This window comes from Salmo salar, chromosome ssa09, assembly GCF_905237065.1.
Source record: "Salmo salar chromosome ssa09, Ssal_v3.1, whole genome shotgun sequence".
NCBI classification, from domain to species: domain Eukaryota; kingdom Metazoa; phylum Chordata; class Actinopteri; order Salmoniformes; family Salmonidae; genus Salmo; species Salmo salar.
The window spans coordinates 23,022,724-23,082,637 of record NC_059450.1 but is presented as its reverse complement, the minus strand read 5'-3'; the positions used below and the strand labels follow the sequence as shown (position 1 = coordinate 23,082,637).

Below are 59,914 nucleotides of genomic sequence, written 5' to 3'. Positions count from 1 at the left end.
GTCCCCGGAGCAAGCAGTCCTAGATTGCGAAGGTCAGCTTTGAGACACACACAGCAGCATGGACATGCATGGATTTTCTCTGATATAAAGGTTAGCCTGTTTACTGCTCAACAGCAAACAGTTCAGCCTTGAGCTAACAGCCACAAATAAGAGACACACAGAAGCACTCACTGGATGTCTAATAACAATTAAAAACTGGGTGGTTTGAGCCCTGAACGCTGATTGGCTAACAGCCGTGGTATATCAGACCGTATACCAGGTGTATGACAAAACATGTATTTTTACTGCTCTAATTACGTTGGTAACCAGTTTATAATAGCAATAAGACACCTCGGGGGTTTGTGGTATATGGCCAATAAACCACAGCTAAGGGCTGTATCCAGGTACTTCGTGTTGCGTCGTACATAAGAACATCCCTTAGTCTTGGTATATTGGCCATATACCACACACCCCCGTGCCTTATTGCTTCAGTATATACTCATATATAACCAATAGTGCAAGTGTCCTCTGATTAGTCATAATCAGTCAATAGCACACAAGAAGCCTAAACTCTTGTAATGACAGAAATGATCTAAGACCACAATAGCTATATTACTGTCAAGAATGGATCGAATTTGCTGCTAAACAAATAACAAGGTGATTATTTTCCCATTTACCCTGTTGGAATACATTGTCTTTTATCTGGGCGAGCCACACAGAGCTTGTTGAGATAGAGAGGATCCCTGGCCTTCCTCTTCAGGCCTGTCAGATCTTTTTTATTACAGAGCAACTCAGAGTGTCCTGGCTGGACAATGCATGAATTTTTAAATTGCCCGGAGTGTCCCATGGTATTATCATCAAGTGGCACATCTAAAGCAGGAGAAGGCAGACTAGTGTATGGTCTCCCATTCCTCTCTCCCTCTCTACATGGCTCAGCTTGGACCCTGCTGGATTTCTCCCCCTCTGAAGTGGTTGTGTTTCAAATGGTCTCACCTTTTAAAGGAGGAAAATTCTCAAGAATATGGACTAGTTGATTCCTTGATGACCTACCAGAGCCCATAGCTTTTCCCAGTTCTATTATCTATTGACAACATTTATGAGGAGAGTACATGTTCCCAGATTGTGTGATTTGGGTTTGTCAGCTGCTCTATTCACCCATGTGTCACAATGGCCAGAGTGGTAGCAGAGCAGAAGTGGCTGACCAGTCCTACGTACATAATGTAGTCTGTGTGTACAGAGATTGGGCCGTGCCAAGACCCTGACATCAAAAGAACTCCAGTGGACCACAAGTTATCCTGTTTGCATGACCAAGCTCCAGGCAGATGGCTGTGTTTGATAATAGCTGTTCATTAAAAATGAACAGTGTGAGACAGACTGAGAACACGTCCTGCACTCAGGGGGAGCCCAGAAGAAGACCAGCACAGAGCTCTCCGAGACACGGAGAGGAGAGGCACCATGGGTACAGGCTAAAAAAAACCACCTTTATCATTATCACACACTGACTTTATCAATGTTGTACTGTACGCCATTCAATTAAACCATGTTCTAATTTTGCCTCTCCTTTTGATGCTAATGTGATAAGACTATAGGCCTGTCATTCTGTTCACTTTTATTTACAACTGAAAAAGTCAGCAAATAAATCAACTGAATGCACATTATCGATGTATACATAGGACTCTATGCATCCTTTTGGTATATAATGCATCAATTGTGCAATAACTTTCATTGCCAAATATACATGAATGGCTTGCTCCATAAACATGATAACATTGATTTAACTTTAATTGGTAGCACATTGTTTAATTTCTACTATGTATAAACATATTTTCTGTTACACTGTACATGTAATTAACAGTCCAGAAGGCAGATATTTTTAAATATCAATATTTACATTCATGCATCCAAGGTTATTTCCCTCAATGTACAGTATTGGTGACGTATCTTCAGTTTCTGGGTACATTATAGGTAAGATATGCTAATTCCTATGCATTTCACAATGCAAGGTCTGTGTTTGCAAAATTCAACAGTAATGGAACATTTTCAGAGATACTGCCAGCCACACATGTATTGTGCTCTCTCTCTCACGCACCCAACACACACTAATATACAAATTAACTGCACCTATGTCAAACCGCAGAGTAATAATTGAGTGATGCTGTAAATCAACTGTGCACTGTTTATTGCAGAAGGATGTTGGGGATGCCTGCTGAGTGTGAGTGCACTGAGTCACATGTCCCTTTTGAGACCATCCTCTCTGCAACTTGATATCCAGATCAGCCTCTGTTTGGAATCCCGTCCTCCACCAATCAGCATGTCAGCCCTGGGATCATGTGCACTGTTTCTATAGTGATGGGTTCTCTCCTTGCTGGGAGGTGGAACAATTAAGATTGTAAAAATCACATCAGAACACAGCAAAGGGCTTCCCACTGTCCCCCACTACCTCCCCCTAACTGTCTAACCAGTGAGAAGTGACAATACAAAATGTAATATCATGTTAGTCTTGTGATAAAGAATTGACGGGATAGAATAAGCTGCTAAAAGAATGGTCAGAAAACACACATTCACAAACTCGCATCACAGAAATCCCCATCATATTCGCTGGAGTTGCAGGGGAACACAGAAAGGCATATCAAACCGCAAGAGATGAACAATTGATACCCAAACCTCTTTGCAGATGTGTTTTCTGCATCAGTGTCTATAGCAAGTTAAAAGTGGGCTTGAAGCATCAGACCATTAAAATGAATGATATGATTACTAAATAATTCATATAAAAATAAAACATTTCAAATCATTAAACTGACTGAATTAAACAATAATGGCATACATAAGCAGACAAATGAATGAATACATACAGTAAATAAATAAATGAACAAATTAGATAAGTAGATAAAGTTTGTTCTCAGTTGTGTTGTTGGTATGGAACATAGGAACTGACTTGATCTTGTTGTTTTACTTCCCACTTGGTATGACCTGTAAATGTATGTTTTAATTGCATAGTCAGATGAGCACTATACATCTCAAACCACAGCAAGAACCTGCAACTGTGCCAGTATAATACAAATTCTGCTTTAATAAATTAAAAAGAAAAATGGTCAGATGAGAATAGATGAGACAGCCTGACCGTAGAAAAAAATGTTGCATTTTCCAAAAACACTGCGTGCACATTTTGTTCTTGATCTGGTCCTCCGCAACCTCCTATCCCATCGCTGTGCTTCAGTGTCTGTTCCTACATTGAAGTTGTCTGTAAGAAGTGTGGAGCTGTGTAGATTGACAGATTAGCAGTCAACCATTCCCGTCAATGACACTTCATGTCGACAATCTGCTGTTCAGTCTGGTGTAGAACTTCTCAATTCACTTTATTCCTCAATTCACTTTTTTACTCATTCTCTGAATCCACTTCCATGTTTAGTTTTTCTCTTTCTCTTGTTCTCGCTACTCTCCTTTATCTAGATGTTGTCTTTCATCCAGGCAACATGCTAGGAGAGAAGGAAAGGCGTTTATGCATTTTTAATAGGTCAACCCCCTGTTGCGTTCTGGGTAATAGGAGTTTTGGGTAGGATAGGGTGGGTAGTGGGGGTGATGGGGATGTCACTTCCTCTTTCTGTCAGTGGACAGTCTACACCACAGTGTTGTTGGGGCCCATGGCCTTCTTGTTGCGTACACTCATGGCATACTCCCCACGACTTGTCCCGTTCTCCTCTTTCCGTAGTGGTTTCCTGCAAACAGACACAATTTATGTCAGGACAGTAAAGGGGCTTTAGTCAACTTCAGGAAAAACATAAATCATTCTACTAAAGCCTGTGTCTGTTCACTTACAGAGAGATTGGATTCCATAGGCTATTGTGTTTGGATGCACTGGTCAGCCATGCTCTCTAATAAGCTGAACATTAAAAGGTCACATTAATCTCAGAGCCATGAAAGGAAAGACAAGATACAAATCAAACAGAAGAGTTGGATGTGGCATTTAGACACACTCTCCATTGATGGTGGATTCTATGTTGTTTTACCTCAGAACAGCTTGTTATGTATACATTGGACACAGAAGAAATACTGCTAGGGTTTGAATTCAAACCCACCCTAATACATTAATACTCTATGTGAGATTCTCAAACTCTGGTTATGCTGTAATGCTACCTTTTCTGTGATTTAGACACACTCTCCATTGATGGTGGTGAGCCACATTCTGGATAAAAACAAGCTGAAGCCCATGATCCTCCACTGTAATTAGTCTGTGAAAAGCAGTATCCTTCAATGCAAGACCTTTTCATGCATCCCTCAGTGCTTTTGTGGTTATTATATTTGTCCAGTGTACCGACCCCTTCAGCTGCTCTCCTCTGTCCAGGCTTATGTAACCCAGAGACAGATCTGAATACAGTCAGTACAGTCATTGTCCCACTCAATACTGTACACAACCTTCAGTGGCACAGGGGACCCTTAAGCTACATCACAGCTCAGTGTCTCCTTCCCTCTCTTCTTAAAGCCACAGCGGGCTAGTCTTACCTGACAGACAGTCATTCTCAATTCACAAAAGGTTTGTCCACAACAAACCTTTTTTATTTTTGCATTTATGTATTTGTATATAGTTTTTTTGTGGTATGGTTTTTATATATAAGCCATTGGGCTTCCAACCGCACCTGCACACCATATAAAAAAAAGAGAAAATGTATTTATTGTTGTTTATCACTTATTTCCTTTGGTGCAAACAAACTAAACAAATCATCAACCACAAATGCTATGTCTTCTTGTAAAAAGAGCATATTTAATCTCCATGGTTAATGTCCTGTGTTAATGTTTCTGAACCCATTCCCTCTTTCCAGTACTAACTTAGAAACACTTAACTTGGAGTCACTCATTAGTATAACTGAATAGTCACTAATGAGTACTCAGTAGCTTCCTTACTAGCTTCCTGTCTGGGGGTGACCGTTGGCTTCCTAAATCTCAGACAAGGTTACCCATCACACGAGACAGCGATAGTGACTCAGTGCACTTCCTGTGCTTTCTGTAAATGTGTCCTGTAGTGCCGGACGGTGGTGGTGGTGATGGCTATCCACAGACAGACGCCAGCCCTGCTGATAAACAGATGCTGTGTTCTCCCTCTGGGACAACCTGCCTGGGAGAGGAAACTCCTGGGTCCAAGTGTACCAATGCATCCTGCTGGGACATGATTTGCTACTGCTGGGGTGTATGTGTGTGCGTGCATGCATGCATGCGTTCGTGATTGGAGGTAGCTAGAGGAAATGGGATACACCAGACTTCCCCACTGCAGTCTCCACAGACCACTAAAGAGGTGTTTTAACATTCTCCAAAGGCACTGACCTAGTCTCTAGTCAATGATCAATGTTTTTCTAGCAGGCCACCATAGAGGACAGGGTGTTTGGACCTCAAAGTGACCTCTCCCCAGGCCTTCAATAACAGATGTCATGCTGTTGACATGTGGCAGGTGGCTACACAACACTTCACAGGTCAGATTCATATTTCATATCAAAGCTGTGCAATCGCAGCACACGTCCGTTTGAAGTTTTGGGGAAGGGATAATGTTGAGGTTGGGACATGTGTTGAGCTGTTTACAGTTATTCTCATCCCATCAGGATATTAGAGGTACAATCTACTGTTCATAGACCCCTCACATAGTGGTTTTCACTTTTCACTGTTTTGAAAGTGGTTGTGGTAATTAAATATCATAAAACCATAATAGATAACATACTATGTAATATATTTATTACAGATACAGTATATTTAGCTTCCTCATTAAATCTTTCCCTAACTGAATGGTTATGGTGGATTTACCCTGAACACAAACTGTCCTGATTTGTCCTCCTTGTTGGACAGAAATCCCTGAGGAGCAAGTAGCTGAGAAAACCCGGAACAGATTCATTAGTATGTTATCTTGTTTTGTTGTGGTGTTTAGACTCCCTGCATTGCTGACATCATGGACTGCAGCATCATGTCTGCGGTTTGGATAGCACAGCACTGTCACACAGCGTGGCTGAATCTTCTTCTCTATGCTCACTAACAGCAGCTCCCCTGACGCTATAAACCTAATTGAATTGAATGGGTTTCGTCCAACCTCATTCGCTCTGGCAGATGACTGGCGGAATAAGATTATGAGACAAGAAAACAAAAGGCCAAATGTGTGCAGCCCGAGCTAAGGGACGGCCGGGGCTTACAGAGATAGCTCCTCTAGTGTCTGTGCTGCTGGGGCCTTGGCCAAACTCCAGCTGATTTTCATTGGGAAAGCCCTGACCACTGAGGGGCCGGAAGGGCTATATATAACAGGCTCTGTTTTTCTCACTGACAAACCCACTATCGCATTGTTATTGACAAAGACATCCAATTACTGCGGTTTCCCAGCTTTGGTAGTATCTGTTCCTGTATCTTTCATCTCTCTGGCTGTTTCTCTCTCACACTCAGTCAGAGAGGATGCATGATTATAGCGGCAGTGACAATTTTCAAATCAATATTTTCTATTTTTAATTTCCTCAGTTTCCTCAGACTGATTTTTCATTGGCTCAGGACTAATGAGTGTTCAATGTGGGCAATCAGACTGGACCTTAGAGAGTTTCTCCCTCCTCACTCAGTCAGAGGGGATGGAGGCTTGGTGTTTCAGATTCTGCAGTCACAGAGCCCACTTCCATCAGAGCTTCAGGACACGACCTGCTTGCATGTATAAAAGATGTGGCCTGCGACTGAATGACTGCGCAAATTAATTCATAAATAATGACTTGGGTTTGAGGCTACAGCGGCCCATATTGCAACAACACTTTCCTGCCATCGCTGCATTAAAAAAGGTGCCCCTTGGCGACAGAGGAGGCTGGAGAATTGCCATAATGAATTCCTGAGCCATCCGCCCATTAGTTCCACTGCCTGACCTTGCCTGTTTGTCGTTTGAGAAAAGTAGAAATATAATCCTGAGGAAAGACATATGTAGCATCCACTCTTTACAGTTTTATGATTAACAATCTGATGTATTGAAATAATGTGCAGAAAGGTATCTACAGCTGTGTCTGGATACATTTCTTAGCACACATTCATATCTTCTTTAGTAACACTGTGTCTGTTAGCATGTGTTTATGTGTGTTTAGCATGCGTGACTGTGTCCAGCACCTTGCACAGTATATGTGTGTGTTTAAGTGTCTGAACGAGTGTGTCTGGGTGCCTGTGGGACACACTGTGCTGCCTGAATGTCAGACAGGGAATTGGGTCTTGGTTGTGCTGCAGGCTAAAACCCCACATGGCCTTTCCTTTGATGAACCAATCGAAACAGTACACATCTTCTCTACGGCGAGAGGGACAGGGGTCATGGGCTTTCTCCGGTAACCCATCTTGCCTTTACTTTCACAAACATTCAGCAGGTAGTCTAAAAAGCTCTGTACAATTACACAATTGAAAAATCAGCCCACTCCGAGAAATAGAACACGCCGGAACGGCTCATAGGAGCAGGAGCCTATCTCCTGTTTCTCTAGCGTGAGGCAACTTGATGTACAAGTACATCCCCTAGACAGGACACTAGTCTATCGCAGGGCCTTACCTCCAATCTATCTCCTTAATGCTTAACGTCAAGTTAACAAACAGATCACCGACCATTTCGAATCCTACCGACCTTCTCCGCTATGCAATCTGGTTTCCGAACTGGTCATAGGTGCACCTCAGCCACAATCAAGGTTCCTAAACGATATCATAACCGCCATCGATAAGAGACAATACTGTGCAGCTGTCACGTCCTGACCCTTGTAAGAGGTCATTTGCCATAGTAGAGTGGTCAGGGCGTGACAGGTGGTTGTTTTGGGTGGTTTTGGGTTTTCTGTTTATATGTGGGGTTTTTCTAGATTTCTATGTTTTGTTTTCTATGTTTTGGCCGGGTATGGTTTCCAATCAGAGGCAGGTGTCTTTCGTTGTCTCTGATTGAAAGCCATACTTAGGCAGCCTGTTTTTCCTTTGGGTTTTGTGGGTAGTTGTTTTCAGTTTTGTCGATGTACCTAATGGAACTGTTGGCTGTCGTGTTTGTTATTTTGTTTAAGTGTCATCATAAATAAAGGAAATATGAGCACTTTACACGCTGCGCCTTAGTCTCCTTTCGACGACCCATGTGACAGAACTACCCACCACCAACAGACCAAGCAGCGTGCATTCTCCAGGAGGAAGAGCAGGACCAAGCAGTATGGTTCAGAGGAGTGGAACTGGGAGGAGTTCCTGGATGGCAAAGGATCCTGGACGTGGGAGGAGATCCAGGCCGGAAGGGAACGCCTCCCATGGGAACAGGTGGAAGCAGCGAGGGAGGTACAGCGTCGAGATCAATGGCTAGGCAAGCAACAGGAGGCAGCGGCCAAAAAATGTTTTGGGGGGGCACACAGGTAGATTGGCGAAGGCGAGGTTAAGACCTGAGCCAACTCCCCGTGCTTACCGTGGGGAGCGAGTGACTGTAGAAGCACCGTGTTATGCGGTGGTCCGCACGGTGTCGCCCATGCGCACTCACAGCCCGTTGCGCTCGGTGCAAGCTCCTCACTGTTGCCGTGCTAGAGTAGGCCGGCAGCCAGGGAGAAGTGCACCGGTTCAACGTATCTGGTCTCCAGTGCGTCTCTTCGGCCCAGGTTATCCTGCACCTACTCTACGCACGGTACCCCTCATTCACCAGCACGGCCCAGTCGTCCTGTACCAGTGCTTCGCCCTTGCCGGGCTATAATCAACATCGAGCCAGGACAGGTTGTGCCAGCCCTAAGCGCCAGACCTCCAGTGCGCCTCCAAGGCCCAATGTACCCTGTGCCTGCTTCACGCACTCTCCCTCCAGTGCGCCACCATAGCCCAGTACGTCCTGTGCCTGCTCCGCGCACTCTCCCTCCAGTGCGCCACCATAGCCCAGAACGTCCTGTGCCTGCTCCGCGCACTCTTCCTCCAGTACGCCTCCATAGCCCAGTACGGCCGGTGCCTGCTTTGAGCATGCGGTCCTCGGTGCGTCTCCCCAGTCTGGTGAGACCGGTTCCAGCTCCCCGTAGGAAGCCTCCAGTGATGATCAATGGTCCGAAGCCTCCAGCGATAATCCATGGCACGAAGCCTCCAGTGATGATCCATGGCCCGGAGCCTGTAGTGTTAATCCATGGCACGAAGCCTCCAGTGATGATCCATGGCCCGGAGCCTGTTGGGATGATCCATGGCACGAAGCCTCCAGTGATGATCCAAGGCCCGGAGCCTCCAGTGATGATCCATGGCACTTTACACGCTGCGCCTTGGTCCCCTTTAGACGACCCATGTGACAGCAGCTGTATTCATCGACCTGGCCAAGGCTTTCGACTCTGTCAATCACCACATTCTTATCGGCAGACTCAACAACCTTGGTTTCTCAAATGACTGCCTCGCCTGGTTCACCAACTACTTCTCAGTCGGAGTCAAATCGGAGGGCCTGTTGTCCGGTCTCTATGGGGGTGCCACAGGGGTTCAATTCTCGGGCCGACTCTTTTCTCTGTATATATCAATGATGTCGCTCTTGCTGCTGGTGATTCTCTGATCCACCTCTATGCAGACGACACCATTCTGTATACTTCTGGCCCTTCTTTGGACACTGTGTTAACTTCTTTGTGCTAGGGGGCAGTATTTTCACATCCGGATAAAAAACGTACCCGATTTAATCTGGTTACTACTCCTGCCCAGTAACTAGAATATGCATATAATTATTGGCTTTGGATAGAAAACACCCTAAAGTTTCTAAAACTGTTTGAATGGTGTCTGTGAGTATAACAGAACTCATTTGGCAGGCAAAAACCTGAGAAGGTTTCATGCAGGAAGTGGCCTGTCTGACAAGGTGTTGTTGTTCTTGCTTCTGTTTATTGAAGAGTCAGGATCTTAGCTGTAACGTGACATTTCCTACGGCTCCAATAGGCTCTCAGAGCCCGGGAAAAACCTGAACGATGACGAGGCAGCCTCAGGCTGAAACACATAATCGCCTTTGCCAAGTGGCCCATCAGAGGACAATGGAATTAGGCGCGTGCCCGATTCGACCCAGTGATATATTTTCCTTCGGCTGTTTACCTAATTGCAGATTCCCGGTCTGAATATTATCGCTTTTTTACGAGAAAAATGGCATAAAAATTGATTTTAAACAGCGGTTGACATGCTTCGAAGTACGGTAATGAAATATTTAGAAATCTTTTGTCACGAAATGCGCCGTGCGCGCGACCATTATTTACCATTGGGATAGTGTCCTGAACGCACGAACAAAACGCCGCTGTTGGAACATAACTATGGATTATTTTGGACCAAACCTACATTTGTTATTGAAGTAGAAGTCCTGGGAGTGCATTCTGACGAAGAACAGGAAAGGTAATCAAACTTTTCTAATAGTAAATGTGATTTTGGTGAAGGCTAAACTTGGTGGGTGTCTAAATAGCTAGCCCTGTGATGCCGGGCTATCTACTCAGAATATTGCAAAATGTGCTTCATCCGAAAAGCTATTTTAAAATCGGACATATCGAGTGCATAGAGGAGTAATGTATCTATAATTCTTAAAATAATTGTTATGCTTTTTGTGAACGTTTATCGTGAGTAATTTAGTAAATTGTTAGTAAATTCCCCGGAAGTTTGCGGGGGGTATGCTAGTTCTGAACGTCACATGCTAATGTAAAAAGCTGTTTTTTGATATAAATATGAACTTGATTGAACAAAACATGCATGTATTGTATAACATAATGTCCTAGGTGTGTCATCTGATGAAGATCATCAAAGGTTAGTGCTGCATTTAGCTGTCTTCTGGGTTTTTGTGACATTATATGCTAGCTTGAAAAATGGGTGTCTGATTATTTCTGGCTGGGTACTCTGCTGACATAATCTAATGTTTTGCTTTCGTTGTAAAGCCTTTTTGAAATCGGACAGTGTGGTTAGATTAACGAGAGTCTTGTCTTTAAATAGCTGTAAAATAGTCATATGTTTGAGAAATTGAAGTAATAGCATTTCAAAGGTTTTGAAAATCGCGCCACAGGATTCAACTGGCTGTTACGTAGGTGGGACGAATTCGTCCCGCCTAGCCCAGAGAGGTTAACTAACCTCCAGACTAGCTTCAATGCCATACAACTCTCCTTCCGTGGCCTCCAACTGCTCTTAAATGCAAGTAAAACTAAATGCATGCTCTTCAACTGATCGCTGCCCACACCTGCCCGCCCATCCAGCATCCCTACTCTGGACGGTTCTGACTTAGAATATGTGGACAACTACAAATACCTAGTTGTCTGGTTAGACTGTAAACTCTCCTTCCAAACTCACATTAAGCACTGGTCACCATAGCAGCACCCACCCGAAGCACGCGATCCAGCAGGTATATTTCACTGGTCACCCGCAAAGCCAATTCCTCCTTTCCTTTCCTCTCCGCCTTTCCTTCCAGTTCTCTGCTGCCAATGACTGGAACGAACTGCAAAAATCACTGAAGCTAGAGACTCATATCTCCCTCACTAACTTTAAGCACCAGCTGTCAGAGCAGCTCACAGATCACTGCACATAGCCCATCTGTAAATAGCCCATCCAACTACCTCATCCCCATACTGTTATTTCTTTTATTTATTTTGCTCCTTTGCACCCCAGTATCTCTACTTGCACACTCATCTTCTGCACATCTATCACTCTAGTGTTTATTTGCTATATTGTAATTATTTCGCCACTATGGCCTATTTATTGCCTTAGTAACTCTGTGTTGTTGTTTGTGTTGCACTGCTTTGCTTTATCTTGGCGAGGTCGCAGTTGTAAATGAGAACTTGTTCTCAACTAGCCTACCTGGTTAAATAAAGGTGAAATATATATATTTTTTTATAAATAAAAATGCTGATCATTTGGTTATTCCCTGTAATATTATATACATTCATTTCAATCTAACTTCTTTCATGGTGATAGCTGCAATGTGTAACATTATGTATGACATACAGTACAGTATTGATGAGTGACAGTGTAATGACTCTTACAGTGTAAATTACAGTGTAATGACCTATTCCATTTCCCTGACCTTTGAACTCCCTCTGACCCAAAATACTGTTTTGTGTATTCTGAATGGATGTAGGCTATAAGAATGTCACCAAAGTCTCTTCCATGCCAATCACATTGACAGCTAACCAACATACCTCTTTATGGCCTTGTAGCAGATGATCATGGCTGAAAGGAGGAAAACAGCTGAGGCACAGCCCACTGTCCCAAGCACTATGATCTCCATCCACCACGGCCTCAACAGGGGCAGAGGGGACTCAACTACTGGGAGGGAAGAGAAGAGGGGGAGGACAGGGGGTAAAGAGAGAGAGGGATGGACAAAGGGAGAAAAAGACACAGTAGCTTCATTTTTCAAACATCATTAGCATTCTAACAGCATCAGCACTTGGCCGCTTATCAAGATTAGGTTATCAGTCAAACTGCTTTAGCCTAGATACTGTGTTTGTTCTATGTATTACATCATAACTGCTTCATAGACAGCCATTAAGGCTTAAGATAGCATGATGAAAGCTCATCATTAATGCAGCCCAACCACCATCCATGTTGTAAATCAACTTGCTGAATAAAAATGTATTGATTCTCAGAATACTTGTATTACTATACCATTATGTGCAGAAGACGCATTTCAGTCGAATGCATTCAGTTATTACACCATTATTACACCACACCATTACACCATAAAGCTCTGGATCTGTTTTGCTTCCTAAATCTGGGTAGCAGGGTGGTGCTCACCTGTTCTAAGGTTCAATGTTCAGAGATATCTAACCCTGCTCCATGAATCATTTAAAATGCAGTCAGTCTTTATTACAAAAGCACTCCGTGTCCAAACGGATTTCACCTGCAGGAGCACCATGTTCTGGTCACATTATGTCTGACTGAGGGTAGAACCATGTACAAGGAGACATGCCAGGGACATTGTATTACACTCAGTGCAGCTTAGAAACTTACAGTATCAAGAGCGTTCTTTCTCTCTCTCTCTCTCTCCCATGGAGACCGATTTGAACTATGTGGCACTGACAATACTGCTCATTTTGACAGGAGGGAGGTTCCCAGCAATAAGCATGTCTCATTCTGTCAGAGAGGAGATATACAGTGAGGGGAAAAAAGTATTTGATCCCCTGCTGATTTTGTACGTTTGCCCACTGACAAAGAAATGATTAGTCTATAATTTTAATGGTAGGTTTATTTGAAATGTGAGAGACAGAATAACAACAACAAAATCCAGAAAACCGCATGGCAAAAATGTTAGAAATTGATTTGCATTTTAATGAGGGAAATAAGTATTTAACCCCCTCTCAATCAGAAAGATTTCTGTCTCCCAGGTGTCTTTTATACAGGTAACGAGATGAGATTAGGAGCACACTCTTAAAGGGAGTGCTCCTAATCTCAGTTTGTTACCTGTATAAAAGACACCTGTCCACAGAAGCAATCAATCAATCAGATTCCAAACTCTCCACCATGGCCAAGACCAAAGAGCTCTCCAAGTATGTCAGGGACAAGATTGTAGACCTACACAAGGCTGGAATGGGCTACAAGACCATCGCCAAGCAGCTTGGTGAGAAGGTGACAACAGTTGGTGCGATTATTCGCAAATGGAAGAAACACAAAAGAACTGTCAATCTCCCTCGGCCTGGGGCTCCATGCAAGATCTCACCTTGTGGAGTTGAAATGATCATGAGAACGGTGAGGAATCAGCCCAGAACTACACGGGAGGATCTTGTCAATGATCTCAAGGCAGCTGGGACCATAGTCACCAAGAAAACAATTGGTAACACACTACGCCGTGAAGGACTGAAATCCTGCAGCGCCCGCAAGGTCCCCCTGCTCAAGAAAGCACATATACATGCCCGTCTGAAGTTTGCCAATGAACATCTGAATGATTCAGAGGACAACTGGGTGAAAGTGTTGTGGTCAGATGAGACCAAAATGGAGCTCTTTTGGCATCAACTCAACTCACCATGTTTGGAGGAGGAGGAATGCTGCCTATGACCCCAAGAACACCATCCTCACCGTCAAACATGGAGGTGGAAACATTATGCTTTGGGGTTTTTTTCTGCTAAGGGGACAGGACAACTTCACCGCATCAAAGGGACGATGGACGGAGCCATGTACTGTCAAATCTTGGGTGAGAACCTCCTTCCCTCAGCCAGGGCATTGAAAATGGGTCGTGGATGGGTATTCCTGCATGACAATGACCCAAAACACACGGCCAAGGCAACAAAGGAGTGGCTCAAGAAGAAGCACATTAAGGTCCTGAAGTGGCCTAGCCAGTCTCCAGACCTTAATCCCATAGAAAATCTGTGGAGGGAGCTGAAGGTTCGAGTTGCCAAACGTCAGCCTCGAAACCTTAATGACTTGGAGAAGATCTGCAAAGAGGAGTGGGACAAAATCCCTCCTGAGATGTGTGCAAACCTGGTGGCCAACTACAAGAAACGTCTGACCTCTGTGATTGCCAACAAGGGTTTTGCCACCAAGTACTAAGTAATGTTTTGCAGAGGGGTCAAATACTTATTTCCCTCATTAAAATGCAAATCAATTTATAACATTTTTGACATGCATTTTTCTGGATTTTTTTGTTGTTATTCTGTCTCTCACTGTTAAAATAAACCTACCATTAAAATTATAGACTGATCATTTCTTTGTCATTGGGCAAACGTACAAAATCAGCAGGGGATCAAATACTTTTTTCCCCTCACTGTATTTTATTATATCTATCTAAGTATGAATGTGGCTGTATTCTGGGTATAATAATCTAGATCAGGGATGGGCAACTTGATTTACATTTGTAGGAACTCAGTCAGTCTCAACTTACTGTTGAGGGTTAGAATACAAAAGGTGCAATTTCAACATTTGGTTGTGCATCAGCAGTTTCTCTCTTGTTATGTCAGTCACCGACAGTCACTCACTTAACCCATGTCAGCTAACATTTCTTATATTGGTAAGTTAGTTTAGCCAGCTATCTAAAATTGTAGTAATCATGGTCAAATTACTGACCGGGGGGCCCCATTGATTTTGTTAGTCACTCTCACTCAGATATCATATTAAGAACTGCAAACATTTCTCCCCACTTTATGGCAAAATGTTTAGGATTGCAGGAAATTAACTCTAAAACATATATTTTCTCTCTCTGCTGTCAAGAGGGCGGCCACTAAAATGTTTTGTTCACACAATTTCACTTAGGGCCCCCAAAAGGTCAGGGCTGGCTTTGACTGCATGTGTGGGTATGAATGTGGGTATGCAGAGCCGCAAGCCACTGCGGCCGCTCATGATGAGTTCAGATTTTCTGTGGCCCCCACCTCCATCAAAGTTGCCCATCCCTGATCTAGGTTTACCATCCAGTAACAGAGAGAAATGCAATAATCACATACCCATGTATTTGGAGAATAGTTATGTTGTGAACGAGAGGGAGGAATTGACTCCATGGTAACACATAACCCTTAGTAATGCTGTGGAATATTCCAACACTGCATATTTATCCAGAGCAAATGACAAGGCACGTTTCTCCCCAGTACACCACGTCATGAGTCACTATGAATGTAAAATCTCCTCTGAGCCTAACTTCGGTTTTAATCCTACATTTTCTCAACGGCTGTAGGATTTAATTCAGTCAGGGGCTAAGGATCTACTTCCTTGTGATAAACCTCTCTCCTTTGAAAGGTCTTCTGAGCCATTTTTAGAGCATAGACTCTTACTCAACACTGCCAATTTCCCTTATTTGAAACTTTTTGTAGATACAATCTCTCTCATTGTCCCACTTTCATGCATACTTCATGTATTATTTTGGAACCTCTGAAAACTCCAATCAGCTCCCTTATGCATCTGGCACATACCAAAACAAACAGATTTTATAGCAGCAATGATTACAGTTAAATCATTTAGAAAAGGAGTACGCCTCTCATTTGTACAGAAAACTCTCACTAAGGCCAGATGATACATGTTTTGCCTCCCTCCCAATACATAAACAACATAAATAAGTGCCTCCTTCCAAACCTACCATAGGCTATTATAAAAATCTGCTATTTTCAAAATGTACTCTAAAAATGAATGGGGCCAAGAGGTTTTTCTTTGCAGTTGTAATGGTTCTATTCTTGTCAAACTACATAACAAATACAGAATGACATGCTGCAATGTACAGTCAGAGAATCTCATACAATTAGTCAGAGAATCTTCCATGCAGATGCCTTGACAGCAGTCACACACACAGAGGTCTATAACCAAAGAAATAGAATAACATACATACAGACCGTAGATATCTCTCTAGATTCAGAAAAGGGGAATTACAATATGGTGAGAAGATACACAACCAATACTAGACTGTAGACCAAGTTTGCAGAAAACACCCAGTGGAAGAGTCCTGCGTTCATGATGGACATTGTGGACTCATAAATCAACAGGTGGCAGATAGGTCAGGTAAGTTAGAGACACAGTGGTCAATGAAAGACCTATCTATATATTCATAGATGCCTCACGTGGTGATGCAGGATGAAAAGAGGCTGAGTTGAGTTGACCAAACAGAGGAAATAATTTAAGCTGATTGATTGAACCCTTTCCACTGCTGTCTGTCGAGCATTTGATGAAAGAGTGCTCCTCCATACTCTCAGCATGAAATGTTCTGGCTGACTGATTTTTAACAGTCTCAATTGTGACCTGGGATGACTGCACCAGCAATGCCTGTCCCATATTTCATAGCTTCTCATTACAGTATTCATGACAACATACAAATCATATCAACTGTCATATTAACAAACTATCCTCCTTTCCACCATTGTGATGTCATACACTGATTCATATAGTTGATATAACTACTTTGTCAATGACAAGAATGTCACAGTTTCAGATTGGATACATATCTGATCATTACTTAAGCACTGAAATATGTTGAAGGAGACATGGAGACCAGTAAGGAAAGACAACTGCGTGACAACAGACACACACGCACACTCAGTGCCCCCGGCTCAACTTTAAAACAGACGGGACTGCCGGGATAGTTCATTAGTCACCTTATCTGTATCAAACCCATAATTGAATTAACTCTAGCTTTTTAAATCAGGGGGTCCCTCCAGGGGAAAACCAACCACTGAGACTGGCAGCCCAGCAGGCAGAGATTTCACATGAAACTAGGAACCCCCCAAGGTCAAGCCAAGCATAAATTAGCCCTTTGTTCAGCTGTCAACATTCTGACGGCTCTATCACACACTCGTAGTCTTCTCAGAAAAGCCTTTCTACATCAACACCAACACACTCTTCCACTACCTGGTTTTACATTCTTTTCCCCCTAAGCCCCTGGCTCTTTTCTGAGAGGATATATACTTTATTCCACTATAGATGCTCTGGTATAAGGCCACTGTACTGCAAAGTGCTAGCAAGACATTTAAAGTGAAACGGTTTAGGTAGATACAGGCACTGGCAGTGAGACAGTTGTGAGTGAAACAGGTGACAGTGAGAGAGTGAGACAGCAGAGGCTGGTTGTTGTGGTGTGAGCAGGTGTGTTGAGCCTTACCTGTGGCCAACAGTAGCCGTGGGGGAGGTGGGGGAGGAGGCGGGGGAGGAAGGGGAGGGTAGCTTCTACACTGGCATGCCAGCTGGCAGTGTTCGCTCACTTTTTCAGCTACAGTCTGCGAGCATGACCTCTGGAGTTCACCCTTATGGACAGAGAGAGAGAGACAGAAAAGAGAGAAATAGTTTGACTATTCATTATGCATTCAAAATTAACTTTCATTATCCACCCCCCAAAAGGCATATTTCAGAATAAGTCAGCTTTTTTATCAGTAAAAAAGGAGCGCGAGATGAGAGCTTAGAATGTTAATAATATACTGTAGCATAGCTGACATGCTGCAATATGCACTGAGTACTTGTATCAGTGTATATCATGACCTGGACCATCAGTGCTTGGGCATCAGCAAACTAGATCATCATGGTTTGTGGTTTGGAAAGAATAGTACCCAAGATCATATCCCTCTACTATATTGCTTCCCCAGAAGCTGCATTCATAGACATAAAGGATGGTATCATGTCTACGGCTGCAACCCTCTCCCTCAGAGAAACCACCCACCAACAGAGTGGGCAGCAGGCTGCCCCTGAGGAGTGTGTGTGGGTGGACTTGGAAACTCGAGCAAATCATATTACACATGAACCCTGGCAACATCCCGCATAGCGGCTCACTGCTCTCTGTAGGCAGTATCACGGGCCAGGGGTTAGAATACTCATCCTCAACATAATATTCCAGATGGGAATCTATAGCTCACTCTGTGCTACTTTCCAGGAGTCTACCGTGTTCTGCCTGCCTGTGTGTGTGTTCCAATCACCAATAGCCTACTTCACATGAAAACATTGCAACAATTGACTGGGAATTACAGCTGCTTACCACTAAAAACGTATCATAGTTGATGCAATAGTGTGAGGGTGCAGAAAGCAGGCACCTCAATAAACATGGCATTGTGTGTTTAAAAATGTATATATTTGATATTACGTTTTAAAAAAAGGTGACGAGCAGTTCACTCAACCATGATCAATAGCCAGTATTATCAAAAACACAATACAGCTCCACTTAGATGTGTAATAACTCGCCATGCGTAAAATTACAAGAGCGTGTAGGCGCGCACGAACACCATACCTACCTGGCATGAGAGTAAAACCAACGAGAGAATGCAATGACCGAAGAGAAGAGGCCAAAAACTTAAAGTAAATGGTATTAGATCTTGGACCAGCATTCCTCCTGCGCTCTTCTCGAAGACACTAGACAGCGTAGCGAGTAAACAAGCACGGTATGCATAGGATTTGACCGTTTGGGAAATTCTCATCCACCCTATCCAAGTCAGCGGCGATATCTGTGACTGGCGTCTCCAGAAATAGTTTATGCCATATTCATTTTGCTCTTGAATTTCCGTTGTCGGTGGCATATGACAGACAAGGAACGCAGGTGACCAAGTAATCCCAATATATAAAGTTATTTATCTGGGCACTCAAACCGAATCCGAATCACGGCGCTATAGGTCGATGTCCAGCGCTGTGAATCCAACCGATGCTCCCTTACTCCGTGTGATGTGAGAGCGGTAGACCGGCCATAGGCTACCTTACATTCTTGCTTGTCAACATATATGTGTGCAAATACTCAAACCATCGAAGTTGAAGCAAACGAATAAGAAATATCCTTACACTTATTGTCCAATACAACTCCCCAAAATAGCTGCAGCCCCTTTACACATTTCCTTAACTTATTTACTAAATATTACTTAAAGGCTAATTACAAATATGTGCAACTCTGGAGAGCAGAGCAAAGGGTTAAACCGATGCATCCCTCTGCCTAAAGACTATAGATTAGGCGGGGAGCCTCACCGTACCATCGCGCATCCAGTGGAGTGCCCTTCCTTCCAGCGCAGTCATATTTGACTGCAAGTAGGCTATTCTCGAATCGCACGAACGGTAGGAAAAGTTAAACAGACGAGACGTTTACCGAGACATGTAGGTCGAAATGTCCAGTATGCAAGACGAATTATATGTTACTTAAATCCGTGACACTCCATTTAGTATATGTGACATTATGTTAGGTTACATTATTTGATCCGTTTAGTTACATTCGATAAAACAGTAGGTTATTTAAACTAACCTTTAGCCTAACTTTAAACCCTAACCCAGCTAGTGTAAGCGACCTAACTAATGTTACCATTAGCAACCTAGCCACCTAGCTAATGTTAGCCACAACAAATTGGAATTCATAACGCATCATATGTATTGCAAATTCGTAACATATTGTATGCATCCAATCAAATCAAATTGTATTGGTAACATGCTTTGTAAACTAACAGTGAAATTCTTACGGTCATTCCTAACAATGCAGAGAGAGAGAAAAAAGAGAAATAATAGACAAATAATAACAGGAGGAATAAATACACATTGAGTAGTGATAACTAGGCTATATACGCAGGGTACCAGTACCAAGTCGATTTACAGGGATACGAGGTAATTGAGATACATATGTACATATGGTAGGGATAAAGTGATGAGGCAACAGGATAGATAATGTAATAAACAGTAGCAGCAGCATATGTGATGAGTCAAAAGAGTTAGTGCAAAAAGGGTCAATGTCCGGGCAGCTATTTGGTTAACTATTTAGCAGTGTTATGGCTTGGGGGTAGAAGCTGTTCGTTGTCCTGTTGGTTCCAGATTTGGTGCACCGGCATCACTTTTTTTCACCTTTTTTTAACCAGGTAGGCTAGTTGAAAACAAGTTGTCATTTACAACTGCCCCTGGCCAAGATAAAGCAAAGCAGTGCAACACAAACAACAACACAGAGTTACACATGGAATAAACAAACTTACAGTCAATGATACAATAGAAAAAGTATATATACACAGTGTGTGCAAATTAGGTAGGATAAGAGGTAAGGCAATAAATAGGCCATAGTAGCGAAATAATTACAATATAGCAATTAAACACTGGAGTGATACATGTACAGAAGATGAGTGTGCAAGTAGAGATACTGGGGTGCAAAGGAGGAAAATATAAATAAATAAATAACAGTATGGGGATGAGGTAGTCGGATGGGCTATTTACAGATGGGCTATGTCCCGGTGCAGTGATCTGTGAGCTGCTCTGACAGCTGGTGCTTAAATGTATGTAAGGGAGACATGAGTCTCCAGCTTCAGTGATTTTTGCAGTTCGTTCCAGTCATTGGCAGCAGAGAACTGGAAGGAAAGGCGGCCAAAGGAGGAATTGGCTTTGGGGGTGACCAGTGAAATATACCTACTATATACCTACTGGAGCGAGTGCTACGGGTGGGTGCTGCTATGGTGACCAGTGAGCTGAGATAAGGCGGGGCTTTACCTAGCAAAGACTTGTAGATGACCTGGAGCCAGTGGGTTTGGCGACGAATATGAAGCGAGGGCCAGCATACAGTTCGCAGTGTTGGGTAGTATATGGGGCTTTGGTGACAAAATGGATGGCACTGTGATAGACTGCATCCAATTTGCTGAGTAGAGTGTTGGAGACTATTTTGTAAATGACATCGCCGAAGTCAAGGATCGGTAGTATAGTCAGTTTTACAAGGGTATGTTTGGCAGCATGAGTGAAGGAGGCTTTGTTGCGAAATAAAAAGCCGATTCTAGATTTAATTTTGGATTGGAGATGCTTAATGCAAGTCTGGAAGGAGACTTTACAGTCTAACCAGACACCTAGGTATTTGTAGTTGTCCACATATTCTAAGTCAGAACCGTCCAGAGTAGTGATGCTGGATGGGCGGGCAGGTGTGGGCAGCGATCAGTTGAAGAGCATGCATTTAGTTTTACTTGCATTTAAGAGCAGTTGGAGGCCACGGAAGGAGAGTTGTATGGCATTGAAGCTAGTCTGGAGGTTAGTTAACACAGTGTCCAAAGAAGGGCTAGAAGTATACAGAATGGTGTCGTCTGCATAGAGGTGGATCAGAGAATCACCAGCGACATCATTGATATATACAGAGAAAAGAGTCGGTCCGAGAATTGAACCCCTGTGGCACCCCCATACAGACTGCCAGAGGTCCGGACAACAGGCCCTCCGATTTGACACACTGAACTCCGACTGAGAAGTAGTTGGTGAACCAGGCGAGGCAGTCATTTGAGAAACCAAGGTTGTTGAGTCTGCCAATAAGAATGTGGTGATTGACAGAGTCAAAAGCCTTGGCCAGGTCGATGAATACGGCTGCACAGTATTGTCTCTTATCGATGGTGGTTATGATATTGTTTAGGACCTTGATCGTGGCTGAGGTGCACCCATGACCAGCTCGGAAATCAGATTGTGTAGCGGAGAAGGTACGGTGGGATTCGAAATGGTCAGTGATCTGTTTGTTAACTTGGCTTTCGAAGACTTTAGAAAGGCAGGGTAGGATAGATATAGGTCTGTAGCAGTTTGGGTCTAGAGTGTCTCCCCCTTTGAAGAGGGGGGTGACCGCGGCGGCTTTCCAATCTTTGGGGATCTCAGACGATACGAAAGAGGTTGAAAAGGCTAGTAATAGGGGTTGCAACATTTTCGGGGGGCTAATTTTAGAAAGAGAGGGTCCAGATTGTCTAGCTCGGCTGATTTGTAGGGGGTCCAGATTTTGCAGCTCTTTCAGAACATCAACTAACTGGATTTGGGTGAAGGAGAAATGGGGGAGGCTTGGGCAAGTTGCTGTGGGGGGTGCAGGGCTGTTGACCGGGGTAGGGGTAGCCAGGTGGAAATCATGGCCAGCCGTAGAAAAATGCTTCTTGAAATTCTCAATTATCGTGGATTTATCGTGGTGACAGTGTTTCCTAGCCTCAATGCAGTGGGCAGCTGGGAGGAGGTGCTCTTATTCTCCATGGACTTTACAGTGTCCCAGAACTTTTTGTAGTTTGTGCTACAGGATGTACATTTCTGTTTGAATAGCCTTTGCTTTCCTAACTGCCTGTGTATATTGGTTCCGAACTTCACTGAAAAGTTGCGTATCGCTGGGGCTAGTCGATGCTAATGCCACAGGATGTTGTTGTGCTGGTCAAGGGCAGTCAGGTCTGGACTTATCCAAGGGCTATATCTATTCCTGGTTCTACATTTCTTGAATGGGGCATGCTTATTTAAAATGGTGAGGAAAGCACTTTTAAAGAATAACCAGGCATCTTCTACTGACGGAATGAGGTCAATATCCTTCCAGGATACCTGGGCCAGGTTGATTAGAAAGGCCTGCTTGCTGAAGTGTTTTAGGGAGCGTTTGACAGTGATGAGGGGTGGTTGTTTGACCGCAGACCCATTACGAACGCAGGAAATGAGGCAGTGATCGCTGAGATCACTGCCTCATATCTATGAGGGTGCCCGTGTTTACGGATTTGGGGTTGTACCTGGTAGGTTCATTGATAATTTGTGTGAGATTGAGGGCATCAAGCTTAGATTGTAGGATGGCCGGGGTGTTAAGCATGTCCCAGTTTAGGTCACCTAACAGCACAAGCTCTGAAGATAGATGGGGGGCAATCAATTCACATATGGTGTCCGGGGCACAGCTGGGGGCAGAAGGTGGTGTATAGCAAGCAGCAACGGTGAGAGACTTGTTTCTGGAAAGGTGGATTTTTAAAAGTAGAAGCTCAAATTGTTTGTGCACAGACCTGGATAGTAAGACAGAACCCTGCAGGCTATCTCTGCAGTAGATAGAACTGCCAAAGGGGCGGAGTTGCAATCTTGTAGGAAAATGTTATAGTTAGGGATGGAAATTTCAGGGTTTTTGGTGGTCTTCCTAAGCCAGGATTCAGACATGGCTAGGACATCCGGGTTGGCAGAGTGAGCTACAGCAGTGAATAAAACAAACTTAGGGAGGAGGCTTCTAATGTTAACATGCATGAAACCAAGGCTTTTACGGTTACAGAAGTCAACAAATGAGAGCGCCTGGGGAATGGGAGTGGAGCTGGGCACTGCAGGGCCTGGATTAACCTCTACATCACCAGAGGAACAGAGGAGGAGTAGGATAAGGGTACGGCTAAAGGCTATAAGAACTGGTCGTCTAGTACGTTCGGAACAGAGAGTAAAAGGATCAGGTTTTGCCGTGCAGTAGCAGAGAGAACAGTCTATAACTTCGGTGGCTGTAGTCTTTGACCATTTAGGTCCTTCCTCTGATACCACCTGGTACAGAGGTCCTGGATGGCAGGGAGCTCTGCCCCAGTGATATATTTGGCCGTACGCACTACCCTCTGTAGCGCCTTGCGGTCAGATGCCAAGCAGTTTCCATACCAAGCAGTGATGCAGCCAGTCAAGATGCTCTCAATGTTCCAGCTCTAGAACTTTTGGAGAATCTGAGGGCCCATGCCTGATTCTTTTCAGCTTCCTGAAGGGGAAGAGGTGTTGTCGTGCCTTCTTCACGACTGTGTTGGTGTGTGTGGACCATGATAATTCCTTAGTGATGTGGACACCGAGGAACTTGAAGTTCTCAACCCCCTCCACTACAGCACCAATAAAATGTGGATGGGGGTATGCTCGGCCCTCCGTCTCCTGTAGTCCACGATCAGCTCCTTTGTCTTGCTGATGTTGAGGGATAGGTTGTTGTCACTGACCTCCTCCCTTATAAGTTGTCTCATCGTCATCGATGATCAGGCCAACCACTGTCATGTCATCAGCAAACTTAATGATAGTGTTGGAGTCATGCGCGGCAACGCAGTTGTGGTTGAACAGGGAGTACAGGAGGGGACTAAGCATGCACCCCTGAGGGGCCCCTGTGTTGAGGTTCAACATGGCAGATGTGTTATTGCCTACCCTCACCACCTGGGGTAACCTACACATGATATAAAGGATACATAAACTAAAAAGACAAACGGTTTCAGGAGTTTCTGGGTTTGCTCTTAAGTAATTATAACAATTTCAAAGTAACTCCAGTTGCAGAGGGAGGTGTTCAGTCCCAGGGTCCTGAGTTTAGTGATGAGCTTGGAGGGCACTATGGTGTTGAACAGCATTCTCACGTAGGTATTCGTCTTGTCCAGGTGGGAGAGGGCAGTGTGGAGTGCAAAAGAGACTGCATCATCTGTGGATCTGTTTGGGCAATATGCAAATTGGAGTGGGTCCAGGGTGTCTGGGATGATGGGTTTGATGTGAGCCTGAAGAAGGCACAGCGATGCCGAAACTTTGGTGATTTACCCAATAAATTACTGGGAGTTTATATATCGTATGCGACTCTATTTTTATAGTTGATGTGAGCCATGACCAACCTTTCAAAGCATTTCATGGCTACAGATGTGAATGCTACAGGGCGAGTCATTAAGACAACATATCATACAAATTGTAATTCGTAACATACCATATGTTCTACAATTCGTATCATATTGTACTGCTATTACATTGGTAGACCAATGCAATGTAACCTAATGTAACATATATTAACTGGAGTTGCACTGATTTTAGTAACATATAACACATTTTGTTCTGAGACCAGGTTGGCCAATTGCAGACCCTTCCGAAGGAACAGTAGGAGAGGAAAGTTGCGTAACAATTTGGATGTGCATGCAGTCTTCTGTAAATAACAGGACACCGTTATCCACTGAGTCTAGTCCATGTTTACAGTGTCTCTCTCACGACCTCAGTGGACAAGCCAATGTTGTACTCTCCTTACATGCTTGTCTCCATATAATTCTCCTCCTCTTCGCATATCACCATGATCAGCACAGAGTGGAAATGGTTTATGCAGACTAAAGGTCAATTACTTCTTCTAATTAGACAAATCTACTCTAAACACTATGGAGGGGAAAACACTGGCTAGCCTGATGTCTAACTCTTTAATGTGATGTTTAGTCTACTTTCCTCACATCATTACCAATTCCTGGGGTAACTAAACATGATGGGGGAAAATACTATGTATGGAGGGTAATAAATGAATGTTGACTTTAATTTATGGACCATGAATGAAGGTATGACTATTTACACAGCACATCGAACTCTATTGACTTTTCTATTGCAGTGGCAAAGGGGAATTATTTTTGATGTGGTATTTAATTCATATTTCTAACACAAAATTTCAGGCTCAATATTTCCTTCTTCGTATATATAAATTTAATCAAGTCAAAGCACCGTTGTTATATGCCTATATGACAAGCAATCTGCTCATTATAAGGAAGTGGCCAGAGGGGAGGGTTGGCATTTAAGGATCTACTGACTAGTGCAATATAAATTACAGAGCTCGCAGCCCCTCTGTCATGAGATAAGTTGGACAAGACCTGGCATTTAAGAACGCTGTTGGCACCCAATCCAATTATTCAAGTTATTTTTGATGAAGAACAATTTAGTCAACAAGTATGCTGCAGCAACGCAATGCATTCTGTCTTGTAGGAAACAAACATTTGCTGCTATCAAATGGGCACATCCAGAAACGATTGCATTAAAGCTGATTACACATTGATGAATACTGGCATGCCAGTAAAAAAACCTTTTCAGATTCTGAAGTCTTAAGTGTCGGCATACATGTCTTCTCTAGATGGTTTGAGTTCTCCTGAGGGAGCCGTTTAGTGGTTTTGCTCCTCTATCCTCTACTCCAGTCTATCCCTGCATCGATTAACAGACAAGAAAGAAGCTCTACATCATCCACTTCCTGCCCTGCTTACTCAATTTGATTTCAGCAACCACAAAACACCTGCCAGTGCCACATCACCATCCTTCACATCCACACGCTCCATAGAGGATAAGACCCTGTTGCTGTCTTTTGCTAATCAAGATAGATTGGTTGTTTACCTTATTACAGTATCATACAGTGTAGTCTACAGTGATGACTATAGAATGAAGTACTCATACCCACTAAAGACCTGTCATTTTGTGACCAGTCTCTCTTGTAAAATACATTTTTAATCCCAATGGGGTAACCTGTACACGATATAACGGATACATAAACTAAAAAGACAAACGGTTTAAGGAGTTTCTGGGTTTGCTCTTAAGTAATTATAACAATTTCAAAGTAACTACTGATATTAAATAATGTTCAATAACATCAAAATATGGTCGCTCAGTGTTATTATTTTAAACAAAGCTTTATACAGCACTGACTTGTTTGTCCTCAGTACTGCATTCTAGACTGTAGAGGTGTATTGCCATCTAGTGGCAGAGTTGATAATGTAAGAATAATCTGATTTCCCCAAATACTGTATATTTATACTTGTGCATCAACACATGACAATTAAGGGGTTAAGTGGTTAGAGAATAAAATACTAAAACCACTGTATAATATGATGCAATATGTCAGGATATGATATTAACATAAATAACAAATGAATACAATGTTGATACTAAAGTAATTACAGCATTACTACATGTACAAGTGTCATAATGTAAAGTGTTTATTGGTGATGCTGGAGTGTGTTAAGTGGATGTGCCGTATGCTAATGAGGGTGCTGGTGTAACACGCAGAGAGCAGGGCTGTCTGGGGGTCAGAGGGCAAGGGGGAGTCTTGTGCTGTCAACTCAGTGACCGATTGGCAACCAAGAACCAGGGAGGTTGTTGTGGTTACTACGGTGATTGTGGTGTGTGTGTGTGTGATTACAATCTGATCTGTCTAATAACAGCAACACAAATATACAAGAGTACTGGAAATAAGTGTTATTACACAAGGATAAGAGCAACAGTGTTTTACAGTGAGTGATTTTGAATTGATTAGTGCTTCCTTTCTTAGTCATATTTCTGATGAGGTTCAGCACTTCATTATTCTATAATCTACCCTGGGTCCCATAACACATCACATACAATCTGAAATGGCTGACAAACCTCTCTTCCATCCATCTTACTCAAAATGGCATGAGGACAGGGACACAGTGGGATTTATTGTTTATTGGTGCCACTATACTTCCCCTTTCTCTCTCTCAGTCACTTCAAAAGCACAGGAGTAGGGCGACAGGGCAGGGGAGGGGTGCACAATTGTTAATTGGCCCTTTGAGAGGAACAGAGAGGTGAATGAAGAAGAGACGGGGACAGTAGGGTCCTGTTGCCTCTCCAAGGGTCAACAGCCTAAGCAGTAGATGAGAGATCACCCCATCATACCAGGCACTGGACTAGTCAAGATACAGTATATTTGATTCACACATTATGGAGGTTATACATCCTGAGAGAAATAACAAGTTAGTATAGTATTAGTCATAACATATGCTATGCCTATAGAGACATTGCATTGCAGGTGCAAACATTACAATATATTAACTTTTAATTTGACTCTGAGAAGTCAGAAAATATGAATATTAAACGTTCTGCAGTCAGGGCTGATAGGTTATTGTGGTTATGGTTATGTGCTGTAGGTTACTTACCAGATAAACGGTTGCCTCACATCTCATGCCACACTGATGCAAGAGGTGGTTGTTCAATGGAACGATAGGTACTCTTTTTTTCTTCAATAAGGGGATGGACCTAAATTAGCATTTCACAGGTCCCCTTTTCCTCCTCTATTGCAACCTTCCCCGCAGAGCCCTTGCTTTCCCCGGGGATTGTCCTGTTTTTGGCACTTGTTGCCGTTGGCAGGGTGACAGTATTCGAGTGTGCAAACTTGTGCTATTGTCCGCGGGCCAGAAGGAGCCATGGAGACCCACTAATATGACACAGGAAAATGTTTACTGATGGTAATTCTATGGGCTTTGTCTAACTCTTTCTCCTTCATGACGACTCGATTTAAGTCTCTAAATGTTTGACTACAAATGCAGGAGTGCTATCCAGCTCCTTTCCTTTTGTCCCGCGAGGTTTGAATGAGTAATTCAGCTTTTGTGTCGCTCGATTGAGGGGGCAAACAGAAAGACAAGATTCTTGAGCGCTCAACCCCCCTTTCCATGGATATGTGCTCTTTAGATCCCCCCTCCCCACCCCCACCAAATCCTACATCTGACAGAACTCTGGAAGGGGGGGACCTCGATCACAACAGTTGAAAGTAGCCAAACGAATATTGTCTCGCAGTGATGAAGCATACCCATACCATTAACAGCCTATGTCAGACTAATCATGCACGGTAGTTATTGGGGCATATTTCGAAGTTTGGATAAACTATTGTAAGGGTGTTCCATGAGCGCGCGGAAGACCGGGCAGAAATATTGCATCTATTAGTCGCTTTTCTTGGAGGATCTCCGTGACAACAATTTGCGATGGCAAAGAATTCAATACCGGGGGCTTGGAGGCTGATTGGGGTGCATTGTGAGGAGACTGAGGTCGCTGATTGGTTCAAGGAAAGCACCAACACTACACGCAGTTTATATTCATTCAACTTGTTGAAGCACTCAGACTACTTCTGGGAGAGAGACAGGAATGAGAATCCTCAACAGGGGACATGGTAAGTTTTATTTGTGGTTATGAATGGATAACTTGCAACCTACGTGTTGTTAGGCTATGCGTAATTACTGTTTTATTGGGCACTGTGCGTAATTGTGTGATTATTGTGGTATTCCTTATGAACAAATAATGTGAGTATATAAAGTTCTAAATATTTTTCTATCTTATGATGCCATTCATTTTTTTCAGATTTTAAAGATGAAGAATATAATTTGCATGGACTTTTTTGGTAGTAGTCCTGTGAATTAAAATATTTACACTGTAAAATGGCAAGTGCAGACAGTGAGGTGAAAACGTTACTGAACTTTGTAAACTTGGCATCCAGTGACATCAAGGCGGCTCTGGACAAATCAGCCCCTTGCAGGCGCTCTGTGGACCACAGGAAATACCTGCAGAAACAGCTCAAGCGTTTTTCTCAGAAATACGCTCGGATGCCCAGATGCCACACACACAGGTCCACGGAGTCTGGCATCGCCAAAGATGTGGTGAACAAGTCCAGTGCGTATTCATTGGAGACAATTCACCCAAGCACGACGCGCATCAATGAAAAAGGGGGTTCGGATGCGCAAGACGTAGAGAACGCAAGGATGGCTCAAACCCCAACTGTAGACAGTGATAACAGTAAGCAAGAACAGGTACCCATGAGGAAACGTCAACTCCCTGCATCGTTTTGGGAGGAACCCCGATTAGCCCAAACCAACACAGACTATTTGCAGTACGGATGGAAAAAGAGCCACGGTGTGACAGGAACCAACGAGGTTGAAAAAATAAAAAAAGCTCACGAGGAACCAACACCGACCTTGTTTCTCTCCAATAGACGTGGCTCTGTTGAGAAAGAACCGCTCAAACTGGACGTGGCCTCTCATAACGTCAATGTGTGCGGTTTCTGTCCGTTTCAGTACCACGGACACCACGTCTTTCAGAGTCACATAGTTGTTCCACAATCGGCTGTGGGACTCTGGGGGAAAGCCACAGTGGCTGAAACGGCAACACCGGATATAGCACACCGACATAAGAACTACACGCATGTCGTGGTCAAACCCATACCGACTAAACCCACGGTCCCGCCATCCATTTTCAACGTGTTTGGGTTCATTTAAACACAATTACAAACGTATAAACATAGCTTAATAATTGCCTAAGCAATAATGAAGATGTACATATTATTTGTTTAGATCGATATGCCGTTTGTTTTTTATTTCAAACTTTGCATTTCTCTTTTTTTTTTAAAGAGTAGTCATAAGCACTTAAGTAGTCTTACATTTCACACCAAACATTTCTGCTTGGAACACCTGCACCTTTACCACTTGGGTTCCATAACGTCTAATAGGAATTTATTATAAAATCATAGCACCGTCTCAAACTGAAAAATGTAGACTACTTCATCTTTCTAATTTTTAAAATGGAAGGGAATTTATGTTGATATAGGAATGGAGTGACATTTGACGTTGTCCATTTTTTGATTAATTGTGATAATCTATGCTAAAGGAGAGGTCTACGGGTGTGTTGATTACCTCATGGTGTATATATTTCTTAAATATACTGGTTTAAAAATGATTTGATCAAAATTACTTGTAGTTCACTGGTGTTTGTCAACAGAAAGTAAAACACAGACTGACAGATAGTTCGCCACATTATTTCTTGATATTTTTTGTTTGTAAATAATACTTGGAGAAATGGAGAAATTACATTTATTTTTTAAATAAACAGTAGATCTTTAGATTTCTTTCTTTGGTTCGAACACATTCAATAGCCTTTTGGCACTGACATTTACAATATGTTACAACAACAACTCAACTATAATATACACTCATTACACTAGGTCTGTTGAAAACACACTTTCAAAACATTTTACAAATACAGTGCTGAATATCAACAAGTAAATTCCATCCAAGCAAGCACACTTCATAAAGCCTCACATTGATTGTCTCCCTTTGTTCGACTCGGCCTAAACATCTGAAAGACAGGTATTTTATATGCTTACCTTGAGTTAATTGCAGCTCACATCCACTGTATGTGCACACAACACACACATTCCCCAATCATCACTACCCCATAAATACAGTTTCAAAAATCCTGTAAACTGGTAATGTAATATACTATAAGGCACAACACACAGGAACACTGACAAGCCTTATTTGCCATCAGGGCAGAAGTCATCAAAGCTGTGTCTGGTCAGGCTGAGGTACTGCAGCAGTCTCTGGGAGGGGTAGGCTGTCCAGAGACCCGAGTCTGGACACACCCATCTGCTCACTGATCCTTAGCCTGCACAGGTGCATCAGTGGATGGGCTGACACTGAGGAAACAGCAGGGAACACTGTATTAGATTGTCCCACCTGTTTGAGTGTGTGTGTCTGTGTTCATTGATGTACTCACATGACTTGGACTTGATGCTGGGCCATTCCTGCCGTCCATCCAGGAGCTCGGCGAGTCTGGCACACAGTTGGTGATGGGATCAACTCACAAAACTAAAGGATATAAGAATGAACAGAAAGAAAAGATAATGAGCATCGTGCCCCCCCCCCCCCCCAAAAAAAGGCAATTTATCAAGTTCCCAGAATAATCATGATCACAATAGGAGCCTACTTTGCCTTACCTGTACTTTGCTGACAACAAGTCATGTGCAGGTTAAAAGAGACATGTCATTGGTAGGAAGTACAGTGTTGACGTTGATGACTATGCTGCCCATGCTGTCCTGGGCTGGGTGTGGGCTGCAACCATATGCACATCTGAAGTAGGCCCAGATATCACAGCCATTGACCAAAAGGCACTTGAGAAGAGGTAGGTTATTCATACAGAGTATGATAGCACCAGGGAAGGTGGTGTGACAGAATGGAATGCTGGTGTTATCAGCCCCATGCTCCAGCAGTAGGGAGACAGTCCTGGCACAACCCAGTCTTACAGCTGCTAGTAGAATGGCAGCAATAGTGCTTCCATTGGAAATGGAAAAGTAGAGTGCTGTGATGCAGTGATCCAAATACTGCATGGAGCGATTGTGGGATAGTGTGGCGTTGACATCGGCACCTGTCCTGAGCAATATGGCTGTGACCATGTCCCGGTTGTGCTCTGCAGCCTGGTCGAGGGGGGTGATCACGCTTTGTGAACTCTGGCCCGACTTAGTGACTGGGACAAGCAGGTACACAATACTGGAACAAGGGGACATTAGTACTGTACATAAGAGTAATACAAGAGAGACACAACAGGAGAAACACAGTGCACTCGTACATACTCATGGTGTCCACACTGAGCAGCAACATGTAGAGGTAGGAGTCCTGTCTTGGTGGGTTTGTTGCCGTCTGTGTTGGGAGAAAGTAGCAGCTCCACTATCTCCCTGTGGCAATTTTTACTGGCCTCACACAGGGCTGTAGCACCGTCACATGTCTGCATGTTGATGTCAGCACCTGAGGAAAAAGTGACTTTGGAGAAAACTGAATGAGTCTAATAAGAATGAATGTATCACCTGTCTGTGTGACTACAGTTAAAAGCCATATGTATTATAAGGCCAACCATGTCATCTGTTACAGCATTACACACACTGTAACCTACCTTTCCTAATGAGGTATCGCATGGCCTCTACGCGTCCTTTCTGGGCTGCTACTATGAGTGCTGTAGGTATTGGGAGGATTAATGGTGGCTCCTGCCCTAACCAGCTATTTTTTTACCAATGACCTTCCACAGGCATTAAACAAAGCATGTGTGTCCATGTATGCTGATGATTCAACCATATACAGTGCCTTGCAAAAGTATTCATCCCCCTTGGCGTTTTTTCCTATTTTTTTGCATTACAACCTGTAATTTAAATTGATTTTTATTTGGATTTCATGTAATGAACATACTTAAAATAGTCCAAATTGGTGAAGTGAAATTTTTTTTTTTAAATAAATAAAAAACTGAAAGTGGTGCTATGAAGCCCCTAAATAAGATCTGGTGCAACCAATTACCTTCAGAAGTCACATAATTAGTTAAATAAAGTCCACCTGTGTGCAATCTAAGTGTCACATGATCTGTCACATGATCTGAGTATATATGCACCTGTTCTGAAAGGCCCCAGAGTCTGTATCACCACTAAGCAAGGGACACCACCAAGCAAGCTGCACCATGAAGACCAATGAGCTCTCCAAACAGGTCAGGGACAAAGTTGTGGAGAAGTACAGATCAGGGTTGGGTTATACTTTTTTTTTTACTTTGAACATCCCATGGAGCACCATTAAACCCACCAAAACTCACAGACCAGGCAAGGAGGGAGAGGCAACAAAGAGACCAAAGATAACCCTGAGGGAGCTGCAAAGCTCCACAGCAAAGATTGGAGTATCTGTCCATAGGACCACTTTAAGCCGTATACTCCACAGAGCTCAGCTTTACGGAAGAGTGGCCAGAAAAAGCCATTGCTTAATGAAAGAAAGAAGCAAACATGTTTGGTGTTCGCCAAACGGCGTGTGGGAGACTCCCCAAACATACGGAAGAAGGTACTCTGGTCAGATGAGACTAAAATTAAGCTTTTGGCCATCAAGGAAAACGCTATGACTGGCGCAAACCTAACACCTCTCATCACCCTGAGAACATCATCCCCACATTGAAGCATGATGGTGGCAGCATCATGCTGTGGGGATGTTTTTCATCGGCAGGGACTGGGAAACTAGTCAGAATTGAAGGAATGATGAATGGCACGAAATACAAGGATATTATTGAGGGAAGCGTGTTTCAGTCTTCCAGAGATTTGAGACTGGGACGGAGGTTCACATTCCAGCAGGACAATGACCCTAAGCATACTGCTAAAGCAACACTCGAGTGGTTTAAGGGGAAACCAGACCTCAATCCAATTGAGCATCTATGTTATGACTAAAAGATTGCTGTACACCAGCGGAACCCATCCGACTTGAAGGAGATGGAGCAGTTTTGTCTTGATGAATGGGCAAAATTCTCAGTGGCTAGATGTGCCAAGCTTACAGAGACATACCCCAAGGGACTTGCAGCTGTAATTGCTGAAAAAGGTGGCTGTACAAAGTATTGACTTTGGGGAGGTGAATAGTTATGCACACTCAAGTTTTCCGTTTTTTAAAACTTATTTCTTGTTTGTTTCACAATAAAAAATATTTTGCATCTTCAAAGTGGTAGGCATGTTGTGTAAATCAAATGATACAAACCCCCCAAAATCAGAGCATTGAGCAAGAGCATTGTATTTGGTACAAATCATTCCTTAAGTTCTAGACCTCAGCTGAATCTGGTAATGAGTGGTGTGGCTATTGAACAAATTTAGAGACTAAATTACTTGGCATTACCTTAGATTGTTAACTGTTATGGTCAAAACATATAGATTAAATAGTTGTAAAGATGGAGAGAGGTCTGTCCGTAATAAAGACTTGCTTTGCTTTTTTGACACCACACTCCAAAAAGCAAGTTCTCCAGGCTCTAGTTTTGTCTAATCTTGATTATTGTCCAGTCGTGTGGTCCAGTGCTGCAAGGAAATACCTAGTAAGCTGCAGCTGGCCCAGAACAGAGCGGCACGTTTTGCTCTTCATTGTAATCAGAGGGCTGATATAAATACTATGCATGCCAATCTCTCTTGGCTAAGAGTTGAGGAGAGACTGACTGCATCACTTCTTTTTATAAGAAACATTAAGGTGTTGGAAATCCCAAATTATTTGCATAGTCAATTTACACACAGCTCTGACACACACACTTATCCCACCATGGGTATTTTCACTGTCCCCAAATCCAGAACAAATTCAAGAAAGCATACAGTATTATATAGAGCCCTTATTGCATGGAACTTCCTTCCATCTCATATTGTTCAAATAAACAGCAAACCTGGTTTAAAAAAAACAGATGAATTAACACCTCACGGCACAATGTCTCTCCCCTATTTGACCTAGATAGTTTGTGTGTATGCATTGATATGTAGGCCTCGGTGTGCCTTTTTAAAAATGTATGTAGTTCTGTCCTTGAGCTGTTCTTGTCTATTGATGTTCTGTATTATGTCATTCTGTATTATGTTTCATGTTTTGTGTGGACCTCAGGAAGAGTAGCTGCTGCTTTTGCAACAGCTAATGGGGATCCTAATAAAATACCAAATCTCTATGTTGTCCCTGCACACTGCCTCGTGGAGGGCTGTCCAGCCCCGGTTACACCTCTGGTTCACTGTGGCACCGAATGACAGGATGAGGCTCACCATTTGGGGCTCCCGAGTGGCGCAGTGGTCTAAGGCACTGCATCTCAGTGCAAGAGGCGACACTACAGTCCCTGGTTTGAATCCAGGCTGAATCACATCCGGCCGTGATTGGGAGTCCCATAGGGTGGCGCACAATTGGCCCAGCGTCGTCCGGGTTTTGCCGGGGTAGGCCGTGATTGTAAATAAGAATTTGTTCTTAACTGAATTGGCTAGTTAAATAAAGGTTAAATAAAAATACATTTAAAAAAATTCACGTTCTCCCGCTCACACGCTAGAAGGCATCAGAGAACATTGGGTTAGACAGACTGGCAGAAGACACCATGCTTCAGTACAGGCCTACATATTCCTCAAAGCCATTATCTTACATGCTATAGCCACGTAGGGTGCTGTACCTTTGTATAGGGGAGTCTCTTTGTTCTTGTTGCTGATGTCAGGGTCTGGCCCTGGCTGTAGGAGGCATTGAACACAGAACAGTTGCTGCCTGGAAAATGACAGGAGGAGAGCAGCCTGTTCTTGGAGGGTGCGCTTGTCAACTAATCCTGGTTGGGCTGGAGGGGAAATAGTATACACATAAACAAAATGCTTTAACATGCTTTAACATCCAGTCTATAATTCAACCCCAATTTAATTTAGCCCCATTAACAAAAGGCAAGGATTTGCATTTAAAGACTATAAAAATGATGCTTTCAATGTGTAGCTTTCAGCAGTGCCTTTACGCATTCAGCTTGGCCACAATATGCAGCCTCATGCAAAGGTATTAATCCTTCTTTGTTCTCTTTCATCAGGCTGAGTGGTGCAGTCACTGACAGCTCTTTCACAGCTTGAGCATCTCCTCTCTGGATGGCAAACACTGTTGGATCGACATCCCTACAATGAAGAGGGAAGGCAAATGACTGGAAGAGACAATGCAGAATGTAGGTTAATGGATGCAGGTTTATGATACCGAGTTCTCTCATAAATCTAGTTGTTCATGTTTTTAAATAAAGAGTAAGCAAATCCGTGATTTTATTTTCTAGTGTTTAGATATAATGGCAATAATGTATGGTCCTTGTAAATCAATAAATATTATAATTAATTATATAAAATATAAATGTTTACTAGACTGAAACAAACCCCACTAATTCAGTCCACGGGGATTGCCCTGCGCTTCACAATTAACAAAATACTCACTCAGCTGACATAAAGTCGTTCTGCCGTCGCCGATCAACGCATTTTTATATTTTTATTAAACTAGGAAAGTCAGTTAACAAATTATTATTTACAATGACTGCCTAGGCCGGCCAAACCCTAACGACGACGTGCCAATTGTGCGCAGCCCTATGGGACTCCCAATCACGGCCGATTGTGATACAACCTGGAATCGAACCAGGGTCTGTAGTGATGCCTCTAGCACTGAGATGTAGTGCCTTAAACCGCTGCGCCACTCGGGAGCCCACATCGTTGGATACTTTACCTAAAGACGGGTTGCTCTTGTTCCCACCATAACGAAATTTCGATAGATACTCGGAATAAGTTAATCTCATCATTATTTTAGTGCATCTACACACGTTGTAGAGGACACGCGGCAGAGCAGCGGTCGAGCAATGACAGCAGCGGGGGGAGGATAGCCAGGGCTCTGCGGTGCTTTCAAAGATTATTTTAGGCACTCCAGCATCCACCGCCCAAAGATAAAGGCAAATAGCATCAGGATACTTTGGGCATCTGTTCTCCATTACCCCGTTAGTTTTTATTATGACATTTGCAAACAGGCAGGTGTTTTTATATTTTGGTACATTAAAAATAGGTGTTATACTAATTTGACTGGAATTGTCAATAACTTGAATATAAAAAAAATGGCCCTGGTTATTTTAACAAAATTATTAACCCAACTCCATTCGGTAAAAAAGTCAAATTATGGCTTCTTTACCATATAGCATTTGTGCAAAAATGCTGAACAGCATGGAAATCTTAACAATATGAACATTAGTGCCTATTGCCTGTTACCACATGATGCTCTTCAGAGTTTGATGCCTATGGCTGCTGTATATCCCACCATATAGTGAGTGATAGGGGCTCAGATTCGTATTTATATTATCTTGGTTGAAACTATATTAAATAAAATTAAATTAAACTTGATCCTGCAGAATGTTGGACATAGTAGAATTGACTCAATTAGACAAGAGAGGGAATAAGAATACATACAGGACATATCTTCTTTGTAAGGACTCACCTTAACAACTTGATGGATGAGGGGATTGTAGGCAGAGTCTGATGGTTAGATATGTCTGTGTTATCTTCAATATTTAGTCTCTGGCATAGTGTTATGGACAGGCTGGCTGGGAAGGTCACATTGGTGGTCACTATATTGCCCTAAACAACTAGGTTACCCAGCACTTCCCTGTTGTCCTCATAGCCCATGGTTGGTCCTAGAGTTACAACACATGGACCTGGAAGGAAGTTGAAAGCATGAATGAATTAATCATAAAACAAAATATTCCTCTCAGTCATCAAACATAGAATTAAGAATTTCCCTTTAAAATCCTGCAATCGTGAAATAAGGGTGAAATGAGAGCGCACAACAAAATTGAGCTGCATCACCTTGATTCATGAAAGAACTGGCATGCAAAATCAAAGGCAGAAAATGTTAAATCCTGAAACAAATAATGTACACATAGTCATAAGTTTTCAGCATGTGGAGTAACCTAAGAGCCAGGCACTCCTGTTGGGAGAGAGGACAGCCATCTGTGCTGCCAGACTAGGGAGCAAGTAGCCCCAGCAGTGGTGATGCCTTTTAAGGGCATGTTTAACTTTGTTTGGTTCCACATGATTCCACTGCTCTTATTAAAGGCCTCTCTGGCTTGAGGGCTTACATGGCTATGGCAGAGATTATGAAGGAGTATTACAATCACCCACACAACAGCTTGAATTACAGTCCCTGGTGATATCTATACAACTTTTGTGACACATAAGATAATCACTCAGTGATAAGAAAACAAACAGTCAACATCCAGAAATAAGATTAGCTCTGCAAAAAGGCAATGTTAAAATGTATTGGGGAAGTAAAAAGCATTCTCCAGTATATGAAACAATTTTTCAGACAAAGTCTAAAACATATTTATAGATAAGCATACGTATTATGAAGTCAATGCAGAATTTCTCCATCTTTGAATTCCCAAAGCTCTCTCTGACAGTCTCAGAATAACATTCCTATTTCAGAGCACCCCAAAGCATATCTCCAATATCTGTTATTAGACAATAACACTGGTTGAGGCTGTGGGTTCATTGGTACTGATTGCTATTTGCTGTCTAACTGTCAAGTCTTGACAGTCAAGTAAATGTGTCTTGGTCTGGTTAAGATCCAGTGTCATACCATTACATCTTAAAACATGACACCACCACTGTAACCATGTCACGATCGTGTGGTGAGACGGACCAAGGCACATCATGATTAAAGTTCCACATATTTATTCAAGCGAAACTTCCAAACAAAAGGAAACAAACAACGAACCGTGACATCAACAGTGCAACATGCACTAACAAAACAAGATCCCACAAAACACAGTGGGGAAATGGCTGCCTAAATATGATCTCCAATTAGAGGCAACGATTACCAGCTGCTTCTAACTGGGAACCATACCAAGCACACCAACATAGAAATAATAAACCTAGAACACCCCCTAGTCACGCCCTGAGCTACTATACCATAGAGAACCAAGGGCTCTCTCTGGTCAGGGCGTAACAAACCAGCATAATGTTTACTTCTGAAGAGTGAGAAAATCCTGGCTTTAAGTTCTAAATGTAATAATTACTGCCTTTCTGGTTTATCAACATATCTCCTTAAAACAGGCTTAGCAACTTGCTCAATTATATTTTCTGAAAATTGGAGAGCATCAGTTGTTGACAGTTAGACACTGTTGGAAATGGTTGAGGTGTAGATTATAAACTACCGATTGCAACCCAAAGTGGTATTCAGTTGAAACTTTGTTAAATTGAAACTGTAGCCTACTGACTTGGCTGTAATAAAATATACATTTTTTGGTGTCAAATGAACTCAGCCTGGTCACAGACTAGACTTAACATAGTAAACATGAATCCCAAAACACTGAAATGAGTATGATATGTTAGCTTTGGTATGGTTACATAAGACAGTTACTTAAAGCGAAAATGAAAGAAGGGTGGTTGGTCGGGATGGATGGGTGTATAATGTGAATGTCTAGCAACCCAAAAGGTTGCGAGTTTGAATCTCATCACGGACAACTTAGCATTTTAGGTAATTAGCAACTTTTTGGGTTATATGGGTGGGTATATAATGATAATGTCTAGAAACCCAAAGGTTGCGAGTTTGAATCTCATCACTTACAACTTAGCATTTTAGGTAATTAGCAACTTTTCAACTACTTACTACTTTTTAGCTACTTTGCAACTACTTAGCATGTTAGCTAATCTAACCCTAACCCTTTCCCGAATCCTAACCTTAGCCCCTAGCCTAGCTAACGTTAGCCAGCTAGCTAACATTAGCCACCTAGTTAGAACTCGTAACATATTATATTTTTATCAAATTCATAACATATTGTACATATTAGAGCGTTGGACAAGTAACCGAAAGGTTGCAAGATCGAATCCCCGAGCTGACAAGGTAAAAACCTGTCGTTCTGCCCCTGAACAAGGCAGTTAACCCACTGTTCCTAGGCCATCATTGAAAATAAGAATTTGTTCTTAACTGACTTGCCTAGTTAAATAAAGGTAAAATTTAAAATAATAAAATATATATATATATATATATATTGCCATCACTAGCACATTAGAGGCTGCTGCCTTATATACATAGACTTGAAATCACTAGCCCCTTTAATAATGTTTACATATTTTGCATTACTCATCTCATATGTATATACTGTATTCTATACTATTCTACTGAATCTTAGTCTATGCCTCTCTGACATTGCTCATCCAAAAATGTATATGTTCTTAATTCCATTCCTTTACCTTAGATTGTGTGTATTGTTAGATATTACTGCACTGTTGGACCTAGAAAACCAAGCATTTCATTACACCCGCAGTAACATCTGCTAAACATGTGTATGTGACAAATAACATTTGATTTGGCACATTTGTAACATATTGTACGTTTTGCAAATTCGTAACATATAATACGAAATGGGTAATAGACATCCACAAATTAATACATACCATACAAAATGTAACATATCATACTAAATGGAGTGTCTCGGATTTACATACAGAATAATATGAAAAGCTCTGAGGCTAGGTTGATGAACTAGATCCTGGCCTACTCACCTGGAAAATGATCTGAAGTCAATATAGAATCAAGAAAAATGCTGGCACCGATCAAGTAGGCTGGATACCTTACAGTTATTGACCATGCATGCAGATATCTATATATAGTACCAGTCAAAAGTTTGGACACACATACTAATTCCATTTTTTTTTAAATATTTGTTTTACTATTTTCTACATTGTAGAATAATAGTGAATACATTAAAACTATGAAATAACACATATGGAATCATGTAGTAACCAAAAAAGTGTTACAAAAACCAAAATATATTTTATATTTGAGATTCTTCAAAGTAGCCACCCATTGCCTTGATGACAGCTTGCACACTCTTGGCATTATCTCAACCAGCTTCATGAGGTCACCTGGACTGCATTTCAATTAACAGGTGTGCTTTGTTAAAAGTTAATTTGTGGAATTTCTTTCCTTCTTAATGCGTTTGAGCCAATCAGTTGTGCTGTGACATGGTAGGGGTGGTATACAGAAGATAGCCCTATTTAGTAAAATACCAAATCTATATTATAGCAAGAACAGCTCAAACAAGCAAAGAGAAACGACAGTCCATCATTACTTTAAGGCATGAAGGTCAGTCAATGCGGAAATGTCATGAACTTTGAACGTTTCTTCAAGTGCAGTCGCAAAAACCATCAAGCCCTATGATGAAACTGGCTCTCATGAGGACCGCCACAGGAAAGGAAGACCCAGAATTACCTCTGCTGCAGAGGATAAGTTCATTAGAGTGAACTGCACCAGCGTTCAAGCAACAGACACATCAACTGTTCAGAGGAGACTGCGTGAATCAGGCCTTCATGGTCGAATTGCTGCAAAGAAACCACTACTAAAGGACACCAATAAGAAGAAGAGACTTGCTTGGGCCAAGAAACATGAGCAATGGACATTGGACCGTTGGAAATCTGTCCTTTGGTCTGATGAGTCCAACCGCCGTGTCTTTGTGAGACGCAGAGTAAGTAAACGGATTTCTGCATGTGTGGTTCCCACCATGAAGCATGGAGGAGATTTGCTGGTGACACTGTCTGTGATTTATTTAGAATTCAAGGCACACTTAACCAGCATGGCTACCACAGCGACACGCCATCCCATCTGGTTTGCGCTTAGTGGGACTATAAATGGTTTTTTCAACAGGACAATGACCCAAAACAGACCTCGAGGATTGAAATGGTTTGGGATGAGTTGGACCGCAGAGGGAAGGAAAAGCAGCCAACAAGTGCTCAGCATATGTGGGAACTACTTCAAGACTGCTGGAAAAGCATTCCAGGTGAAGCTGGTTGAGAGAATGCCAAGAGAGTGCAAAGCTGTCATCAAGGCAAAGGGTGGCTGCTTTGAAGAATCTAAAATATGTTTTGATTTGTTTAACACTTTTTGGGTTACTACATATGTGTTATTTCATAGTTTTGATGTCTTCACTATTATTCTACAATGTAGAAAATAGTAAGAATAAAGAAAAACACTTTAATGAGTAGGTCAATCAATCAAATTAATTTATAAAGCCCTTCTTACATCAGCTAATGTCAAAGTGCTGTACAGAAACCCAGCCTAAAACCCCAAAACAGCAAGCAATGCAGGTGTAGAAACACGGCGGCTAGGAAAAACTCCCTAGAAAGGCCTAGAGTAGGTGCATCCAAACTTTTGACTGGTACTGAATTTAAAATCTAATGTATAATAATTGTTCTATTTAGATGGAGACAAAGTTTATGATGTGTTTGCAATGTCAGTCTTAATTTATAAAGGCGACTGCCTTTTGTGGAGTACCTTTCAGTTGCTTTCCATCCGTGAATTAGAACGCCTCCCGGGCAGTTGCTATGACAACCGAGAAACGATCCCCTCGCATTCCCTCTCCCCTCCCCCTGGTTCCTCGGCAACATGTAACACAAATTCAGGAAAACACCCAATCCGGAGGACCTTTGTTGCTCTCTTGTTCGTGTGCACGGAACAATTCTTTCAGGAACACAACAAATGCTGCGTTTTATAATCTTATTGGAGTTCTGGTCACTCTCAAGGATCATCCTTATTTTATAAAATACAAGTTGCAACACCTAAAAATATGGAGACTCTTCCTTGTATAAATAAAGGTGATCCTCGTCTAAAGCTGAAAGTGGAGAATAGAATGAAAAACATTTTTGTAACGCAATTTGAGGAAACTAGGTATGTTACAATCAACTTTTGTAATCTTATGCACGATAATTATAGCCCATCTGTTCACCTTCAGTTGTGCTAATCTCTCTGGACACAATCATTATGTCTTGATAAACTTTAATTGAATAATTATATCGTAGGTCCATGACAATTGGATGCATCATGATTTGCATTTTAATTATATTTCACAATTATGCAGCTCAAGTTTAGTTTGTAATGGACTATCAATTTCCGCACTACATTGCCATTAAACGTTTGGATTATATATTTCCCCTGACATAGACAAGAAGATGAAAATGTCAATCACATACCTGTTATAACAGAGGTAAGTAGTCCTAATTAGATTTTATTTGAACACAAAACATAGGCCAGTGTCTTGGTGTAGATTTATTTGATGTGAAGTATTCTTATGACTAGTGATTTCCCATGTAGACCGCTAGCAGAGTCCTGGAGACAGGAGTGAACACATTACAGAGAACCCTTGTCCTGAAGAAGCAGGTGGAGGTGGATGAAGTGGATAGGCAGCTGGCACAGAAACGACAGGAATTCAAAGGCCGCATGCAGGCCCTTGCACAGAGGAAGGCAGAGCTAGAGCTGAAACAACAGGCGGTGAGTTACATTTAAGCAATAAGGCCTGAGAGGGTGTGGTATATGGCCAATATACCACGGCTAAGGGCTGTTCTCCCGCACGACACAACGCGGAGTGCTAGGACACAGCCCTCAGCTGTGGTATATTGGCCATATATTACACTTCCCCGAGGTACCTTATTGCTATTATTAACTGGTTACCAACGTAATTAGAGCAGTAAAAATAAAATGTTGTCATACCTGTGGTATACCACGGCTTTCACCCAATCAGCATTTAGGGCTCGAACCACCTAGTTTATAATACACAATTCACGATGAGCTAAGGCATTTCAAATCAATGGACAGGTGAAATGATACAGATACTGTATAGGCTTAACATAGAACCAAGATATACAGTATTGACCTGCTTATGTGTACGTATCTTGACTCTTTCCCTTGGGTTTATGATCTCATCCAGACTAAAGACAGAGCAAAGAAATTTGAGAAGTTTGTTGAGGACAATGAGGTAAAGCGCCGTCGGGCCCTGAAGAAGTACCAGGCAGCGAGGAAGCAGAACGATCTGAAGCAGAACGAGAAAGAGGAGTTCACTGAACAGCTGGAAAAACTGCAGGCCAGGTGAATGGGAGCTGGTTTTTGGATTGGGAAACTTCTTGCACAAATACTTGTTGGTCCTTCTTCACCTGATATCTTTTTTCCCCAATCTCTACAGGCAGCAGTATTTAAAGGACAGGGTGACCAAGTATAAAATGTACGAAGACTACATGATGAAAATGTTAGATTTTCTCCCGGAGAGTAAGTTCATGTTTTTTGTAATTGAATATACTGTATTTTCTTAGTTGATTATCTTAGTTGAATCAATACCTAGATCTAGAAAACTATTGTTTGAAATTAATGTTGAAAAATTGGATTGTTGCCTCCAACAAATAAACATAAAATGACAGTGTTGGTTGTGAGGTACAATACAATAAGTATGTTTGTTTCTTAACCTGCCTGTGACTGTAGATTACCTGGAGTATGGGGCAGACTCCCTGGTGATGCCCATCATCCGGCGCCATGAGACCCTTTCGCTCACGCATCAGGACCTGGTGGAGCGCCTGGGCCAGCTGGTGGAAGAGCTGGAGCAGGGCCAGCGCAGCCTGGACAGCCTGAAGCAGGAGCACAACACCAACAAGCTGGTCAGACATACACATACAGTACCAATCAAAAGTTTGGACACACCTATTCATTCCATGGTTTTTCTATATACTGTTTTCTACATTATAGACTAATAGTGAAGACATCAAAACTATGAAATAACACATATGGAATCATGTAGTCACCAAAAAAAGTGTTAAATCAAAATATATTTTATATTTGACATTCTTCAAAGTAGCCACCCTTTGCCTTGATAACAGCTTTTCACACTCTTGTCATTCTCTCAACCAGCTTCATGAGGTAGTCACCTGGAATGCTTTTCAATTAAAAGGTGTGCCTTGTTAAAAGTTCATTTGTGGAATTTCTTTCCTTCTTAATGCGTTTGAGCCAATCAGTTGTGTTGAGACAAGGTAGGGGTGGTATACATAAGATAGTCCTATTTGGTAAAACACCAAGTCCATATTATGGCAAGAACAGCTCAAATAAGCAAAGAGAAATGACAGTCCATCATTACTATAAGACATGAAGGTCAGTCAATGCAGAAATGTCAAGAACTTTGAAGGTTTCTTCAAGTGCAGTCGCAAAAACCATCAAACGCTATGACGAAACTGGCTCTCATGAGGACCCCCACAGGAAAGGAAGACCCAGAGTTACCTCTGCTGCAGAGGATAAATTCATTAGAGTTAACTGCACCTCAGATTGCAGCCCAAATATATGCTTCACAGTGTTCAAGTAACAGACACATCTCAACATCAACTATTCAGAGGAGACTGCGTGAATCAGGCCTTCATTTAATTAAAATCTTTTTTTTTAACCTTTATTTAACTAGGCAAGTCAGTTAAGAACAAATTCTTATTTTCAATGATGGCCTAGGAACAGTGGGTTAACTGCCTTGTTCAGGGGCAGAACGACAGATTTGTACCTTGTCGGCTTGGGGATTCGATCTTGCAACCTTTCGGTTACTAGTCCAACGCTATAACCCCTTGGTCGAATAGCTGCAAAGAAACCACTACTAAAAGGACACCAATAAGAAGAAGAGACTTGGGCATTAGACCAGTGGAAATCTGTCCTTTGGTCTGATGAGTCCAAATTTGAGATTGTTGGTTCCAACCGCCGTGTCTGAGATGCAGAGTAAGTAAACGGATGATCTCTGCATCTTTGGTTCCCACCATGAAGCATTGAGGAGATTTGCTGGTGACACTGTTTGTGATTTATTTAGAATTCAAGACACACTTAACCAGCATGGCTAGTACAGCATTCTGCAGTGATACGCTATCCCATCTGGTTTGCGCTTAGTGGGACTGTCATTTGTTTTTCAACACGACAATGACCCAAAACAGACTTCCAGGCTATGTAAGAGCTATTTGACCAAGAAGGAGACTGATGGAGTGCTGAATCAGATGACCTGGCCTCCACAATCACCTGACCTCAACCCAATTGAGATGGTTTGGGATGAGTTGGACCGCAGAGTGAAGGAAAAGCAGCCAACAAGTGCTCAGCATATGTGGGAACAAGACTGTTGGAAAAGCATTCCTCATGAAGCTGGTTGAGAGAATGCCAAGAGTGTGCAAGCAAACTTTGAAGAATCTAAAATATATTTTGATTTGTTTAACACTTTTTGGGTTACTACATATGTGTTATTTCATAGTTTTGATGTCTTCACTATTATTCTACAATGTAAAAAATAAAATCCCTTGAATGAGTAGGTGTGTTCAAACTTGACTAGTACTGTACATGCTGACCAGACCGCTCGCTTCAAATCAAATCAAAGTTTATTTGTCACGTGCGCTGAATACAACAGATGTAGACCTTACAGTGAAATGCTTACTTACAGGCTCTAACCAATAGCGCAAAAAAGGTGTTAGGTGAACAATAGGTAAGTAAAGAAATAAAACAACAGTAAAAAGACAGGCTATATATAGTAGCGAGGCTATAAAAGTAGCGAGGCTGCATACAGACACCGGTTAGTCAGGCTGATTGAGGTAGTATGTACATGTAGATATGGTTAAAGTGACTATGCATATATGATGAACAGAGAGTAGCAGTAGCGTAAAAGAGGGGTTGGCGGGTGGTGGGTGGCGGGACACAATGCAGATAGCCCGGTTAGCCAATGTGCGGGAGCATTGGTTGGTCGGCCCAATTGAGGTAGTATGTACATGAATGTATAGTTAAAGTGACTATGCATATATGATAAACAGAGAGTAGCAGCAGCGTAAAAAGAGGGAGGGGGGGGGGCACACAATGCAAATAGTCCAAGTAGCCATTTGATTACCTGTTCAGGAGTCTTATGGCTTGGGGGTAGAAACTGTTGAGAAGCCTTTTTGAATAGGCTTTGTCGTGCCTTCTTCACAACTGTCTTGGTGTGTTTGGACCATTCTAGTTTGTTGTTGATGTGGACACCAAGGCACTTGAAGCTCTCAACCTGCTCCACTACAGCCCCGTCGATGAGAATGGAGGCGTGCTCGGTCCTCCTTTTCCTGTAGTCCACAATCATCTCCTTTGCCTTGGTTACGTTGAGGGATAGGTTGTTATTCTGGCACCACCCGGCCAGGTCTCTGACCTCCTCCCTATAGGCTGTCTCATCGTTGTCGGTGATCAGGTCTACCACTGTTGTGTCGTCTGCAAACTTAATGGTGTTGCGCCTGGCCATGCAGTCATGGGTGAACAGGGAGTACAGGAGGGGACTGAGCATGCACCCATGTGGAGCTCCAGTGTTGAGGATCAGCGTGGAAGATGTGTGGCTACCTACCCTCACCACCTGGGGGCGGCCCGTCAGGAAGTCCAGGATCCAGTTGCAGAGCGAGGTGTTTAGTCCCAGGTTCCTTAGCTTAGTGATGAGCTTTGAGGGTACTATGGTGTTGAACGCTGAGCTGTAGTCAATGAATAGCATTCTCACATAAGTGTTCCTTTTGTCCAGGTGGGAAAGGGCAGTGTGGAGTGTGATAGAGATTGCATCATCTGTGGATCTGTTTGGGCGGTATGCAAAATTGGAGTGGGTCTAGGGTTTCTCGGATAATGGTGTTGATGTGAGCTATTACCATCCTTTCAAAGCACTTCATGGCTACAGATGTGAGTGCTACGGGTCTGTAGTCATTTAGGCAGGTTGCCTTTGTGTTCTTGGGCACAGGGACTATGGTGGTCTGCTTGAAACATGTTGGTATTACAGACTCAATCAGGGACATGTTGAAAATGTCAGTGAAGACACCTGCCAGTTGGTCAGCACATGCCCGGAGCACACGTCCTGGTAATCCGTCTGGCCCCGCAGCCTTGTGTATGTTGACCTGTTTAACCTGATATGGATAGGGGGCAGTATTTTCACGGACGGATTGAAAAAACGTACCCGATTTAAACTGGTTACTACTCTTGCCCAGAAATGAGAATATGCATATTATTAGTAGATTTGGATAGAAAACACTGAAGTTTCTAAAACTGTTTGAATGGTGTCTGTGAGTATAACAGAACTCATATGGCAGGCAAAAACCTGAGAAAAAGTCAACCAGGAAGTGTAGGATCTGAGAAATGTAGTTCTTTCTAGTCCCTTTCGAAACTACAGTATCTGTGCTGTTACGTTGCACTTTCTAAGGCTTCCATTGGCTGTCTAAAGCCTTCAGAAAGTGGATTGAGCCTTCTCCTGTCTCTGGGTAGAGTATAGGAGCTCAGTTACTGAGTGGTCTGCATGAGGACAAAGAGATTGGATATGCGCGTTCCCGCAAGCACGCTGTTTTTTCTTTTCCTCCTTGAATGAATACACTATTGTCCGGTTGGAATATTATCACAATTGTACGTTAAAAATACCATAAATTGATTTTAAACAGCGTTTGACATGCTTCTAAGTACGGTAATGGAACATTTTGACTTTGTGTCTCGAATTGCGCTCGAGCGTTACCCTTTGGATAGTGACCTGAACGCATGAACAAAACGGAGGTATATTTGGACATAACTATGGATTATTTCGAACAAAAACAACATTTCTTGTGGAAGTAGCAGTCCTGGGAGTGCATTCTGATGAAGATCAACAAATACAATATTTTAATACTAATTCTGAGTTTAGGTTGCCCCGAACTTGGCGGGTGTCTGAATAGCTCGCCGTGATGGCGAGCTATGTACTCAGAATATTGAAAAATGTGCTTTCGCCGAAAAGCTATTTTAAAATCTGACACAGTGATTGCATAAAGGAGTTCTGTATCTATAATTTTAAAAATAATGATGTATTTTGTCAACGTTTATGATGAGTATTTTTGTGAATTCACCGGAAGTCTTTGGTGGGAATACATTTTCTGAACATCACGCGCCAATGTAAAAAGCTGTTTTTGGATATAAATATGAACTTGATTGAGCAAAACATACAAGTATTGTATAACATAATGTCCTAGGAGTGTCATCTGATGAAGATCAAAGGTTAGTGCTTCATTTAGCTGTGTTTTGGGTTTTATTGACATATGCTTGCTTGGAAAATGGCTGTGTGGTTATTTTGGTCTATGTACTCTCCTAACATAATCTAGCAGAACGCCTAGATGTAAGAGGTTATGTCTTATTCACGTCGGCTATGGAGAGCGTGATCACACAGTCGTCCAGAACAGCTGATGCTCTCATGCATGCCTCAGTGTCACTTTCCTCGAAGCGTGCATAGAAGTGATTTAGCTTGTCTGGTAGGCTCGTGTCACTGGGCAGCTCGTGGCTGTGCTTCCCTTTGTAGTCTGTAATAGTTTGCAAGCCCTGCCACATAAGACGAGCGTCGGAGCTGGTGTAGTATGATTCAATCTTAGCCCTGTATTGACGCTTTGCCTGTTTGATGGTTCGTCGCAGGGCATAGCAGGATTTCTTGTAAGCTTCCGGGTTAGAGTCCTGCACCTTGAAAGCGGCAGCTCTACCCTTTAGCTCAGTGCGAATGTTGCCTGTAATCCATGGCTTCTGGTTGGGGTACGTTCGTACAGTCATTGTGGGGACGATGTCCTCGATGCACTTATTGATAAAGCCAGTGACTGATGTGGTGTACTCCTCAATGCCATCGGAAGAATCCCGGAACATGTTCCAGTCTGTGATAGAAAAACAGTCCTGTAGTTAAGCATCTACTTCATCTGACCACTTTTTTATAGACCGAGTCACTGGTGCTTCCTGCTTTAATTTTTGCTTGTAAGCAGGAATCAGGAGGATAGAGTTGTGGTCGGATTTACCAAATGGAGGGCGAGGGAGAGCTTTGTACGCGTCTCTGTGTGTGGAGTACACGCGATCTAGATTTTCTTTCCCTCTTGTTGCACATTTAACATGTTGATAGAAATTTGGTAGAACTGATTTAAGTTTCCCTGCATTAAAGTCTCCGGCCACTAGGAGCGCCGCCTCTGTGTGAGTGGTTTCCTGTTTGATTATTTCCTTATACAGCTGACTGAGTGCGGTCTTAGTGCCAGCATCTGTCTGTGGTGGTAAATAAACAGCCACAAAAAGTATGGCTGAAAACCCTCTAGGCAAGTAGTGTGGCCTGCAATTTCTCACAATATACTCTACTTCAGGCGAGCAAAATCTAGAGACTTCCTTAGATTTCGTGCACCAGCTGTTTACAAATATGCACAGACCGCCCCCCCTCGTCTTACTGGAGTGTGCTGTTCTATCTTGCCGGTGCAGCGTATATCCCGCTAGCTTGTGTGTGCCATTGCGTGCCTGTTGATTTTGTCCCCCCCACACCAGAATTGATCAGGACACGCAGGTTGAAATATCAAAAACTCTGAATTACCTACATTAATTTGAGGACCGGTCGATAAGCAAACATTTATGGCAATTTAGTTAACTAGCTTGCTGTTGCTAGCTAATTTGTCATGGGATATAAACATTGGGTTGTTGTTTTACCTGAAATGCAAAGGTCCTCTACTCCAACAATTAATCCACAGATAAAAGGGTAAGCCGAGTTTGTTTCTAGTAATCTCTCCTCCTTCAAGCTTCTTCTTCTTTGGACTTTATATGGCGGTTGGCAACTAACTTTACGGTGCATTACTACAACCGACTGGAGTGTGGGCCTCATTTCATCTTTCAAATCACCCACGTGGGTATATGCTCCTAAAAACCAATGAGATGGCACGTGGGTATATACTTGTAAAAAAACAATGAGGAGATGGGAGAGGTGGGACTTGCTGCGCGTCAAGCGTCACAAATAGAACCAAGTTCTATTTTAGCGGCTGACTACGCAGACAATGATTGAATAACATGTAGGTGTACATTTATTTTGCAACTCTCGTGCACGCGACGCAAGTGGTGTGGTCAGCATGTTAGAAATACATGTAGAGTGCCTTCAGAAAGTATTCATACCTCTTGACTTTTTCCACATTTTGTTGTGTTACAAGCTCCCGAGTGGCACAGCGGTCTAAGGCCCTGCATCTCAGTGCTAGTAGCGTCACTACAGACCCTGGTTCGATTCCAGGTTGTCTCACAACCGGCCGTGATTGGGAGTCTCATAGGGCGGCGCACAATTGCCCCAGCGTCGTCTGGGTTAGGCCGTCATTTTAAACAAGAGTTTGTTCTTAACTGACTTGCCTAGTTAAATAAAGTTTAAATAAAATAATGAAATGGATTAAATTCAGATTGTGTCACTTGCCTACACACAATACCCCATCATGTCAAAGTACAAATTAATTAGAAATTAAAAGCTGAAAGGCCTTGAGTCAATAAGTATTCAACCTCTTTGTTATGGCAAGCGTAAATAAATTCAGGAGAAAAACTTTGCTTAACAAGTCACATATTAAGTTGCATGGACTATAATAGTGTTTAACTAGTTAAGGTTAAATAAATAAAATTAATATGATTTTTGAATGACTACCTCATCTATGTACCTCACACAAACAATCTTCTGTAAAGTACCTCAGATGACTGAGTGAAAAGGAAGCCTGTACAGAATAAAAATATTCCTAAAAGTGTATCCTGTTTGCAATAAGGCACTAAGTAAAACTGCAAAAATAAATGCACTTTATGTCCTGAATACAAAGAGTTATGTTTGCAGCAAATCGCAGAGATTGAACAGTCGCTGAGATTATATACTGGAAATCAATGCAAAATAGGCTACTTTGATGAATAACCTATATATCAGATCAAGGACCCAAGCGACCAAAAGTATGTGGACACTCGTTCGTCAAACATCTCATTACAAAATCATGGGAATTAAAATGCAGTTGGTCCCACCTTTGCTGCTATAACAGCCTCCACTTTTCTGGGAAGGCTTTCTAATAGATGTTGGAACATTGTTGCGGGGACGTGCTTCCATTCAGCCCCAAGAGCATTAGTGAGGTTGGGCACTGGTGTTGGGCGATTAGGCCTGGCACACAGTCAGCGTTCCAATTCATCCCAAAGGTGTTTGATGGGGTTGAGGTCATGGCTCTGTGCAGGTCTGTCAAGTTCTTCCACACCGATCTCGACAAACCGTTCCTGTATGGAACTCGCTTTGTGCAGTGGAGCGTTGTCATGCTGAAACAGGAAAGGGCCTTCCCCAAACTGTTACCACAAAGTTGGAAGCACAGAATCATCTAGAATGTCATTGTATGCTGTAGAGTTAAGATTTCCCTTGACTGGAACTAAGGAGCCTAGCCCGAACCATGAAAAACAGCCCCAGACCATTATTCATCCCCCACCAAACTTCACAGTTGGCAATATGCTTTGGGGCAGGTAGCGTTCTCCTGGCATCTGACAAACCCAGATTCGTCTGTTGGACTACCAGATGGTGAAGCGTGATTCATCACTTCAGAGAAGGCGTTTCCACTGCTCCAAAGTCCAATGGCGGCGAGCTTTACTCCAGTCCTGCCGACGAATGGTTATCTTAGGCTTGTGTGTAGCTGCTCGGCCATAGAAACACATTTCATGAAGCTCCCGACGAATTGTTCTTGTGCTGACGTTGCTTCGTGAGGAAGTTTGGAACTCGGTAGTGAGTGTTGCAACTGCGCTTCAGCACTTGGTGGTTCCGTTCTGTGAGCTTGTGTGGACTACCACTTCGTGGCTGAGCCGTTGCTGCTCCTAGACATTTCCACTTCACAATAACACCACTTACTGGGGCAGCTCTAGCAGGGCATAAATTTGACAAACTGACTGGTGGTATCCTATGACGGTGCCACGTTGGAAGTCACTGAGCTCTTCAGTAAGGCCATTCTACTGCCAATGTTTGTCTATGGAGATTGCATGTGTCACGCCCTGACCTTAGAGCCTTTCTATTTCTCTATTTGGTCAGGTCGAGGTGTGATTTGGGTGGGCAATCTAGTTCTTATTTCTTTGTTTGGCTGGGTATGGTCCCCAATCAGAGGCAGCTGTCTATCGTTGTCTCTGATTGGGGATCATACTTAGGCAGCCTTTTCCCTACCTGTGTTTGTGGGTAATTATTTATATCTGTGAGTGTTTGTGTGTGCCACGGTTGCGTCACGTTCTGATTCTGTTTACCTGTGTAAGGTTTCACTTCGATTAAAGGATGTGGAAGTACATGCACGCTGCGCCTTGGCTTATTTATGATAGGGAGTTTGAAGACAGTGAATGTGACAGCATGGCTGTGTGCTCGATTTTATACACCTGTCAACAACGGGTGTGGCTGAAATAGCCGAATCCACTAATTTCAAGGGATGTCCACAAACCTTTGTATATGTAGTATATGTCAAACACAAATTAAGATTTTCGCTCTTATTGATTTTTCAAAAGAGAGCTTGCTTTTTTCTAAATTGAATAAATTACATTTTCTCACCCATCGACACACAATACCCCATAATGACAAAGTAAAAACATGTTTTTTGAAATTTTTAGCATATTAATTGATATGTCATTTACATAAGTATTCACACCCAAGTCAATACTTTTTAGAAGCACCTTTGGCAGCGATTACAGCTGTGCGACTTGTTACAGATTGTCAGTTAAAGCACATTTTTACTCCTGAATTTATTTAGACTTGCCATTACAATGGGGTTGAATACTTATTGACTCAAGAAATTTCAGCTTTTCATTTTTTATTAATTTAAATTCTAAAATGTCAAAAAAAATCTACATTTAATCTATTTTAAATTCAGCCTGTAACCAAAATGTAGAAAAAGTCAAGGGGTATGAATATTTTTGGAAGGCACTAATTTACTATACACTGAGTATACCAAATATTAGGAATGCCTTTCTAATACTGAGTTCCACCCCCCCCCCCTTTTGCCCCTAGAACAGCCTCAATTCATCAGGGCATGGACTCTACAAGGTGTTGAAAGCGTTCAACAGCTATGCTGGCCCATGTTGACTCCAATGCTTCCCACAGTTGTGTCAAGTTGACTGGATGTCCTTTGGGTGGTGGACCATTCTTGATACACACGGAAACTGTTGAGCATGAAAAACCCAGCAGTGTTGCAGTTCTTGACACAAACCGGTGCACCTGGCGCCTACTACCATACCCGTTCAAAGGCACTTTAATCTTTTGTCTTGCCCATTCACCCTCTGAATGGCACACATACAGTACACAATCCATGTCTCAATGGTCTCAAGGCTTAAAATCCTTCTTTAACCCGTCTCCTCTTCATCTACACTGATTGAAGTGAATTTAACAAGTGACATCAATAAGGGATCATAGAGCAGGTTCAAAGAGCAGGTGTTCTTAATGTTTTGTATACAGTGTATAAGGCCACTGGCATTGTTTAATGTATGCATTTTTCTTAACCTGTGTGCTTGGTTATTCACTTTTCTAAATACGCATTTTAAATGTATAATCCAACTTCCGTATACGTTTGTAAAATTTAAAAAGTACAAAAATATATTGTGTCTGCGTAGAGCTTGTAGTAAGCTTTAGACTGTGTGCTCTTCCCTCGTCGGAGGCAGATGATGAACAGGGAGCTGTCTGAACTGCAGACCCAATGGGACAGAGCCAAGGAGAAGAACAACCAGACTGAGATGAAACTGATGATGCACCAAGGCCAGTCCAGAGACCAGGTCTGAGCACCACCACCATTTTACACTAATAACCAATAATAATACCATAATAAACTCCAACTCTCTTGTCAGGTTGAGGAAGTGGGTTGCCTGCTGATAGCTGTGAAGAACCTTGCAGAGCAGTGCTACTTACAACACTATGGGCCTCTGGAAGAGATAGACATGCTGACAATGATGGATATGGTAAAGGTAATGTCTAATTGCATTGTTATTAGTATTTACCTAGAAATTTGTTCCCATTTGTTCTCATAAAGTATACTTAGTTTATTTCAAATGTATCATTTTTTTCTTCTGAATTCCAGATTTTGTATAGTGTAATCGTATCATGTTTCCCCAATCAAGAATGCAACTACCAATTTATTATATTACTTACCATATTTACAGGAATACATTCTGGAGAGGTCAGACATTGAGATGAGAGCAACACGACTGATAGACTCAGGCACCACATTGACGAGTGCCACAGAGCACAGAGGATCACTGAAAAACATTAACAGTAAAACACAACTGAAGAGCCCCAGCAAGACCAGTGGGAGGAGTGGACTGTCTAGTTAATCAATGCCGAACAGACCTTTCACGAGTTTGTGGAGAAACACACAAATACAACCATGTAAGTGCACGCACGCACGCACATGCATACGGACACAGTAAAGGATGTGAGTGCAATATAAGTTATTCAACTTGTTGTAATAGTGTTATAATTGTATAGTTCTTTGCGGTGATAAGTTAAAGTTGCTGATGAAGGAAATTGCCGTGGTTGCAGTTCCAAAGAAGTTGTACATGCATTTCTCATATAGCCTAATAGGATGAATTCAAATATTCATTTGTTTGCTTGATTTATTTCATAATATTACAAGTTCTCTTTGAAATTATGAATATATACATTTGAAGATGGGTTGTGGCTGTTGTTGTTTTTTAAACAATAAGATTGTGGAGTTAAATTGCAAAACATTTACCAAGTTGAGGGAAGTTCCTATGGTGGTTGTAATCCACCGAAGTTTGAGAATACTACAATAGTAGGCCTACACAGACAAATCTAGGCCCATTCGAACAAAAATAATCAATGTACCAAAGATACTGGTAACTAACGTTGACCCTTTCGTCTGTGAATGTACTGTCCCTTTAAACACAAAGCACGTGGCAGTTCTAAATATCTGGTTGTTGTGGTTGGTACTGTTGCTTGAACATTTAATCTATTATGTCTTTCGATGTTACATTTCATTCCACTTATTGCGTACAACAGTTGTATTTTACCACGCGCTTAGCCTTGCGAGACAGGATGACAATTTGTGGAAATACGTGTTTCTACTTAGTTATCCATGTTTATCTTAGTAGCATGCTAACCTAGTCTTTATGAAGGTGGACAGACAAAAATCACATTTTATTGGTCACATACACATGGTTAGCAGGTGTTAATGCGAGTGTAGCGAAATGCTTGTGCTTCTAGTTCCGACCGTGCAGTAATATCTAACAAGTAAACCTAACAATTTCACAACAACTACCTTATACACGCAAGTGTAAAGGAATGAATAAGAATATGTACATATAAATATATGGATGAGCAATGGACGAATGGCATAGGCAAGATGCAGTAGATGGTATTGAGTACAGTATATACATATGAGATGAGTAACGTAGGGTATGTAAACATTATATTAAGTGGCATTGTTTAAAGTGACTAGTGATACATTTATTACATCCAATTTTTAATTATTAAAGTGGCTAGAGATTTGAGTCAGTATGTTGGCAGCAGCCACTCAATGTTAGTGATTGTTGTTTAACAGTCTGATGGCCTTGAGATGGAAGCTGTTTTTCAGTCTCTCGGTCCCCGCTTTGATGCACCTGTACTGACCTCGCCTTCTGGATGATAGCGGGGTGAACAGGCAGTGGCTCGGGTGGTTGTTGTCCTTGATGATCTTTTTGGCCTTCCTGTGACATCGGGTGGTGTAGGTGTCCTGGAAGGCAGGTAGTTTACATTACATTTAAGTAATTTAGCAGACGCTCTTATCCAGAGCGACTTACAAGTTTGCCCCCAGTGATGCATTGTGCAGACCCCACTACCCTCTGGAGAGCCTTAAGGTATGGGCGGAGCAGTTGCTGTACCAGGCGGTGATACAGCCCAACAGGATGCTGTCAATTGTGCATCTGTAAAAGTTTGAGTGTTTTTGGTGACAAGCCAAATTTCTTCAGCCTCCTGAGGTTGAAGAGGCGCTGTTGCACCTTCTTCACCACGCTGTCTGTGTGGGTGGACCATTTCAGTTTGTCCGTGATGTGTACACAGAGGAACTTAAAACTTTCCACCTTCTCCACTACTGTCCCGTCGATGTGGATAGAGGGGTGCTCCATCTGCTGTTTCCTGAAGTCCACAATCATCACCTTTGTTTTGTTGACGTTGAGTGTGAGGTTATTTTCCTGACACCCCACTCCCAGGGCCCTCACCACCTCCCTGTAGGCCGTCTCATCGTTGTTGGTAATCAAGCCTACCACTGTAGTGTCGTCTGCAAACTTGATGATTGAGTTGGAGGCGTGCATGGCCACGCAGTCATGGGTGAAGAAGGAGTACAGGAGAGGGCTGAGAACGCACCCTTGTGGGGCCCCAGTGTTGAGGTTCAGCGGGGTGGAGATTTATTTCCTACCCTCACCACCTGGGGGCGGCCCGTCAGAAAGTCCAGGACCCAGTTGCACAGGGCGGGGTCGAGACCCAGGGTCTCGAGCTTAATGACGAGCTTGGAAGGTACTATGGTGTCAAATGCTGAGCTGTAATCGATGAACAGCATTCTTACATAGGTATTCCTCTTGTCCAGATGGGTTAGGGCAGTGTGATTGCGTCGTCTGTGGACTTATTGGGGCGGTAAGCAAATTGGAGTGGGTCTAGGGTGTCAGGTAGGGTGGAGGTGATATGATCCTTGACTAGTCTCTCAAAGCCAGTCTGAGGACGCGGCTAGGGATGCCGTCTGGACCAACTCACGTTGGCTGCGGTGAAGGAGAGCCCGCAGGTTTTGGTAGTGGGCCGTGTCAGTGGCACTGTATTGTCTTCAAAGCGAGAAAAGAAGTTGTTTAATTTGTCTTATGACTATTCTTTGAGACGCCTCAGGTATGGTAATGTTATCTTTTAGCAACAAAACATTTTGAAAGTAGGAATTAACAAAGCATTACTTTTTACTACTGTCAGTACACCATTTACAGACTTCTCTTAATTTAGCAAGCAACTGTTCTTCACAGATGGATGCACAACAGTTTGTTTCAAGTAGAGAAGAAATATCTACTGGAGGTGGAAGCTGCAAAGTATTGGGTAATGCCTATTCATATAGCTAGCTAGCCATGGCAAAAGGCTGACAAGAAAGATCATAACGTGAATGATGCTACCTACATACAAACCTTTACTTGTCTGCTGTGAGATCCCTGACTTCATTGGATAGATATGCCTTGGCAATCTTGAAACAATTGTAATGAAGTGACACTAATAAGGAAAGTAAAAAAGTGTTACCATAAATTATATGGACTAACTGTTAGTCAAATCAGAGGTATTAAATAAAATATAAGACAGGCTAGTGAAATGAAATGACTTGTTACCGTTTTTGAATTAGTAAAATTCAAACATCTCTTCTGTTTTGAAGGACATTTGCAGCCAGTATAAGTACATGGGGAAATCAGGGGAGATGGCAATTGCTTTTACAGAGCCCTATGCTTTGGACACCTGGAATCATTGTTGCAAAATGAGAGCTTTGCAAAGGTAAATTCCTTCCTACGGATAGCCTTTGCCATGTGCATTTGTAGAATGTTTTGGATTCCAAGAATTTGCCTTTGCCTGCGTGTGGCTTTTCCACTTCAAAATAATGGAGGAATATGCATAATTACTCTCAGATTCAAAGAAGCATTGATACAAAGTGGCAGAGTTATTGGCCACAGGCTTTGATGAGAACTCTTTCAAAGACTTGCTTAACATGGTAAATGTACATGTATCTACCTTGGTACTATTTTCTAAAATCAAATATTGCATCTTCACAATAATAACCGTCTGACTCATGTAACTGAAGCCTGCTGATTAATGACAAGGGTTAATTATCGGACAGCTTTTAGTTTGTAGGTGTTCTGGAACAATGCGTAGATGATGAGCATGGGGACACATTGCTCCAGCTCTTTAATGAGCAAACTACCTTTGACAGTATGGTGCAATACCTCAGGCTGCTCACATTAGCCTACCTGCAAAACCATGCAGACTTCTTCAGCCACTTTGTGGAGGCACCCAGTCTCAAGGTTTACTGCACTCAGGTAAGTATGAGTTGCGCTCAATACCATATTGCTATCGTCTCCTGTTTCATTAATATGCTATGGAAGTGTGCCTGGTGCTGCTGATTTTCTCCGTAGACAATTCAACTATGTCCCAAGGAGTTTCTCGCCACTCAAAACTAGTGTCTGAAAGTGTTTTGCTGCTCTCTAGTGGCGGTGCAATAAATTCAAGTAAATGGGGGTATTTATTTTTTTATCTAACTAGGCAAGTCAGTTAAGAACAAATGCTTATTTACAATGACAGCCTAACCCGGACAACGCTGGTCCAATTGTGCGCCGCCCTATGAGACTCCCAATCACGGCCGGTTGTGATACAGCCTGGAATCAAACCAGGGTCTGTAGTGACGCCTCTAAGACCGCTGCGCCACTCTGGAGCCAGGGAACACTCACTGACATTACACTCTTTTAGTAACTGTAATTTGTGATCAAACCCATCAACATTTGTATTGACCACACATCATGATGTTTCTGCATGGGTAAATACTTACATAATGTCCATTCTTGACTTATCCAGGAAGTGGAAACCATTGCAATGAGTGTGACCACGTAGATATCCTGGCTCTGTCGGAGGCCTTAGGCGTTAGCATCCACATTGCTTCCATGGAAGGGGGGGGACAGCATCTGGCCCACACCATTCAAGAGGGAACCCAGCCCTCCCTACCTCTACAAAACAGCCCACTACAACACTCTACCCACATCATTGCCATTGAGGGGCCTGATAAAGGACTCCACATATCTCAGAGTTACAGGTAGTTTAGTGTTAATCTTTTTTTTTTTAGCATTGTTCTGTAAAATACAATGCATTCAGTGAGTATTCAGACCCCTTGACTTTTCCCACTTTGTTACATTACTTATTCAAAAATTGATTCAAACATCTACATACAATACCCATCAATGACAAAGCGAAAATAGGATTAGACATTTTTGCAAATGTATTAAATTAAAAAACAAGTACCTTATGTAAATAAGTATTCAGACGCTTTGCAATGAGACTCGAAATTAAACTCAGGTGCATCCTGTTTCCATTGATCATCCTTGAGATGTTTCTACAACTTGATTGGAGTCCACCTGTGGTAAATTCAATTGATTGGACATGGTTTGGAAAGGCACACACCTGTCTATAGAAGGTCCCACATTTGACAGTGCATGGCAGAGAAAAAAAACCAAGCCACAAGGTCATAGAAATTGTCCGTAGAGCGTCAAAACAGGATTGTGTCAAGGCACAAATCTGGGGAAGGGTACCAAAAAAATATAATCAGCATTGAAGGTCCCCAAGAGTACAGTGGCCTCCATCATTCTGTTAAGTTCTTATTTTTTCCCAGAGTAAATAACTCACGGACAGTAGAGAAGTTTTAACCAAGTTTAATTCTGCCCAAAGGTTCTGTACAGCTGTAATTCAGACAGCAAAACATTTCTCACCATCACAGTTATATACATCCCACTTAAGACACGCCTTCTCTCCAATCCTTACATCTTATGGTTCTACAGGAAGCTAATAAAGAGGGTAACAGGATACCAAACCCTTATTACTCCCTTAAGGGAATCTGTCCTCCTGACCTCAACCCCTCCTAATCCACAGGTGTCCATCTGTCTCCCCTATATCAACACGTTGCTCCTCTCGTCCACCCAACACATTAAAAAGCCATCTGTCTTTCTTCAGAGAACCATTAACTTCTGACATAAAACCCAGTCTAGTTCACTCCTTTGAT

The 59,914-nt window shown here is 42.5% G+C and overlaps 4 protein-coding genes across 11 annotated transcripts; 2 read left to right on the top strand and 2 right to left on the bottom strand.

The window, feature by feature from the left end:
- Nucleotides 1–1,573: 1,573 nt before the first annotated feature.
- LOC106611002 (proline-rich membrane anchor 1) lies at nt 1,574–19,640 on the bottom strand. 3 transcript variants are annotated; one of them, XM_014210791.2, is made up of 4 exons: nt 19,275–19,640; nt 17,435–17,576; nt 12,072–12,198; nt 1,574–3,695 (listed from the first exon to the last, which is right to left on the bottom strand). In XM_014210791.2, exons 1-4 carry the CDS (start codon nt 19,275–19,277, stop codon nt 3,596–3,598), a joined length of 372 nt encoding a protein of 123 aa, XP_014066266.1. In that variant the 5' UTR covers nt 19,278–19,640; the 3' UTR covers nt 1,574–3,595. The 3 variants fall into 3 exon arrangements, with proteins under 3 accessions (XP_014066266.1, XP_014066264.1, XP_014066265.1); XM_014210789.2 differs by having other exon boundaries at nt 18,552–19,639; XM_014210790.2 differs by having other exon boundaries at nt 12,072–12,195; nt 18,552–19,639.
- An 8,667-nt stretch (nt 19,641–28,307) lies between these two features.
- On the top strand, nt 28,308–30,400 carry LOC106611004 (protein FAM181A). The gene is made up of 2 exons (XM_014210792.2): nt 28,308–28,681; nt 28,870–30,400. The coding sequence occupies exon 2, from the start codon at nt 28,947–28,949 to the stop codon at nt 29,778–29,780; it is 834 nt and encodes a 277-aa protein (XP_014066267.1). The 5' UTR covers nt 28,308–28,681; nt 28,870–28,946; the 3' UTR covers nt 29,781–30,400.
- On the bottom strand, nt 30,358–41,932 carry LOC106611003 (ankyrin repeat and SOCS box protein 2). Of its 6 annotated transcripts, none has more exons than XR_006770965.1 (6): nt 37,427–37,558; nt 37,059–37,275; nt 35,242–35,716; nt 31,277–32,081; nt 31,057–31,148; nt 30,358–30,976 (listed from the first exon to the last, which is right to left on the bottom strand). XR_006770965.1 is itself a non-coding variant. In XM_045723492.1 (5 exons), the coding sequence occupies exons 3-5, from the start codon at nt 35,438–35,440 to the stop codon at nt 31,298–31,300; spliced, it is 900 nt and encodes a 299-aa protein (XP_045579448.1). In that variant the 5' UTR covers nt 35,441–35,716; nt 37,059–37,275; nt 41,895–41,932; the 3' UTR covers nt 31,190–31,297. The 6 variants fall into 6 exon arrangements, 3 of the variants coding, with proteins under 3 accessions (XP_045579448.1, XP_045579447.1, XP_045579446.1); XR_006770966.1 differs by having other exon boundaries at nt 31,910–32,081; XR_006770967.1 differs by lacking the exons at nt 30,358–30,976; nt 31,057–31,148 and having other exon boundaries at nt 31,190–32,081; nt 35,242–35,397; nt 35,657–35,716.
- A 65-nt stretch (nt 41,933–41,997) lies between these two features.
- ccdc197 (coiled-coil domain containing 197) lies at nt 41,998–54,810 on the top strand. The gene is made up of 9 exons (XM_014210793.2): nt 41,998–42,287; nt 42,561–42,603; nt 42,711–42,887; nt 43,324–43,481; nt 43,576–43,658; nt 43,869–44,041; nt 53,805–53,915; nt 53,988–54,104; nt 54,300–54,810. Exons 1-9 carry the CDS (start codon nt 42,187–42,189, stop codon nt 54,468–54,470), a joined length of 1,134 nt encoding a protein of 377 aa, XP_014066268.1. The 5' UTR covers nt 41,998–42,186; the 3' UTR covers nt 54,471–54,810.
- Nucleotides 54,811–59,914: the final 5,104 nt, after the last annotated feature.

Bases quoted from the DNA above. Each gene is read 5' to 3' on its own strand.
- LOC106611003 (XM_045723492.1), bottom strand. From the start codon at position 35,440: ATGTTAAAGCATTTTGTTTATGTGTATACTATTTCCCCTCCAGCCCAA. The intron at 32,082-35,241 runs GTACAGCACCCT...CTTTTTCCTCAG, and splicing joins AGAGACTCCCCTATACAAAG to GTGCTGACATCAACATGCAG. The intron at 31,827-31,909 runs GTATGTACGAGT...CCCTTGTTCCAG, and splicing joins GCTCAGTGTGGACACCATGA to TATTGTGTACCTGCTTGTCC.
- ccdc197 (XM_014210793.2), top strand. From the start codon at position 42,187: ATGGAGACTCTTCCTTGTATAAATAAAGGTGATCCTCGTCTAAAGCTG. The intron at 44,042-53,804 runs GTCAGACATACA...CGTCGGAGGCAG, and splicing joins AGCACAACACCAACAAGCTG to ATGATGAACAGGGAGCTGTC. The intron at 53,916-53,987 runs GTCTGAGCACCA...CTCTCTTGTCAG, and splicing joins AAGGCCAGTCCAGAGACCAG to GTTGAGGAAGTGGGTTGCCT.
- LOC106611002 (XM_014210789.2), bottom strand. From the start codon at position 18,833: ATGCCACCGACAACGGAAATTCAAGAGCAAAATGAATATGGCATAAAC. The intron at 12,199-17,434 runs GTAAGGCTCAAC...CTTCCCTCCCAG, and splicing joins ACGGCTACTGTTGGCCACAG to TAGTTGAGTCCCCTCTGCCC. The intron at 3,696-12,071 runs GTATGTTGGTTA...GTCTGTTTGCAG, and splicing joins TGCTACAAGGCCATAAAGAG to GAAACCACTACGGAAAGAGG.
- LOC106611004 (XM_014210792.2), top strand. From the start codon at position 28,947: ATGGCAAGTGCAGACAGTGAGGTGAAAACGTTACTGAACTTTGTAAAC.